General features: G+C 39.4%; 4 protein-coding genes and 1 pseudogene across 7 annotated transcripts in view; 1 reads left to right on the top strand and 4 right to left on the bottom strand.

Annotated features, from left to right (window-relative positions):
* Positions 1-7,090, bottom strand: part of LOC102095962 (cytochrome P450 2K1) — a 9,088-nt gene extending 1,998 nt beyond the window's left edge. The window contains exons 1-8 of the mRNA XM_005507400.2: positions 6,757-7,090; positions 5,271-5,433; positions 4,001-4,150; positions 3,550-3,710; positions 2,871-3,044; positions 2,041-2,182; positions 1,154-1,338; positions 818-959 (exon numbers count right to left, since the gene is read on the bottom strand). Coding sequence (XP_005507457.2) covers positions 818-959; positions 1,154-1,338; positions 2,041-2,182; positions 2,871-3,044; positions 3,550-3,710; positions 4,001-4,150; positions 5,271-5,433; positions 6,757-6,939 — 1,300 coding nt within the window. The 5' untranslated portion in view covers positions 6,940-7,090. The remainder of the gene's footprint in view (positions 1-817; positions 960-1,153; positions 1,339-2,040; positions 2,183-2,870; positions 3,045-3,549; positions 3,711-4,000; positions 4,151-5,270; positions 5,434-6,756) is intronic.
* A 1,363-nt stretch (positions 7,091-8,453) lies between these two features.
* On the bottom strand, positions 8,454-17,424 carry LOC102096140 (cytochrome P450 2K6). The gene is made up of 9 exons (XM_005507401.4): positions 17,047-17,424; positions 15,693-15,861; positions 13,559-13,708; positions 12,393-12,553; positions 11,549-11,722; positions 10,439-10,580; positions 10,083-10,267; positions 9,712-9,853; positions 8,454-9,289 (listed from the first exon to the last, which is right to left on the bottom strand). The coding sequence occupies exons 1-9, from the start codon at positions 17,230-17,232 to the stop codon at positions 9,102-9,104; spliced, it is 1,497 nt and encodes a 498-aa protein (XP_005507458.1). The 5' UTR covers positions 17,233-17,424; the 3' UTR covers positions 8,454-9,101.
* Positions 17,425-25,258: 7,834 nt separating this feature from the next.
* LOC135578966 (uncharacterized) lies at positions 25,259-27,371 on the top strand. 2 transcript variants are annotated; one of them, XM_065055675.1, is made up of 2 exons: positions 25,259-26,406; positions 27,243-27,371. In XM_065055675.1, exons 1-2 carry the CDS (start codon positions 25,259-25,261, stop codon positions 27,268-27,270), a joined length of 1,176 nt encoding a protein of 391 aa, XP_064911747.1. In that variant the 3' UTR covers positions 27,271-27,371. The 2 variants fall into 2 exon arrangements, with proteins under 2 accessions (XP_064911747.1, XP_064911745.1); XM_065055673.1 differs by lacking the exon at positions 27,243-27,371 and adding an exon at positions 26,868-27,003.
* Positions 27,372-28,871: 1,500 nt separating this feature from the next.
* On the bottom strand, positions 28,872-53,193 carry RHAG (Rh associated glycoprotein). Of its 3 annotated transcripts, XM_065055672.1 has the most exons (14): positions 53,018-53,193; positions 52,552-52,636; positions 51,153-51,231; positions 48,584-48,656; positions 44,013-44,216; positions 37,890-38,073; positions 36,779-36,929; positions 36,436-36,583; positions 35,526-35,692; positions 35,126-35,263; positions 34,174-34,295; positions 33,467-33,552; positions 32,776-32,849; positions 28,872-30,770 (listed from the first exon to the last, which is right to left on the bottom strand). In XM_065055672.1, exons 5-14 carry the CDS (start codon positions 44,140-44,142, stop codon positions 30,693-30,695), a joined length of 1,278 nt encoding a protein of 425 aa, XP_064911744.1. In that variant the 5' UTR covers positions 44,143-44,216; positions 48,584-48,656; positions 51,153-51,231; positions 52,552-52,636; positions 53,018-53,193; the 3' UTR covers positions 28,872-30,692. The 3 variants fall into 3 exon arrangements, with proteins under 3 accessions (XP_064911744.1, XP_064911743.1, XP_013224064.1); XM_065055671.1 differs by lacking the exons at positions 48,584-48,656; positions 51,153-51,231 and having other exon boundaries at positions 53,018-53,188; XM_013368610.3 differs by lacking the exons at positions 48,584-48,656; positions 51,153-51,231; positions 52,552-52,636 and having other exon boundaries at positions 53,018-53,188.
* A 1,901-nt stretch (positions 53,194-55,094) lies between these two features.
* LOC110362541 (cysteine-rich venom protein TEL1-like) lies at positions 55,095-65,782 on the bottom strand (annotated as a pseudogene).
* Between the last annotated feature and the right edge of the window lie 4,843 nt (positions 65,783-70,625).

Below are 70,625 nucleotides of genomic sequence, written 5' to 3'. Positions count from 1 at the left end.
GGTCTCTAAAACATGCAGAGTGCTGTGGATATGATAGACAAGTAAGATTATATGTAAGGAATAGGAACTTAATTGAGCAATGACAGAACCTGCAAAGCAGGAGGAATGCCAGAGAGGGACCAGTCATTATGGGCATAGGGATCTCCTGTGCATTGTCAAATGGTGCAAGTGTGTAAGCTTAGGTGAACATCATGCTCTGTGGAAACCTCAAGAGGCAACCCCTCTCTGTCCTTCGATTTTATACAGAATTCGGGTATTTATATAAGGCAACTCCCCTTTGTTGACATGCCATATGAAGTCTTGATCCCAGCCAACATTATTGGTGACTTTTTAAAAGGAATGTGCAAAAAGTAGACATGGCTCCTCAGGAAAGACACAGAAGCCACCTTTCCTTGTGAGTGCATTGTGAGTGGTCATAGACAATACAGCTGGGTACGGTAAGAGTCAAAGAAGCCCAGGCCATAGAGTGGTTGTGGACCACCCATTACAATGCAGAAATATGTTATTTAAACCATCATGGAATTTGCTAAAAACCTCCCTCATATTTAAGATGTCACTATGAATTCTGATTTATAATCATTGAATACTAACTGAGAAACTAATAATATCCAGAGGCTGGAGGAATTAGCAGAGATTTGTGAATACTCTCATCAGAGGGGTGTCCTGAGAAATCTGAGTGAAATCTGAGTTGTGAAGTGGCCCCAAGAAAATGTTGGGGGGAGGGGAGGCAGGCTTTGGTAACAAAAAACCACTGAAACAAGTAGTTCTTGTCTAAGATCTGTACTTGCAACAGCAGCAAAAGGAAAAGCAAAGGCACCTGCTGAAAAAGGCATGAAAGCATCTTTCTTCACAAATCTTCCCTTGGCGTCAAGGAAGTGCTCAGGATAGAACTTGTCTGGTTTCTCCCACTGTGATTTGTCTTGCAGGACAGAGGTCAGTAAGGGAATGACGTAGGTGCCCTGCAAAATGAGACCATGGGATTAATCCATAGACTTGTGGTGGCAGTAATGGCAATCAGACTCCAAGGTTGTCAGGCTGGAGAAAGATTATTCTGACTGTTGTTATGCATCTTCATTAGCGAGTTCATATTTATCACATTAACCAGGTCTGAGAAAGAAGAAATGCTAAAAGAAACAATCCCTAAGCATCTCACCTTGGGAATGAAATAGCCTCTGAGGGTGACATCTTCAGTAGTCTCATGAGGCAAATCCAATGGCAGGATATTAGCAAACCTCTGAATTTCATGGATGACAGCATCAGTATATGGCATCTGAGTTCGATGCTCGATCCGTGGGGCGTTTGACCCTATGACTTGCTCTATCTCTTCTTGGACCTTCCCTGGGGAAAAAATCAAGTATAAGGAAGAGTAAAGGATTCATTCGTCCCTTAGACATACTGTACTTTACTGGTCTAAAGTATAAATGACCTTGAGTGAAAACCAGAAATTCTCCCCCAATTTTTTTTCCTTTCGTTAATGATGGGAGGCAGACAGAACTACAGTGTTTGATTATTTCTTTACCAATAAGAAACCTAAAGACTTACATTTTTTTACTCTCGCTTCCATCCAAAGTTTCTTGTTCTGACCAAGAGGTGTCTCAAAAACTCCACTTGACTGCTAACAACCCTGTACCGTAAACTGGGACACAGATGATAAAGAACAATTCCCTGGATTTTCTCTGGCATTTAAAACCTCAGTAAAATCCATTTAACATTTGGACAGGCCTTTGGTTTATCAACAGCTTGTTTCTGAAGGAAACCCATTTTGTTGCCCAGCACAGGACAGCACTGTTCTTTTTAATTAATGAGATTTTACTGAGAAAAGGACTTGGCTCATACAACTCTGTTTATAATCTACTGGTAGCCTGACTAGTGTGTCCCTCACTGGGCCTGAACCACAGGGCAAAGTGGTACCTAGATAATAATTAGCTGGAAATCTGGGCTTTTTCTAACTTAGTGTATTAACAAATACATTGATACTCGACGTTCCCATTCAGTTCCTAATGCACTGAGTGTAGCAGCATCTATCATAAGACCACTTACTCTGAATTTCAGGGTACTTTAGCATCAGCAGAAAGCTCCAGTTTAGTGTGGTGGCAGTTGTCTCAACACCAGCAGTAAACAAGTTGCTCACCAAGTTTAGCAAGTTGCCATTATGGAAATACCCATTGGTAGTGGATTTCTCCTGAAAGAAGTTGTTGAGATGAAGGGATGAAAACTTCAGGCTTTCCATGTGAAAAATGTATTTTATGTGGCTAAATGTTTACTAAGAAATAAATCCTATATTTAAAAAAAAATGTGTGAAAGACAAAGAGCAGCTTTGGGCTTGTACCTGCTGAAGAACATTGACATAGGTCCTATGTTTTGCATGATCTCTGCCCTTACTGGGAACAACTGCAAAGGGAGATGGTTTCTCTATGAATACTGCAGCTCAGATATATCAGAGACACTAAATAAGGATTCTGTGAAAGCCCAGGTAGTGCTTTTGTTTTGTAATGCATTATGTTTTTGAAAGAGACAGAAGGACCTGGATAACAGAACAGATGAAAAGATGCAACCTCTGTAAATGTATTACTACAGTCTGGAGAAAAGCATGAATAAGGGTAAATATTTGCTGACCAAAAGGGGCTGGAGCTGCAACAGAGTAAATATAAGTTTAACTCTACTGGTTTGTTAGATGTGTTTTGTCACAGATAGATTCCCTGAAGAAACACAGCTATAATTACAAGAACAGAAAGGAAATAATAAATCATAGAAGTCCTGAGTTGGAAGGGACCCACAAGGATCATCAAGTCCAACTCCTGTCCCTGCATATGACAAAATGTCTTCATATAACCATAAAAATTCAAATAAAAGAGAAAATATTCAGTTACCTCCTGCTGTTTAACAAGGAAAGCATCAATAAGACTTCTTTGATCATTTTTATCCAGAGTTTTGAGATGTTCTACAAAAGTAACTTGTACATAAGCATGGAATTCCTCTTTGATTTGTAGAAGAGTCTTGTTAGCCCTGAGCAGAAATCCGAGGTATGGGAAGATGTTGTACATCTACAAGAGTGAAAGACATCAAGGAGAATTTGCCAGCCAGAGGTCTGAAAACACTGCAGAAGCAAATGAATAATACTGTGCCCATTTTGCAGATACAAAATCAAAGACTTAACGTTACTATTTTCTTCTTTAGAACATGAAAAAGTGACTGGATGAATTCAGGGTAGAAAATCCATCAAGGACCGCTGAGTACAAGGAAACCTCTCAGCCCCAAATTGCTGGAAGCAGAAACTAGGTAGAGCCTGATATTTTTTACTTCCAGATTTAGCACTCTTCAAACTCTAGCTTAACTATGTGGTTGAGAGATTGAAGATCTGATTGTTGGCTTCAGGATTCCCAGACGGCCTCTGAAGATTTGTTTTACCCAAGTAAGTGCTTGTAAACCTTTTACGTCTCAAAGACTCATATTTTTGTGTTCAATAGAAACAATTGACTACCAGTATTATAATACTATATGTTCCTATGGCATCCAGTGGAACAGCAGCATAAAAATGTTTATCATTACCGTAACCAAAGGTTTCCCAGCAAGCCTCATGCTTTCATTGGTCAAATGTAGAAGTCTCACGAATCTGGAGTCTTTGTAGTCAAAACGTTTTCCAAGTAATATTGACACAATTATGTTAGCAACTGCTGCATGAATTATTTTACTAGCATCAAAGGGCTTTCCTACACAATGAACAAAATAAAGAATTATATTGTGGCAACAAACTATGTAAACTTAATACTAATGATAGTTATTTATTTATTTTGTTATTATTCATTGCTGGTTTTGACTATTATCCACTGTTAGAACAACATGCCAAGACACAGAAATACTAGAGGAGCCAAATTCATCTAATTAGTGCAGTCTGAAGTACGATATTTCTTAAAAAGGTCTGAACTTGAGAAGGTTACTGGCAAGCCTCTGGGTACTTGAACAAAACCTTAGAGATCTGAAGAATAGATGATCTACTCACCTTCTTGTGACCCAATGTTGTCTACCAGATACCCATACTCCTCCACAATACGGTCCTCAATGGCCCTTTTTCCCATTCCAAAATCTCGTAGTGTTGTGAGAGTAAATCTGCGCATCACCTTCCAGTTTTCACCATGAGCGAAAATAATCCCTGACACAAAGAGAATATTTTCAGTTGGCTGAAGATTTTAAATAATAACTAATCTGTAGACAAATAATATAGGTATTTAGAAACAGTCACTTTTAAAACAAAGTAGATTACATCTAGCTGATGGAAAGAAAGATAACTTTCCCTGAAGTATTTTCAGGTTTCAATAATAGCTTTATTACACACACAAAAAAGGAAGATAAACTATTTAAGATACATTTCATCAAATCTTAAGAAGAATATGTATCTCTGAGAGACATTTGTCACTGAAAGAAAGGGGTCATTGGAATTTCAGTTTCAAACTGTTGGTCATGGCACTTTGGAAATGGAATTAAATTGAGATCTTAAGTCTGATGATTGCAGGAGAAACGTGGCTAGGTACAAATATATTTAAAATGTAGGTAGTGTCTTAAAACCTCCTTAACCAGTTTCTCACTGATATTGTTATAGCATGTAAAAAAATTACTTCAGTCATATTTTTTTCAAGAAAAAAAGGGAATAAAGAGAGTTTACATGCAGTAATGTGATCCAAGGATGCAGCTGCTAAAATGTTCACAGAATTATTCCTGAATTTGTCCACAGGTCTTTGGAGATGTAAACATGACACTCTTATGCAAACTCAGAATGAAATTTGGGTGTGAAATTGTCGTTTGGAAACCGAGTTCAGTATACTGTATTTCCTTTATTAAAATAAATTGTCGGTTCTTCAGGTGTTCCATTCTATTGTCGCATTCAGATTTTAAAAGCGGTATTCACAACTTGAAAGGAGAAGCAGTGCTATAGCACTTATTTCAGGAAAAGAAGGTTCTACAATAAGCTCAAAACAAGAGATACCATGAGACCTAGAAATGACTTCCCTGTCATGCGTGCCCCTGTTCTAGGTCCTGAAAACGTGACATTGTCCACTGTCTATTGCTGTTTTATTGTTAGAGTTATGGTTATTTTGTTGTCACTGTCAGTAGTTTCAAAATTGAATAAATACACTGAAGTCAGTGAAATTGCTCTCAATTTCCAATGTCTAGAATGGTCTCAGAGCCAAAGTGATGTGCCAGCGTCTGCTTCATCTGTAGGAAAAAACTTTTTGAATAAGTCAAGCCGATAAGGAAAAAGAAAACCAACTTACCATTTCCTCCAGTCAAATCTTGAAAGATTGGGATTTTAGGTCTCTCTGCAAAAGCATCTGCCTGGTTTACGAGAGCTTCCTTCACTGTTTCATACCCAGAAATCACTACTATTTTCTTCAGCCCCATCTGAACACTAAAGACTGGACCATATAATTTTGACAGCTGTCAGAAGAAGATAACAGTGATTTTCAACTTTTACAGCCTACAAAGAAATCCACCACCTTTTCAGTGTTGCTTATTTTCCTGTCCTGTCTCTAAGTTACTAAAATGTTAAATATTTCCCTAAGTGCAGAGAAAGATAATTGATTTAAATAATGTGAACATGATAGCTAGTGACTACATGGCACAGTCAGGAGTAGAGTCCCATTGTGCTAAACCAAGCAGAAGTGTTAACACCTGAAACCCCAAGTCAGTCAAGAATTGCACTGACAGATTTGTTTTCCCTCAAAAACCCCAGTAAATTCAATATTTGACTCCCATTTTCACAATGATCTCTGTTATTGTGATTCTTTTGTTATTGTATAAAAAGCCCAGTGTGTTTCTGGGCCACGTTCTGGCATTAGGTATATTCTCAGTTTTTACATATGACAACATTCACCATGAGTCTGTCTCAGGGACAATGTTTGGCCTAAGCTGGTATGTTTTTAGCTTGTACTGGAAGATTTATTTTCATATAATACAATGTTCCTGATTCTCCTGACAATATGCGGTGGGTTTTTTTTGCCTGCATTTATTTTCTAGTGTGTTTGCATAGAGAAATAGAAGGTAACTATTTAGCATCAATAATTTACCCCTTTTAAATAGTTTAACCCTTTAAAAATAACCGTCAAGGAAGACATATCTAATTTCAATGTCTAAGTAGAAAAACGTCTAAGAAAGGATCAGGTTCATAGAAATCTTCTGATTCTAAGATCAGGAAAGTCCTACAATAAGCTAGATAAAGAAAACACTAGGAAAAAAAATATTGCTTTGGTTTGCTTACACCTTTGCTGTATATTCTGGCAACTGTTGGCTCTGAATATAAAGAGTATATAGTTATTTTCAGATTTGGGGGAGGAAAGGAGGGAAGAGTATTGAGAAGGACTGTTAAATCAGTGAAGGCAGGAGTCTGCAGTAACAACCCCGACATGTCGATCAGTGGAAGCTGGAGGGAGTTATAACGTCTGTCAAAATCACTCCTTATTCAGTTAACTTTTTCACAAAATTACCATAAAAATAAGGTGAACACTTGTGATTAACCTGGGAGTTGTTTAAGGCTGAAACCCAGATGCATGAACTCGCAGTAAAGGGAGAAAATATTATAGTAACGAACAAATCTTGTTGCATTCAACTCTTTCTTCTCAAATAACAGTTTCTGACCCCTTGCTAAGGTTCATCTGTGCATATAACATGTTGGGTGTAATAGGACAAATTCTCTGTCAACTTGGACTATGGGGCTTGATGATGTTTTTAATTACAAGACCAATAAAAAAAGATAATGACTACCTGTAGGTAGGTCCTGTAGGGTCTCTTCAAATCAAACAAATGCAGACTTCCAATGATAGGTAATGCTCGTGGTCCTGGGGGAAAATTCTTTCTCCTGTGGTTATTCCAGAAATGTCCCATTTTCAAAATGGATAGAAAAGTCAAGATGAACACTAAACCAAAAGTGCAGCTACTCCAGTCCATCTCTTTTCAGCCAAGTATTTGCTACAGCAAAGAGAAATGTGGTCCCTGGATCTCTGTCTTCCTGCAAAAATTTCCCTTGGGAGGCACTTGTACTAGTCCATAATCTGCTCTCCCAATGAAGGGTATGTTTTTCTTGTGATTGGGGACTGTTTTTTTCTATTCCTCTGTGTTTGCTAATGAAACCTCATTAGAATACAGAGACAGGCAAATGTTTGCTAAACAAGTGTATGTTGGAGGGCGTACATTTCACTGTCCAAGAATGAAAGTCCAAGAACACAGGGAACCACAGTTCATCAACCTGCTGTTTGGTATAAAAGTCATAAATTCTGCATGCTCTTTGGGTTACTAATTAGTCACGTTTTTGTCATCAGTACAGGCACACAGCCTGTGTGAGAACTGAGAAATGAAATCAGAATGGTAATGCCCAACTAATTAATGTACAGGGATTTAATTTTTTCAAAGCACTTAAAGACTGGCATAACTTTGCTTCCATTGAATTAATTGGGAATTTCAAATCACAGAATCACAGAATGACTGAAGTTGGAAAGGATCTTTGGAGGTCATCTGATCCACCCCCCCACTGAAGCAGGGCCACCTAGGGCTGGTTGCCCAAGAGTATGTCCAGATGGCTTTTGAGTATCTCCAATGATGGAGACTCCACAACCTCCCTGGGCAACCTGTGCCAGTGCTTGGTCACTCTTACGGTATGAGTGTTTCCTGATGTTCAGAGAGAACCTCCTGTGTTTCAGTTTGTGCCCATGGTCTCTAGTCCTGTCACTGGATACTGCTGAAAACAGCCTGGCTCTTGGACAGGATGCCGGGCCAACTTTTCTAGACCGTGTTTTTACCAAGAAAGGTTGAACCAGGTGATCCTTGTGGTTCCTTCCAACCTGGTATTCTATGATTCTCTTTACCCTTCCTCCAGGTGTTTATTATGCATGCTGATAAGACTCCTGAGCCTTCTCTCCTCCAGGCTAAACAGGCCCAGGTTTCTCAGCCTTTCCTCATGTAAGAGATGCTACAGTCCCTTCAGCATCCTAGTGGCTCTTTACAGGACTCTCTCCAGTCTCCAGACTCTCTTCCACAGATTTTCAACCCACCTCACTGTCTGGTCATCCAGCCCATATGTCAACAGCTTGTCTATGAAGATCTTATGGCAGACAGTGTAAAAAGCCTTACTGAAGTCTAAGAAGACTTCTTGTGACTAAGAAGACTTGTTCTTGTGACTAAAAACCTGCAGCAGAGCTGTATGAGGAGGAAGCTGGAGAGGCCTAAGTAGTGCCACAGAAGGACTGGTTTGCTCCATTCTTACTGGGAGCATAATGTTGTTTTTTGTTTGTTCATTTGTTTGTTTGGGTTTTTGTTTGTTGTCGTTGTTGTGTGTTTTGTTTTTGTTTTGTGTGTTTTTGTTTGTTTGTTTGTTTTGTTTTGTTTTCAGGCAAGAGTGCATCCCCAGAAGCTATTTCAAGTGTGAAGGCAGATCTTTCCAGCTTTGAAGACAACATTGACAACAGTTTGATTTGAAATGAAGAGAAGTATTTTTTATTTTTCTATGTTTTTATCATTGTAATTAAAAGTACTTTTTTCTGTAGTGAACTAATTTATTTTCATTTCCATACAGCATATCACCACATGGCATCACCTGAGAACCCTCTGTGCATCTGTACTGCAGTTCTCCATCAGATGAACATTTTATGTAACTTTGTCTCAGGTTGAGCTGTTCCGTTGTATTTGTATGTGTGTGCATTCAGGGCACTGGTGCAGGGGTAAATTGTGCAATGGACCCTTTGGATGGGGCTGTGCTGGAGGTGTGGAAGGTCGAAGTCCTTGTGTATGTATGTGTGTAGGTCAGTGTATAACCCTTTGAGGTCTGGCCCAGAGACTGACACTGACCTCTTTCATTGAGGGGAATATGCAGAGGTGTAGGGAAGGCCTGAATTAAATGGATTTTGCTATCTCTCTCCTGGGATTCATCTTCACAGTGACCACCACCCTCCCTTTCAAAAAGTCACTGAAAGTCATGACTGCTACCTTCCATTATGATGGTGTGCTTGGATTAAAAATCCCTCACTGGATTCAGAAGTACCAACCTTCCCATGTGGGACTAGTTACAATGATATTTCATGTGGCTGTTTCAGGAAAAGCAGATGGCTAAGTAAAGCTTAGGAACGTGGCACTGCACAGACTTTGTGCGTCTTTGGGGGGACGGTAAGCCCAAAGGAGGGAGAGATGTCCAGGTCTGAGGTAGAAACTCCAGGGGGAGGGTGGAAGGTGAACCTCTGCAGGAGGCTGGTGAAGAAGAGGAAGAGCTCCATTTTGGCAAGAGTCTCTCCAGCACAGATCCTACGCCCTGGAATAAAATGCAAGATGGACCATAGAAGAGTCAGTAGGAACTGCTTCTAGAGCTGTTGTCAGGGCGTCTGAGCTCTTGTGGAGGGAGTTCAAAGATCAGACTCTTTGTTAAAGCTGGACCTATGCAATTAGTAGGTACAGGTGGAAGAAAGGAGGAGGGGGGGAGAGGAGGGGAGAGGAGGGGAGAGGAGGGGAGAGGAGGGAAGAGGAGGGGAGAGGAGGGGAGAGGAGGGGAGAGGAGGGGAGAGGAGGGGAGAGGAGGGGAGAGGAGGGGAGAGGAGGGGAGAGGAGGGGAGAGGAGGGGAGAGGAGGGGAGAGGAGGGGAGACCTCTGAGAACAGTGTAGGAGGCCACCTCCAATGGGAAGAGAATCTTAGATGTCCAGTTCACCTCAGAACGCTAAAACCAGAATGCAAAATACCTGCTGAAAAAGGCATGAAAGCATCTTTCTTTACAAACTTCCCCTCCGAGTTGAGGAAATGCTCAGGGTAGAAGATGTCTGGTTTCTCCCACTGTGATTTGTCTCGCAGAACAGAAGCCAGTAAGGGGATGATGTAGGTTCCCTGCAAGCCAAGGCAGAACTGTTACTGCACTGAGGGTGGAGTTGCTGTGACCATCATAGCAATGGTGAGTGTTGGAGCCCAAAAACTACACTTTAGGAAGAAAAGTCCTGCGAAAGTATCTATGAGAACCCTAGGGTGAGTGACCATTCTTGGATGCAAGCAAGACTTGAAAGGGGGATGTGTCAAACGGGGAACAGAGGGAAGGAAAGGAGTGAGGAAGGCATCTCACCTTGGGAATGAAATAGCCTTTGAGGGTGACATCTTCAGTAGTCTCATGAGGCAAGTTCAATGGCAAGATATTAGCAAACCTTTGAACTTCATGGACGACAGCATCTGTATATGGCATTTGAGATCGATGCTCGATTCGTGGTGGGTTTGATCCTATCACTTGCTCTATCTCTTCTTGGACTTTTTCTGTGAAAGGAATAGGGGTCATATATAGATAGATCACTCAAATGTCTCTTTCTTCTACCAGGAATATGGGGGTGTGAAGAATTCACTTTTTGTCCAGCCCTGTTCAGGGTGAAGTTACATTTGAGGTGACCTGATGAGAAGGAAGCTGCTGATTGCGTAGTTTCCACTTACTCTGAATTTCAGGATATTTCATCATGAGCAGAAGGCCCCAGCGCAGAGTGGTAGACGTGGTCTCCATACCAGCTGAAAACAGATTTCTCACAACTGCAGTTAAGTTTTCATTATGGAAATATCCATTGGCCTTTCCATCCTCCTGGATATATGAAACAATCATAATATCAGCTGATTAAAGATTCAATAAAGTACTTTTTCTTTGGAGAACAGGGGATAGCTTTCACATGCAGTCCTCAGGGAGGAGTTAAGTTTAAAGTATAAGAATGTTTTGAGGGGATGACTTGAGAAACCTGCACACTCAAGTCAACAAGGGTCTTCCCCTGGGTTATGTCAGTGACAGGAATGTTTTGGGAAAGAGCGAGCAGTCACTGGGGGCCACCCATGTGATGCAATCATTTGCTTCAGAGGTTTTCTGTCTGTGGGGTATGGAGGGTAAGGTTTGTTGGGAAGAAGAATAAATTTGCAGTCAGAGCTGGGTTTTGACATGAAGTCAAGAGGTACTGGACCATTATGTTGACTTCGACAGCCACTAGCATCAGAAAAGAACCTAGAAGTGTGGTTCATTTTCCCCTGTAATCCAACAGCCAACCCAGACTTTTGCTATAGCCGACTTGGGCTCAAATCTCATTACTTCATACCATGTAAAAGTGAGGGCTGGGTACAAACACTGCCACATTTTTACAAGAATTGTAAAACTAGATTTTTGTTGAAGTGGATAAATGAAATCTTGTGCTAGCTGGCAACTGAAACTGAGAAATACCTACCAGTGAGTCTTGGTTCCCTGGCTGTTTCTGCAAAGGGGAATGTGAGTTTAAAAGAGGGTCAGGAACACTGGGGTACAGAGAGGGATTTTAAACTACAGATAAAGACAGCTTCTCCTACTTTGCTTGCTGTTTAGTGTTTTGTGCTTTCCTGATAAATGAAGTGGGGAGACATAAAAGATGTGATCAATATATCTCCTAGCTGAAATGACTGCACAGGCTTTTAGCCTGACCATGGATTTTGGTATCACTTTTGCACATGTTATATCTCTTCTAAAGGACATTTGTTTATCAAGCCTTGAAAGGAAAGTGAGGAGATTTGAAGAAGCTGCTGGGATTCAATTACCTCTTGTTGTCTCACAAGGAAGGAGTCTATGAATGTCCTCTGGTCATTTCTGTCCAGGGTTTTGAGGCGTTCTATGAAAACAACCTCAATAAAATCTTTCATTTCTTTTGAGTTCTGAATAAAAATTTTGTGGTTCTTCAGGAGGAATCCAAGGACTGGGAATATGTTGTATATCTGCAAGATGCAGAGACGGCAAGGAAGAAAAAACAGTTGCTAAGTAGATGCACCACAGTTCAACAATGTGTATTAAGAAAAGCTTTTACAGAAGATGGTGTGTAGCCTTATGCTCATGATGCCAAATGTCGCTTTCTCCTTCTTCCCTGGCCGGCAGTGTGAAATTGTTAAAATGTGTTCCCCATGGTGTATTACTCACAGTAGTCAATAATGGTCTAGAAATCCCATATTTGTGCATATGTCCTTGACACAATTTCTTACCTCTCCACTTCTAGACAATTCATCCTTCCCTTTCCACACTGGTTGAAATGTGAGTCTCAAGTTTAAGAGACAGTTATGGACATTGCCACACTGTTTTTGACCTTATTGTTTATAACTGGAGGTGGGGAATAATGACCAACTTCTACTGCTAAGAGACACAATCGTTGTATCACAGAATCACAGAATTACATGTTGTTCAATTCTTCATCATGAAAGGAGGAACTGGCAGTTTACCAGGCTATGCTGCTCAGTTAAATCCATAAATAGCATCAGAGGTGCACCTTCTGCCATTTCAGGGTGCATTTATCATGAAGAGATTGATGTTTTGCAATGATTGGATTTGGAGAGGTATATCATTGTGTTGTGTAATCATGCTTTTACAGAGCAATATTCAAACCATATGAATTACCGAAACTGATGGAGATCCAAAAATCCTGATATTCTCATTTGTCAATGACAGGAGCCTTTTGAATGTGGGGTCTTTGTAGTCATATCGTTTCCCAAGCAGTATGGATACGATGACATTAGCAACAGCAGCATTCATCATCAGCGTCATCTCAAGGGGCTTCCCTAGGGTGGGAAAAGGAGGTGCAAACAACCAAGTCATTCTAATTAATTAAAAAAGCATACAGAAGCTTGGTGAAGTCTGTGACATGGTAGGCACAGAGCTGGCAGGAGGAAAGACTTCCCCATCTCAGGGTTAACATGTCCCATTTTGCCTGATTGTGAGTCTTTTGTGCTCCCTTCCATTTTCTTCGATATTATTGCATCCCTGGTTCTTTGTGGCCCTTCCCAAGGCTGCTTTGTTTGGGCATACATTATATTAAATATTTGCAATATAAGGGAAACTCTCAGCATTGCCACTTCCTCATTGGTGCCATCCTCAGTTGTCCCTCACCACTATTCTTTGAGAACTGGACTGTATCCCTTCAGGTCCTATAGGTACAATTTCCTAACTCAGTAGCGTTTGGTCACACAATCTTTCCTGCTGGGGTTCTCAGTCCTACAGCTTCTAAGTCCCTCTGGTACTTTGCAGCTTGACACATGTTCAAGGTGAGGACTTGACGCCTGAACTAGAATGATGATTTAGAAATCTGTTTTTAGCCCAAGTCTGCTTGGACAAAACAGCTGCATGCTGAAGTCCTGTTGTTGGTAATTGAGCCAAGTGAAATGTGTAACTGGGTGTTCTGTCTTCTACTGGAAGGACTTTCCCAGACATGTGACTTTAGGAATAATGAGTTTTTTAGTACAGGTATGTAAGTCCTTGCAATAGACTTCTGCCTCTAAATCAGCTAAAGCTGCTACACATGGAGAAACACATTACTCTTCTCAGAAGTACTCTTTCATGTCTGAGTCCATGTTTGACTTCAACTGCCTCAATGAATGTTTTTCATCTGCATGTCAGGCAATTGCCAGGAAGAGAGGCAGAGACAGAAAGCTCACATTAACTTCTTGAAGCATGGATGCTGGAGAAAGGTAGATCTCTGAAAGAGAGACTCTTCTTCCTTGACCCCTGGCATCTTTGTAGGAGGCTTGGGGAAAATCAGGGTGTTACAAAGGTAAAAATCCCCCCACCTTTTTGTGACTCAATTGCATCTGCCAGGCATCCACACTCTTCTACAACACGGTCCTCTATGGCCTTCTTGCCCATTCCAAAGTCTCGTAAGGTTGTAAGAGTAAATCTTCGCATGACCTTCCAATTTTCTCCATCAGAAAATACAACTCCTGAAACAAAAATTGAAAACACAGAAATAGAAATTTAGTAATGAGAGCAAAGATTCCTCATATACCCTGAATCCTAGTAAAGAAGGTGAGTGGTGGCAGGAAACCTCTCAAGCTCTCAAGGCTCGTTGTGTCCTCAGGTAGAATGAAATAAAGAAAGACATGTCAGCAGAAATCTCTGAGGGAAGCAGCCACCATTTTGAGTTCATGAGGTGTCTGATATGCCCTGAGACATGAGGGCTTTTGTTCATCCTCTGGGACATCAGCTGGGATGATGAAGGTGCTCGTTAACCTTAGATTGCCCTTAGGTGAGCTGCAACCTCACCCAAGAGTGTCTGTGTTCTTTCAGAGACTAAAGAGTAAATGAAACCTCAAATATGGTCATCTATTCTGAAAATTTCCCCACTTAGTGGTGGTAATACCACTCCCGTACACTCTAGAAAAGCTGCAGAGAATTCTCAGTGGAATCTTCAGAGAACTTTCTGTCAAGCTGGTGCTGCTCTTTAGTCTCCTTTCACCTATAATACTCTCTTATACTTGTTTGGAGTATTGTTCAAAAACCTGTCCCTAATGAAGAAAGAAAACATTTAAAGATAGGTTGGCATTTAACAACACCTTGGTTACTCAGAGCTGGTCACAAGATACAAATGTGATCAACCTAGCCTTCCTGTCTGAAGAAGACAATCTCTCATGTCCCTGCTTCCATGCATCCCGTCAATATGGGAATCAAAACATCACATTCAGGGTCTAACACCTGTGGAGGGTGAAATCTGCACCAGAAGAATCACAGAATGTTAGGGATTGGAAGGGATCTCGAAAGATCATCCAGTCCAATCCCCCTGCTGGAACAGGAACACCTAGATGAGGTTACACAAGAAGGCATCAAGGCAGGTTTTGAATGTCTCCAGAGTAGGAGACTCTACAACCCCTCTGGGCAGCCTGTTCCAGTGTCTGTCACCCTCACTGAAAATAAGTTTCTTCTCAAATTTAAGTGGAACCTCTTGTGTTCCAGCTTGAACCCATTACCCCTTGTCCTATCATTGGTTGTCACCGAGAAGAGCCTGGCTTCATCCTCGTGACACTCACCCGTTATATATTTGTAAACATTAATGAGGTCACCCCTCAATCTCCTCTTCTCCAAACTAAAGAGCCCCAGCTCCCTCAGCCTTTCCTCACACAGAAGATGCTCCACTCCCTTAGTCATCTTTGTTGCCCTGCATTGGACTCTCTCCAGCAGTTCCCTGTCCTTCTGGAACTGAAGGGACCCAGAACTGGACACAATATTCCAGGTGTAGTCTCACCAGGGCAGAGTAGAGGGGCAGGAGAACCTCTCTGACCTACTGAACACTCCGCTTCTAATACACCCCAGGATGCCATTGGCCTTTATGGCCACAAGGCACAGTGCTGGCTCATAGTCATGGTCTCAGAAAAAGAGAGAGCTCCTTCTGGAGAAGCGAGCTAAAGGCTTGGATTATTGTTTATTCTCTCTTAAAGAGAGATTTATTATCTCTTAAAGAGAGATTTATTCTCAAATATAAATTGAAGTGGGAAATTTAAAATAAACATTCATTAATATCAGTCGCACAAGGAGTATTTGGAGATAGTGCTGCTGATTTAATAGACACTTCCCCACCAGCTTTTATTGGGTTTATGCAAAAGGTTTTGGCAGCTGGTTGCCTACAGGGGTGACCTTTGTAAGAAGAGATCAGGAGATGCCCCAATGTCACCTTCTCAACATGTTACCTCTAAAGGAAGACTCTGTCGAGGATTCAGACCTCTAAATTATGTGTTTATGTGTAAATTAAGAGTATAATCTCTCCCTTTTCCACATGGATATCGCCATATATTGTTCAATTTCTCCCTCATTTCCATTGCCTCACAAGCTTAGCAAAACAAAGTGAGAGGTTCTACATCCTCCTGTCCATGGAGAAAGTCTCATTCTTCTTTGCAGAAGGCAAGAGTAGGGAGAACAGAACAGCACACTCACCTCTTCTTTTTCCTCCTCCTGTTATTTCAGAGATTGGTATTTCAGGTCTCCCTGCAAAAGCATCCGCCTGCTTCACCAGAGCTTCCTTCACTGTGTCATATCCTGATAGCACCACCACTTTCCTTGATCCCATCCAAATGCTGAAGACTGGACCATAAGTTTTGGATAACTAGCGAGATGAAAGGGATCATTAAAGGATGATATTTAGCAAGCTCAGAATACTTGTTTTTTTTTTAGCCAGTTTAATGTTCACTCTCCTGCATGGCACTGAATTTTCATTCACTGTCCAAAATGTGGTCTCTAATCCTCTGTTAGGTACTTGAGTACACAGATTTTAGAGAGGCTAAAGGAAAGGCTGAAGAGCAGACATCCTTGGCACTGTGTTCCTTTGAAGAGAAAAATGCCAAGTGAATTTCTCAGTGATTGTGGCAAAACCTGTTCAGTTTCTGCTATACGAATCTGGACAAGCAGCTGGCATAATGAGTAAACAACTCTTAAATACCTGGAGTTGCTGCCTTTAGGAGCAAGGTGCAAAAGCTGCAGCCACAACCAGGCAGCAATAGATGGCATGGCTCACACAGAAATTAAATCCAGGAAGTTAAGAATGTCTTCATTTTGAGTTATGAGATAACAGTGTCCACTACATGGACTCTGTATGTAACTTGATTGAGAAGCTAAGAACTCATAGAGAACATGTTAGTACCAAGGAGACCAGTTTCCAAGGTGGTAGTACCTTAGGACACATGAACTGTTTGAAACTCTTGGGCTTGCTGTTCATGGCTTTGAGGCATGGCACAGTGAGAGGACCCCAAATATCCTACACTATCTGATTGTCACATACCATCTTCCCTGGAGTTTACTGCCACTAGATATGAAAGAATAAGCAATGTGTGTTTGTTTCCTACTTTGATCTAGGAAATCAGAAAAGTTCCTCCTTTGTGCTGTGGATGAAAGGAGAGGATAAAGAAGCTGTTTTCTACCAGTTCCCTGATTGCTGAGTCCACCAGACAGCCTCCAGAATAGTCTGATCTCATCCCTAAATGTTCCAGAAACCCCTGGTGGAAGTTCTTGTAGGAACAAGGGATGCATGGTTCCTCTCTCCTGGTTACCCTTGTCTGGAGAGCCCCACCATTTCCTTTGCTCCACAGAAACAAGTCAGTTCTCTTGATGACGTGGCTGGAAATCAGTTCCTCTGCACTGACTCAAGACCATGCGATGGGAAGAGCAGTTACTGCAGAGAATTAATTCTGTTATGTTTGCATCTACCTGTCCAGATAAAAGTTTGCATCCTTTTTTAGGGGTCAGTGGCTGCCCTAAACAGACAGCTCTGAGAAAAAGAAACAACAGAAGTTACCTCTAGCATTGTCAGGTGAGGTCTCTTCAGATCCATGATGTGCAGATTTCCAATGATGGGTAAAGGCCTGGGTCCTGGGGGGAACTTTTCTTCCATGTGGCTCTTCCAGACATTTTGTCTTTTCAGAATCAACAGGAGAATGAGTATAAACAGTAACCCTACAGGAACAAGGCTGATCCAATTCATCGTTTTTGAGCAGAAGTTTAGCTGAGAAGATCAGAATTCAGGCAAAGTGTGCAATCTCCTGTTAGAAGTTGAGAGTTTCAAGTATTAATGGCACATCTACACATACAGAGATATAAGCTTCACCTCTAAGAAATGGTAGAAGTTCCCATCTGGGGTTTTATGCTAGGAGAGTCCCTACTGGACACTTTCATGGATGTGTGCACCCACTTTACTCAGTGCTGGTTACTGTTTAATGGGTAGTGTCTAAACTAGTCTTGTACTTTGGCAGAGATGTCTGTGGGCATAAGTCCAATATAGAAACAGCAAGACAAACACTTGCTTTGAACTGAGGTGGAAGCAGAAAGGAAGGATTGGTACTTAGGCTTTGCCTTCTCTCTTTATGGAAGGTGTTGGGGATACCAGGTCTTGACAAGAGAAGAAGCTTAGATGATTAGGGATATGGGACAGTTATGAAGGTTCCTCTCGAGTGACCTGAATGTGGATTTATGGCTTTGATGCATTGTGGGTCCTAGAGTAGCAAGCTGCATTGATCAGTAATGCCTGAGAGGAAGAGCTCAGTGTCAAAATCCTTTGAGCTAGCTGATTAATTTGTTGTGACATTGATCTAGCAGGAGTTCAAACAGTGAAATGTAGAATCAGACTGATCTGACCAAATGGTGAGGTCTTTGTTGATCTGATAGCTTCATTTTCCTTTAAAGTGATTAGATGACAAGTGACACATTCTCTTCCAAAACCAGAAGCTGGAACAGGTCAGATAATCCACACCTTACATGTTCCTGATTTTCACATAATGGTTGAGGTCACCTGGTCCAACCTGCCTGCTTGAGCAGGACAACCTAGAGCCAGTCGCACAATAGGGCCATATCTTCAGCTGTGGCACTTGCCTGTGACATCCGACTCAACAACAATTTCAGGAAGAGAGGTGGAGAGAAGAGCTTATGTGATTTTCTCTGAATGAGGAGCCCAACTGAGGGGAAACTTGAGAAAAGATGGCCTCTGGTGGTTCAGGAAAGAGGGCTGAAGTACAGACTGACTCATATGTCTTAAGGTCTAAAAGAGTGAGCAGCAGAGAAGGAGGTGTTAAAAGAAGAAATCATGGAGAAGAAGAAACCATCCAGGGTTTTCATTGAGACTGACCAGAGATGAGCTGCAGCCTCCAGAACGGTGTTTGGACGAGCCTTCTAGTAACGTTGTAGAGAACTAAATGGTACATGACTGTGAGACAGGAACATGAAGGCTGTGTGAGTTAAGATGCCCAGGCTGAGCCTCTTGTCCTTGACTCTTTAAATCATCAGGATCCCTGCAGAGATACAATCAAAGGCTCAGGAGAGGGTTTAGGCTCCCAGTGGATTGCGATGTGGAGATCTAGAGGAGAAGAACGCAGGCACCTGGCTAGTAGCCTGGAAGAGGACCTAGAGCTGTCCTACCCCAAGTCTGCTGCTGTCCCCCGTGTCTCTGGAGGAAAGACAAAGACAGTTTACCTACTTGAAAGGTGTCCTGGAAAAAGTCCAGGGCCTATGTCCAGGTGTGTGCTAGTTGGCTTATTTCTACTCCACCCCCAAAAAGGAGGTGAAAAGGTACTGAGAATGTCATTCTTTCCACATATGTCTGGGATTTAACTTAACAAAGACTCAGTCAGATACTGACCCTTGAGATCTGAAAGGAAGCAGCAGTTCTGAGTTCATTCCTTAAAGACGGGCCCAGGGTAAGGTCTGTGCAGAGCTTAAGAACAAACACAGCATTTATTTGTCTGTGTAAGACTCTCCAGGTTACTGGAAGGACACTGTGGGATCTAGGGACGTCTCTTGAAATACAGTGAGAGGAGGCAAACCCTCTCACCCTGTTGCCCTTGTTTGCTCAGTCCTGTTGATTTCCTCCAGCAGGTTCCTGCAATGCCAGCAAGCAGTGAGTGAGCTGAGCGGGATGAGGTTTCCACAAACATGAGCAACAGGCTGTGAGTGTGTCTTCCCTGCTTGGGAACATTTCCCCTTGGCCTAATTTTGAAGCACAAATTCAAGATCCTTCTTTGGACCAATATTTGTGGCTCCTCCAAGGTCTGACAGGTGGTGTCACTGGACACATATCTTGAACCAGATGAGTTGTTTCTAAAATGTTAAATTTATGATAGTCGAATACTTCGCTGCTCCATGGTGTTTTACATGATGAATGAGGAGAACTAGGTCAGGTTCTTCTAGGAACAGGAGAAAATTATTGTGGTGCTCAGTCATTTCAGTGAGCAAGACTTGGTAGAGCAAGAGTCATTCTTGTCACTGTCAATTCTCCTCACCTAACATGAACTCAAAAAAATATTCAAAACAGATGCAGACACAGGGTTCATTTGCCAAACTTGCTGGAAAATTGGGAGATCTGATCATATTGGCTATATCTCTCATAATAAAGTAAACGTCTTTGAAGACAACGTTTGTTACAGTTTGGTTCTAAAGTGGGGTTTTTTTTTACCCTTTTGTGTATGTGTGTGTATTTGTTTGTTTTTAAGACTTCAATGAATCTTATTAATATGCATACTATTCTGAAGTAGATTAGTTCTTAGTTCCAAATATAGGATTTCATCTGGTACTCTTCAATATGTTTGTGTGGTAGTTTGAACTGGGACATCTATAATTTCTTGCAGTAGGTTGCACTAGTATTTGTGTTCATCTCTCTGTGCGTCTGTATTTGGAGGAATGTGTGAAGAACCAAGTTCTGTCTTGGATCTCAAGGAAGTGAAAGTGTTGTTGTGTGGTTATGTGATCTGTGCAGTACCAGAGACTGAACCCTGCTTGTTTGCTTGATGAGAAGATGCATAGGTGGAGGTACACATAGTTGGCAGTGGATTGTTAATAAATTTGTACTGAATGTATGCATATTTTTTTTTTTTCTGAGTCAGAAATACATCTGAGAAAAGCTCTAGGAATCATGCAGACTTTATAGGGCTTTGGGTGAATGGAAAACCCAAGGGAGAGGAAGAGGTCCTGGTCTGAGATGGAAACTCCTAGGGGAGGGTCAAAAATGAACTTCTGCAGAAGTCTTGTGAAAAGGAAGAGGTCTCTTTTGGCAAAAGCCTCACCATACATAATTTGTTATCAGGTTGATTCCAATGGGAAAGAGGGAAGACTATATGTCCCTAACAGATAGCGAACAAATACAACTGATCATCTGATAATTTAATTCATGCTTTGATTACAAATGTTAGAATAAATTTTGTAGGCAAACATTCAGTAAATGCCTTTGAAATAAATTTGCCTTTCAGTAACGAAATACAAAGATATTGCTCTGAAAAATGTAATGCTAAACATCTGTAAGAGTCTTCAAAGTTCTGATCATCCACTGGTTTTTCAGAAGAGGGCAAAATGTTAATACACCTGAACTTTGGTTAGCTTAAATAAGAAATACTTGCTAATGAGAGGAAAACATAGTAAGCAAAAACATTTCTTTAAATCCAGCTCCTCTCTTTTCATTAAAATTTAATCAATCTACATTTAATCTCTTAAAAAAAATAAAATAAATACACTGCATTAGAAACATTGAATTTGAAATTTTCATTTAGAAAGCACCAATCCAGTAGCTTCTCTCAGTTTTACCTTTACAAAAAAGGGTTCTGTTTTCTGATTAGGAATGGGTACAGGAAATATCTTTTAATGGACAGCTGATCTAACCTCCAAAAAGCTCGTAATTTGAAAAATATGAACGGTCTCCTAAGGTTTCTTCCAAGAATGACAGAAGTTTAAGAAAGAACTTTCTGCATCCTGATGGTGGAATCTAATTTCAACTTGAAAGTTATCATTGTTTCCATTTAACTCACTTTTTTTTTGATATTTTTTGTGCACAGCTTAATAAGTGTTGATACTGAATGAGTTTTTATTCACTTAAAAAAATAAACTTTATTTAAGCTTTTTTATGTGAAAACAAGTCAAAATGAGAACAAAGAGTGTCCAGTGGTTATTGGAGAGGATAAATCATTGGCTATATTTTATGAGAAAGACAAGAAATGCAAGTCATCATGAACCTCGAATTTAGAGTAGTTGTACTTTAACTTTGGTTTAGCTTTCACTCCTATTCTTAAAGCTTATCCTCTGCCTTCTGTCTGATTAAACTCCTGGTTTTCCTTTCCTGCTGTGTATGACCCCCTCATTGATGGGCAAACTATTTTAAGCTTCCATAAGGCTGGACACTCTAGTGTCCAGTAGCATATTACACAGAAGTTATCACTATGTACACACTGTGTACAAAAGAAGATCTACCAACAAAAGGTATTCAAAGCTGTGGTTAATCTGGATATAACCAGCCAAATTAAAAATACCATAAGACAGAGAATAAAATGCTACTGACATCTGAAATGAGCTGTTAGGGTGAAGAATCTTAGGAGGAACAAACCACACACTTCAAAGGCACTGGTGTTGTAGGAAAATAGGAAATTAGGATTTTAGGCCTATATCAGTGTTATAAACTGTGCTGCTAAGGCTGAAAGTCTCAGCTTGTCCCCTGTATAGTCCTTACCCAGAACCACGAGCGTGGTTACCTTATGCTTGCTTTGTACCCTTAGTTAAGACATTGATAAATGCTATTCTTAGGGTTGCTGATTTCTATGCTAGACTGATGAACTATGGATAACAAATGAGACAGGTTAAACTTCAAAAGAAGCTAGCCCTGCGACCTGATGACCTGTCGTTCGGTACTTGCCAAGAAAGAAGAAGTGGAACCCGCAGACCACTGGAACGGAAGGAACCTGAGGATATCGACAGTGATAGATATCGACAGTGATAGACAGTGATAAATTTTGCTTAGTTGCATAATACCTGTTAGAACCCTATATAATGACTAGTTATACTGCTGTATGATTGTCACTCTCTGAGGAGGTGACCCAACGCTGCTGTTCCTGTGAATCTTCTACAACAAATACTGCTCAGAGTAACCCACAAGAGTTCGAGTCTCTATCCAGCGCCTACCTATGACCTTTTTTCAGTTGGCACCCCACAGATGGGACTCTGCAGCACAAACTGAAACAATGGGACCTGGCCAGGGACAGGTGAGTTCGAGTCTCTCCTGTTCTCCCGATTTGTTTCTTTTCTTTATATTTTTATTAGAGTTCAAGTCTCTAAATATATTTACAAGGATGGGGGCTGGACCCTCAGTTCCTAAAAATATGCCTTTGGCTGAAATGATTTCAAATTGGGGAAGATTGTCAGGAACCGCAGGGTTGCACATAAAAAGATTAATTACCCTCTGCCAAGATGATTGGCCTTTTATAAGCAGAGTGGCTGGGGCTTCCCTTGATGATCGGTGGCCGATTTATGGCTCATTTGAAGAAAGTAAATTGCAGTCTGTCCGTAAAATCCTGGAGGACTGCCAGCCCCAACAAATGGACTATTTGTATTTGTGGTTTGACTATGCTGATATACGAAAACGAAAGCAACTCCAGAAGAGCATGAATAAACACCAATTACTTGCTTATCTGGATGATGAAATAAGTGACAATTCTAAGCCCAAAACTGATTCACCTGCAGGTATTTTCCCTATGACTTTATCCTATGTAGCTAATCCTAGAGCTGGTCGTAGTAATGCTGGCAAGCAGCCACTGCTTCTCATGGTAACTACACATTACCCCTGGAAACCAGGTGATCTTTTACTCTGGCATGATAAAATGCCGCGACTCCATGATGACGCGGAGCGATGCTCTAAAATAATTTGAACTGTTGCCCGAGATTACTCACCCAGCTGGAATGATATGCAAACACTTTTGTCCGAATTATTTACACATGAGGAAAAACAAAAAATCCTGGCTAAAGATAAAGAATTGGCTGAACAGACACAGGGACATAATCCCTGGCCAGACCAAGATCCAAATTGGAATTTACATGAGGAGGACCAAAAAGCTACCTATTTAGTTGCAATTGATAATCTGATTGAAGCAATTCGAAAGTGTGATGTAAAAGTGACTAATTGGTCAAAAGTTACAGAGTGCCAACAGGCTCCTGATGAACACCCGGGAGACTTTTGGCACCGCTTAAGAAAAGCTTTAATACAGTATGGAGGAATGACCGAAGATAATTTTCAGGAACCATTGGCTATTAGCATTTTTGTCAATCAGTCAGCCCCTGATATTCGAAAACATTTTCAAAAACATATGCCTGGCTGGCAAGTAGAGAATTTACAAAAAGTTCTCTCTGTTGCTAATTTTGTGTATAACGGCCGTACAGAAGAGCAACAACGTAAGCTACAATTAGAAAGGGAGGCTGAGCGCCTTCGACAGGAGAAAGAACGTGAGGTCGAACGTAGACGGTATCGGAGAGAAAGACAGGAAGATATGAACTTACTAGCTGTAGCCATAGCTCAGGGGGTTTCCGCAACTCGGGGACGTGGGTATCCCCGAGAAGTCCGAGGGGTATTCCGAGCTCGCTTCCCTCGGGGCCGGGGACTCCTCGGCAGAGGAATAGGGATGGGAAGTTCCTTTCCACCCATGGGGGGTTCTTTCCCTGTTACAAACCCTGCTGTTACCAACCCTACGAATGACGCAATGCAATTAACCTGTTTTTGGTGTGGTAATTTAGGACACATGCAACGTGAATGCCCGTTGCGACCCCAATATCAACCAGGAGCTACTCTACCTGCACCTGCTGCCACTGCTGGTAGTCAACTTGGTGGTATTACTGATGCCCCTTCTGCTCCGCCGCCTCCATATCGTCGTAGCTAATCTCAGTAAGCATTGTATAATGACTTTAGAAATTTCCTCTACAGGTCATGTCTTAGCTGATGTGATTAATGGAAAATCAGTCTCTTTCTTAGTAGATACTGGGGCTACACTCTCGCTTCTCAACTTTGATGTGCCACAGACATCGCAGGAAATGATTGCTATCAAGGGTGTTACAGGCTCTGTGCTTAACCATGCTCTCTCTAAACCACTCCCTGTTACTTTAGGCGATAAAGTTACATGGGCTCGCTTTATTGTTGCACCGGGGGCACCGACTTCTTTGCTGGGACGAGATCTCTTACAAGAGTTTGGTACTCAATTGACCTATGGTAGAGGTAAAGCTAAATTGATTTTTATTGGAAGTGTTTTCACTCTAGATCATACTCCGAAGAAAGAAGTGGCCATTCCGTGGGAATTGCGGAATGTCCCTTCTGGACTTTGGAGTCGTACAACTAAAGATATTGGTCTTTTGAAGTCTGCGCTGCCGGTTGTTATTAAAACTAAAGGTGGTCCCCCTCCTGCTATTAAGCAATATCCAATACCAGCTGTTGCATTACCGAGTTTGTGAAAACAAATTCAAACCTTTCTCGATGAAGGGATTCTAAAACCTGTTATGAGTCCATTTAATACCCCAATTCTTCCAGTAAGTAAAAATCAACTAGATGAGGATGGAGATCCTGAGTACCGTTTTGTACAAGATTTACGGGCTATCAACGATTATGTCGAAGCTCCGCACCCAGTTGTACCAGATCCAAGTTTAATTTTAACCGAAATTCCATCTTGGGCACACTGGTACACTGTTTTAGATCTGACAGGAGCTTTCTTTAGCATACCTGTAGCAGAAGAAAGCCAAGCTTTGTTTGCCTTCACTTGGGAAGGTCGCCAATTGACTTGGACTCGGCTCCCTCAAGGCTTTACTGCTTCCCCTACCTTGTTTTCGCAAATTCTCAAATATGATCTCCAAGATATTGAATTGCCAAACAAATCTGCACTGATTCAATATGTTGATGATTTGCTTGTTGCTAGCCGAACTCGGGAGGCCTGTGCAATTGATACAGAGCACCTTTGCATTCGACTATATCATAAGGGTCATCGTGCCTCATTAGCTAAGTTACAATTCTGTGAACCAGAGGCTTTGTTTTAGCAGGAGGAGTTAGAAAGATTGATCCCGACAGAATCAACGCTATTCTTCAAATTACACCACCTGTTACTAAAAAACAAATGAGAGCTTTCCTTGGCTAAGCTGGGTTCTGTCGACCATGGATTTTAGGGTTTAGCGAACTAGCTAGACCACTTATTGAAACTACAAAGGACAAAGCTCCAGAGCCAATTGTCTGGATGCCAGAATTGTCCGATGCCTTTGCATCTTTGAAGCAAGCCTTAGTCACAGCCCCAGCTTTAGGCCTGCCAAATTACTCTAAACCTTTCACTTTGTATGCTACCGAGAAGGGTGGCATTGCAAAGGGGGTCCTAGTACAACCTCATGGACCCTATGAAAGACCTGTGGGTTATTATTCAGTTGCTCTTGACCCAGTTATCAAAGGGTCGCCACATTGCCTTAGATCAGTAGCAGCAGCTGTGGAATTAGTGGAAAAAGTTCGCCCAGTTGTTCTGGGTCACAAATTGATTGTTGCCGTGCCTCATGAAGTTGAACTTTTACTAACCCGATATGCTACCAAGTCTCTCTCACCGCAGCGCACACATCGATACGAAGCCATCCTGTTACTGACTGATAATATCTCTTTAAAACGGTCAAAACCCTTAAACCCATCTACCCTTCTACCTGAGGTGCACCTTTCCAATGACCCACACGACTGTGTGCAATTTGTCACCACTTATTCTAAAACCAGAGAAGATTTGCAAGATGTTCCTCTCGCCCACCCTGACCTTAACCTGTTCACAGACGGATCAAGTTACTATCTGCATGGTAAGCGTTTTACTGGTTTTGCTGTTGCCACTGAAAATCACGTACTTTTTGCTGAACCTCTCTCTCCAGCGCTTGGAGCACAAGCCGCAGAACTAATTGCCTTGACTCGTGCTGCAACTTTTGCTAAAGGTCTCCGAGTTAATATCTATACAGACTCTAAGTACGCTTTTGGCATTTGTCATTCTGTTGGCGCACTTTGGAAGGAACGCGTTTTTTTGACCTCCGCCGGTCGTACTATTGCTCATGGACAATTAATTCATGATTTGCTGCTCGCTATCCAGGAACCACGAGAAATTGCTGTTATTTACATTCCTGCTCATACTAAACGCCTTGATTCTTTCGCTCATGGCAACGCCTTGGCCGACTGCGCGGCGAGAGCGGCGGCAGTCCACGATGCATCTCCTGCTACGACTGTGGTTGCTACCCTTCTTCCTTTTCCCGTTGGTTCTGCTCTTTATGATGAACTGGATGAAGAAAAGCTCAACAAATGGAAACGCTGGGAAGCAACGCAACAGGACGGCATTTGGAAACTAGGTGATAAACCCTTATTGCCTATGAGGTATGTCCTTCCTCTAACTCACTGGATTCACGATCGTACTCATGGGGGGGCCTGAAGCTGTAGCTTCTAAAATCCAACAGTTGTGGGCAGCGCCTGGAGTTTACAGTGCTGCAAAACGCCTGACTGACTCTTGTACTCTTTGCAAGAAATATGGGGTCACAAAGGTCACAAAAGTCCCTGGCAAGCGGCCGCCTGCTTACTTTCCTTTCCAGAAACTGCAAATTGATTTCGCAGAACTCCCCCCTTCTATGGGATATAAGTATATTCTTGTTATTGTTGATCAACTTTCGCACTGGGTGGAAGCCTTTCCTACTCGCAAGAACGATTCGAAAATTGTGGTTAAGACCCTGCTTTGTGATATCATTCCGAGGTACGGTATCCCTGAAATTATTGATTCTGATAGGGGACCGCACTTTACTGCTGCTGTTCTAATGCAAGTTTATGTTGCTCTTGATATACAGGTTGCCTTTCACACGCCCTACCATCCACAATCTTCCGGACAGGTAGAGCGGATGAATCGCACTATTAAAGATCGTTTGGCAAAAGTCACTGCAGACACAGGTCTCAAATGGCCTGAAGCATTACCGCTTGTTTTATGGGATCTTCGTACAACTCCTCATGCTACTACTAAACTCAGCCCTGCTGAAGTTTTGTTCGGGTGAGTTTTGGCAGTTCCGTTTACCTTTATGTCTGCCAAAACTGCCCTCCTGGAAGGGGATGAGGCAGTAACGCAGTACTTGCTCTATCTGCAAAACAGTTTTACTCGGATCAGAAATTATATGCATTGGTATCAAGGAGTGACACCAGAAACTCAAAAATTGCGTAACCTATCTCAGATTGTTTTACAGAATCGAATGGCTTTAGACATCCTGTTAGCTTCACAAGGAGGTGTCTGTACCATGCTAAACTCCAGTTGCTGTATGTATATCGATCAGAGTAAGCAATTGATAACTGAAGTGGATAAAATCTGGAAAGTTAGTCATGTTATGCAGCAAATTCAACGAGATGACGCTAACTGGGGTGTCGCAGACCTGTGGCAATGGATGACTTCCTGGTTTCCTGATCTCAGAACGTTAGTGAAGAAGATTTTGATGATTGTCATTGTCATTGTAATTGTCTTTGTGATAATTTTTGTTTTGATTCATTGTATGTCAATGTTTTGTAATTGTTGCTGTAATCTCTTGAATCAACAGAAGCTTTATTATCATTATCAGTAAATTGGGAAATTTTAAAGAGAAAATGGGGGACTGTTGTAGGAAAATAGGAAATTAGGATTTTAGGCATATATCAGTGTTATAAGCTGTGCTGCTAAGGCTGAAAGTCTCAGCTTGTCCCCTGTATAGTCCTTACCCAGAACCATGAGCGTGGTTACCTTATGCTTGCTTTGTACCCTTAGTTAAGACATTGATAAATGCTGTTCTTAGGGTTGCTGATTTCCATGCTAGACTGATGAACTATGGATAACAAATGAGACAGGTTAAACTTCAAAAGAAGCTAGCCCTGCGACCTGATGACCTGTCGTTCGGTACTTGCCAAGAAAGAAGAAGTGGAACCCGCAGACCACTGGAACGGAAGGAACCTGAGGATATCGACAGTGATAGATATCGACAGTGATAGACAGTGATAAATTTTGCTTAGTTGCATAATACCTGTTAGAACCCTATATAATGACTAGTTATACTGCTGTATGATTGTCACTCTCTGAGGAGGTGACCCAACGCTGCTGTTCCTGTGAATCTTCTACAATAAATACTGCTCAGAGTAACCCACAAGAGTTCGAGTCTCTATCCAGCGCCTACCTACACATTTTTTTCAACTGGCCTTTTTCACATTGAAAATATAATAATGTTTAAACTCTGATTAAACAAAGGTTATCTAGGAAGCCAACAACTACTATATTTCATTTCTTGATGACACCATCATAGACATCTTTGTGTACTATCTGATGCATATTCGGGGTGAAGGGCAGTCTGAAACATGCTAGGAAAATTCTGTGCCCAATCTTTTCATATAACACAGTCAAACCATAATGTCTGGATTGATCTGTCTTGGGCTGAGGCACTTGTCTAAGGTTTCTGCCCAAAGGGAACGGTGTTTGGATTGTGCACGAGCAGCAGCCCTCCACCATAGCAGGATGGAGACCAGAGGAGGAAAGCAAACATGAATGGATGATCAAAAACATAGATCTAACTTATTGTCTTGCTCCAGGTTGCAGTGATCTGTCCCAGGACTGCTTGACAGATACCCCAGACAGCCCTCATTGCAGTTTTTTTTTCATGCCGCAATGTCTCTCTTCTTATTTCTTTGCCTTCCTCAACTTTGCCCCAGTGTCCTTCTTGAGCAGAGGTGTCAAACTCATTTTCACCGGATGCCACATCACCCTTGTGGTTGCTTTCAAAGGGCTGAATGTCGTTTTAGAACTGTATCAATGTAACTACTATGGAAGGATTTGAAGGAGAACAGGAGAACAAAACTGGATCATTTATTTTTCCCTCTTTTGTTTTAAAGTACTAAAGATAACTATTGAGGTCATCATTCTGAAAGATTTACTCATGGTGAGTTGTACTTTTTCACTCAGGTATTCCTTTGAGATCGACACTCATGATCAGTGAATTTACCTCAGAGCTGTAGGTGAACAAAAGACCCTCTGAATACCCAAGCAGGATTTTGAGTGGTGAGCTTCATGTATCAATGATAAGATTTTTACAGTCTGTCTACATATGGAATCTTTTTCAAGTACTTCAGTGCTTTGTGTTTGTAAATTATGTATAAAATACTGCTAAAATCTTTACATATGCAATATTTACATTGTTAAATGCCTTCTCAGTTTTTCAAAAAATGATTGTGTGACAACTTTGAAAGGATAAAATATGTCTTCTAGCCACAAAGGTAGAAAAGAGTCAGTTGTTGCACATCTACAAAAGAGCATATCTGAACTAAAGTATGTTACAACAGATGTATTTTCATTCATAGATATAAATCCAACATATATAGCAGTATAGAGCTCATATAACATATGGAACAGCCCTGCCCGGTATCTTTCTAAGTTTTTTCAAGGAAAAATACATCAGCAGAATGGAAGAGATCTGTGCTATTTTATACAAGCAGAGTTTTCCTCTTATATCTGATAAGTAAGACTTGAAATAAGATTCTAATATTAAAAAGTCTTGAAAATTCATCCACTGGAGTGTGTCCTTTTGAGACATCAGCGGTAGCCCAGAGGCATTGTAATCTTTCTGTTAGATTTTCATCTCCCATCCATTGCCTCTCAATGGATTATGTAGGTAGGCACCGATGTGTGACTCTGCTCCCACAGTTACTGTCATCTCACAGAATTCCTTCAGATACCTCATTTTTTTTGTATTAATTGAGAAGCCATTATAATCACTTCTCAGGGGGAGTTAATTTTTCCTAATTTAGTTTTCATTTTCTTCTTTCTGCTTTTTCTTGTTTCAGGAGGCAGTGACTTTAAATGTAGCAACTCACCACACTGAAGTTCTCCACTGTGTCTTCTGTAGGTTGAACAGAGGTGCTTTCTGACCAGTTCCTAACAAGTCATGCCTCTTCTTGAAGTTAATATTTAATTCAGTTTATATCTATTGACATTAACAATGCTAATATCCACTTATTGCTCTTGAACATAATAAGACTTATTATGTATTTACTTGTTTTTCATAGGTCCTACTCAATTCCCTTAGAATGTCCTTGAAACAATCTAAATAGATCTATGCCAATAATTAAATTTTCACCATTTTGCTTTCTTCTCCCTTTCAATAAATGTATTAACAAAGAATCTTTATACTCATATTGTCACTGAGTATACCTCATCAATCACTATATTCTGTAAGTTAATCTGGAATGCTCTGGTAAAAAGCTTGTTAGAATCCAAATTAAAAGAAATATCAATCTTTCTCTTCCCGATTATCCCTAAGCAGTTGAAGGATGTGACTCTAACTCAGAAATTTGAAAAGTTAAATATGATATCCTGTAATAGGCTTGAAACACAAAGGTTGATGAAAGGTAAAATACAGACAAGTTTGTAGAGCAGTTTGTGGTGGGTTTTTCTGATGCACAAATATATTGGAAGGATATAATTAATTGACCTGACCTTGGCATAATGACTATATATTAAAAAATCAAGCCTGTTTCATATTACAAAAAATATAGCTATATACAACCCCTTCTTGAAAGCCTAGTGTAGTTAGGGCAATACTCAGATGTCATTTTTTAGCATTACAAACTGAAAAGAGAATCATTAGGATGAATATTATAGATTAACTATTTTTCTACATAGTGGCTTCAAATCTGGTGTGCTCATCATGGTTGTTGGAGTGAATTTCATGTGTCTTCTCCTTTTCTGGAACCTGCCATGAAAATCAGAGAAGAGTTCAGTTGATAAGCTATAGAATTCTTTTTGCCAGAAAAGGAGACTTAAATGCACTGCAAATGTAATTCTATTTGTATATATTATGTGTCTATTTATTAACATTGACCTAACCTGACATGAACTACCAGTTCTGAATTCTGAGGGATGAATTCAGGGTTTTCTTAATAGAAGAATTCCTTAACACTAGTGTTAGCTACGAGGGTGCAAAATTAATACCTGGGATTTTTAAAGAGCTCTAAAGAAACAAGGTGATTATCTCTAATGAGTACAAATGGTGTTTTATTCCACATGTCAATGTCCCTTCCCATTACCTGACAAAGCTCACATAGAACAGAATATTTCTGAGCAGTTCTACTGATACTACATGGCAGTCAATTGAGCAGGATTTTATCATCACTGATCAACAGAGGCTGTGATTTCTTCAGCCACACTTTAAAATTTTCCTTTCCCTGATACTTTTTATCATTTACATATGACAGCCTATTTCAGGTCTTGCTGAAAAACAGTGTTTTGACCTTCCTGAGGTCAAAGAGTGAATGACTTGCAGAGCTGTCATTAAAAGTTGTTTTTTTTCTTCTGATTGACATTGCTACAGCTGATCTTTTGGCTCAAAACTTCCCCTTAGATTGCAAACTTTCTTGTACCAAAAGCCAAATTGTGTGGTTCATACTGGAGTTTAATCTGATAAAAACCTAATAAAATCTCCTTTTGAGTTCACAAATTTTATTTACAAGAAATGTGTATCATATATTTCTTCTTGTCTTGCCTTTTTGAATTTGTCCTGGCATAAATGTTAAAATTCACATTGTCTAAATTAAGAATCTGTCACCAGTCCCTAATGCAGGGAGGGGCAGAAAGCCTACAAACAGTACAGGGAGATTCTTAGGTCAGCCAAGAGTAAAGGTACGTCTGAGTTTCTGCTCTGCACTTAGAATCATAGAACCATTTTGGTTGGAAGAGACCCTTAGGATCATTGAGTCCAACCATAGACTAATACTGGCACTAAACCGTGTCCCTAATACCCTCATCTACGCATCTTTTAAACATCTCCAGGGTAGTGACTCTACCACTTCCCTGGGAAACCTGTTCCAATGCCTGATAACCCTTTCCATGAAGAATTTTTTCCTAATATCCGATCTGAACCTTCTCTGGTGCAACTTGAAGCCATTTCCTCTCATCATATCACTTGCTACTTTGTGTTGCAGGCATCCAACTCAGAGATGTATGTGGGACTCAGCTGATCAAATCTAGATCTCTACGGTATAGAGCTCCACATTTGAGGCAGGCAATGAAATGTCTTTCATAATCAGTGGGGAATACAGAGACTTTCAAGGTTTTAATGCATGTAACCTAACACAGATCTGGAAGGATTCAGATGAATGTCAGTATCTAGAGTAATTTCTTCATTGAGGTGAAAGGGAGTCTAGCAGGGCTATTTCAGATGTACTTGTTTCTCAGCCCTATTGTTTGTGCCTTCATGCATAAAACAATAGTGCCACGAGACCTGTCTTCTTCTGATAATCCCAGATCATTGAACCAGGTAGCAGAAGTGTTTCTGCTCAGCCTGAGGGAGACTCACCCTACAGATACTGAAGAAATTTCATTTAGTATGAAATTCTAGATGACACTAGAAAAACAGCACCATTTAGCCAAAACCACAAATATAACGTGTTTAAATTACAGGAAGGAAGAGGATGCCCAACACAGAGAGCACTGAAAAGAGAGATAAAGAGCTCCACTGAGGTCACAATTTGTTGTCTCCATTTCTGCTTTTTGTTCAAGGTTAGTCCAATGTATTATAAATGGCATGACTAGCTAGCAAGTCCAAAAAAGATCCTGAAGGTGCCCTTGATAAATTCATAGCCTGAGCAACATTTTTGGGAGCTGACTCTTGTGTGCAAACTACAAATCCCAGGAAAGCAGGACTGCAGTGTGCTGTGCATCTTCCAACATAATGAAAATCAAGGAAGGGTGTATCTTACCTCCCAATAAACAGAGTCATCAAAGCAATTCTGGTCAGATGCTTGTCCCAAGAAGGGCAACTTTAGAATACCACCTGCAAGAAAAACAGCATCAGAGGTTAAAAAATGGACAAAATACCCAAATAAATCTTCCTCAGGTATTCCCTGGGGAGTCATCTAAGTTTTCTGACTTGTTTCCTAGTTTGTCAAAATGCCCAACCATCTTGGGACATCAGACCACTCATAATGAGAGGTGATGCAGGTTTCTTCATGTGACATGAATAAAATCTTGTTTTTAATTGCTCAAACTTTTCCCAGATTTCAGACTGGAATTTTCTACTCCAGCTTGATTTTTTGTTTTGAAAGTATCCACAATCACATGGAACATGTGACACCTAAATGAATATGTCTCAGTCTCAAACTAGTTTCTCTTCAGAATCCAGAGAAGAATTCCATCCAGAACAACATCTTTCCATTTCTATATATACAACCCAGTATCTTTGAAACATGTATTCAGTAAGATATCTAGGCCTTCACTTGAAGAAAAAAATTATCAGAAAGCTGCTTTTCCATATTCAAGTTTCTGCCCATGTACCATCATGCGTTATTTCTATTTTTCTATTTTTGCATGGTACACATGAAGTTCTTGATACATTGAAGTTCTCCATGGATGAACCTCTAAATTCACATTTATTTCAGTTGCTGTACTGACCTGTCAATGCTCCACCTGCCAGTGCAATTCCAAGTGAACTGCCCAGGGCAGCAGCCTGCATTCCAGGAGTAAAGCTGTCATCTTGCCTAAAAACAGCAGAAAAACAAACCATTAACAATCAAAAAACTTTGAAAATGATAATTGGTCTTACAACACTATAGTTGGTGTCTGCTGGACAAGATGGCTCACAGGAAAATATCCTGGCATTGTTCTGTACAAGACAGAAATCATGTGGGATTGATTTTACTTTAGTTCTGTTTTAGACTACAGATGAAAACATGTTCTTTGAAAAGGTTATTAGTATCTTGTAAGCCTTTAGAAATTGCTCGCCTTTCTCAAAAAGACCACCATCGCATCTTCTTAGTCTTTTAAAATAGTGGAAATAGACCATTTTACTGACTTTCTTGGAAATCTTACAGTTACCAGCAGTATAACTGTAGAATCATAAAAATGATTCTTGTATGTTTGAATGTTTCTATATGTTGGTTTTTATGATGTTTTAAAATTTATTTATTTTTATTTGAGCTTTTAATTTGGAACAACCTTGGGATATGAACAGTGTGTTAAAGGCAGGACATCGAGAAAGGTCCCATTTAAACCAGAACATGGTGTCTGACATCAAATCAAAGATGCATTTTCTGAAAAAAAATCATAATTAGATCCAAAGAAGGTGGAAATTTCCTTTCTGTTTTCTCTCTATAACTCACCTAACTTCCTCTTTTATTGCAGCTACCACGATGCCAGTGATGCCTCCCAGTATTCCAGGTAAACCATGTAAATTGTGAACTCCACAAGTGTCATGAATGTTCAGTTTGGATGCCAACAAAGGCTGAAATGAGGGGAAATATGAAGTTTATAGTGAGTTATAGTCTTCCATTATCTATAGAATGACATGGAAAAGAAAGCAGTTCAGAAGTTCGAGAAACAATTTAACTCATTTGATGTACGAAAAGTTTAGCTATAAAACCTGCCCTTTCACTCTGAAATTCTGTATATGCAGAGAAAACCAAGTAAGTACATATAATGGTACAAATGTCCAAGCCTCCATCAGAAAAATAATGGTACAAAACACATGACACTCCACTGATATTCCTAATACATTCAGCCACTGCAGCAAAGGTTGAAAGGGGTGGCTAAGTAACATGTAAACACCTGTAATGAGACTAGTAGTCAGGTATTTTCTTCCAGAATGTTTCTCCATGAGGAAATGGCAGTTTAGACAGTTCTAGTCAGAATATTTTGTTTCTAAATTTTGCTCACGAAATGCTTCCATTTTATACTTCAAAAGTATTTTCAATTACAGATCTATTTGGCAATACTAAAAGACTGAAATTTAATTAATCTTATTTCACTGATCTGTAAGGCAATTCTTATGGTGGAGGTTGTTCATGAAATGTGGGCAGTTGCTTGAAGAGAAATCCCAACTTTGATGAATGCTACTATCTTCATGATCCTTCCTTGTTTTTAGCTAGATGATGGACTGAAATTAGCTCATAAGCATATATTTAAATCATACTGATTTCAAAGTAGCAGTTATCTAGAATTTATGCTCTATACTGTATCAGCCAGTAAACTCCCTGTCTAGCAAATGAAGGGAGCTCCAATAAAGGCAATAAAGCAATAAATCAATGAGAGCAGAGGCAGGTCCTCAATACTTGCAGTGAGGAAGTGGAACCCAAGGACAGAGATGATTCCAGCGATGCTCCCAATGCACATGGCAGCAAAAGGATGGATTGACAGGTCAGCACAGGTTCCAATTGCTACTCCTCCTGCCAGGGTGGCATTTTGAATGAGAATCTGTGAAGAGAGTACAGAGGTGGAGATGATATATGTGGAAGAGAGAACTATTTTAGAGCTGAAACCACATCACCTACCTAAAGCAGGGTGGTTTGCCTCAGGACCCAATCTGACATTTTTAATTTTAGGAGTGTAATAGCTTTAGTTTTGCCCACAGTGTGAGCAAAATCTCCAGAGAGCTCACAGACACTGGGAATTTGCTTGTGCATCCTTATTATGAAGTGATTAAGGTATTTAACAGAGGTTGTGATTTGATTCTTACTATGCTGAATTTGCCTCTTTGATCTAGCAGGCTGGAGAGGGCAAATGTTACGACAGTACATGCAGCCAAGGAATAGTAAGTGTTGACAACTGCTCGAATCCGGTCAGTTTGTTCAGGTACATTGGCAGAGTTAAAACTTGGCCAAAAAATCCAAAGGAACAGGGTACCTGGAAGAACAGAAGACAAAACGAAACAAAGACTGTTCAGTCAGAAGGGGTATTTCAATGTGAAAGATCCAACACAACAGAACCAGCTACAAGAAATGCAGAAGGTGATCAATAAGAAGCATGTGATACCCCAGATGTTGGAAAGCATAATATAATATGCAGAAGTTTTTGACACTGGCAGCTGTCATTTTGACGCATGGTATCTATAAAATCTTACTGGAAGATTTTAACACATTGTGACCCCTTGTCATGTCCCGTTCACCGCCAGAGCTCACCACTGCTGTGAAGACCATACCAAGATGAGATGCATTAGCAAGACAATTCACATACAAATAATTAAACATCTATTGATATAACTGATAGTTCTGGCTGGTAAACTGATCTACGAATATCTCTCTTGAACAGATATATGCATGGTTTCTAAAACATTCATTAGCACAACTAATTTTTCTTTATGGTCATTTTCTATAGAAATGCTGCTCATAACAGAATATTTAACAAAAAGGTAGTCACTACTAATGCACAATGAAAACACATCCTTAATTTAATCTTTCCTTTCTTTAATCAGGGAAAAACTTAAAAAAATATGTGTACTAAAAATATTGAGTATGCATCAGACAAATAAAAGAGTATGTCTCTAGGACTATACTTAAAAAAATAGATTCAGCATAATAATAAGCCACCATAAAAACATAGGGATAAAAAGGGATGAATTGATCAACACTCACTATTACTTCACTTACCAATCATGGCAAATATGTCTGAGTGATAGGTAGATTCTTCATTTTCATGTTTGTTTTTTAAACCAGGACGATACAAGACGAGGGTTACGGCCAAACCAAAATAAGCTCCAAAAACATGAATAGTCATTGAGGCTCCAACATCTGTTGCCTGTAATAGGGACCCAAAATAATGTCACAAATTTCATACAGCATAAAGATGAAGATTTGATGCAGGAGAAGTCTGGATGACTTTAATGGTTTATTTTCTATGGTAGAAACCAGAATTGAGAATATGTAAATTGGGACTATTACAAAGTGAAAGCATTTGTTAGAAACAAACAAACAAAATGCTAAATAGTTGTACCTGAAGTATTTCTGTGACTAGATGTTCATTGCATGCGAAGATGGTGATCTCCAGAATTGTCAAGATCAGCATCTGAACAGGACTTGTTTTCCCCAGGACTGCTCCAAATGAAATCAAAGCAGTTGCTGTACTGAAGTCTGCATTTATCATTCTGAAGTTAAGAAAACAAATGAAACCAAACAAAGCAAAACAAAAGCGCAGGAAAAAAGGAAATCAGTTTAAATGGACTTGAAATAAAGCTATGGTATAAAGCCTGTCATATCATTAAAATAATAGAGTTTTAACTTTTCAGATATAAAATCATCAATATCCTACGAAAATTAAATCGAACCTTTCAGGATGGGTTTTGTGGGGATTTTACCAGCTGCTGGGGAAAAAGTGTGGGAAGGTTACCTCCTGCTTATACCATGTATGTGCTTAGCTGGTTGAAATTATAGTGAAACATGAGATGTGCATTGCAGATGCTCAGGGATATTTCCAGCTCTTACTGTCCCTTGGACTCCAAAGAAGACAGGGAACTTTTAGCTTGGGTCAGATGATTTAGCTCATTTCAAAGGCCTTGAATGTCTTTCTGTCACTGTGTCATATTTGTACTAGCTGTCAGGAAGAACCAGTGTTAACAAGCTATGGCAAATGGCAAAGATAAATAAGAACAGAAAGTTATCAAAATTTCTACCACAGAGATCCACTAACTTATGGATACTTGTAAAACGTCTGTCTGTTAAGAAACAGAAACTATTAAGAAACTATTTATTTCTGCTTGCCCCTCAATGGTGTTTGGATGCTGTTTCTTTCAAAATTGTCTACTAATTGTCTCAGAAAACAGAGTTGCAGATGTGGACCTTGATAGAAGAAAAACAGTTGAATGGGAGAGGAAGTATTACTGGAGCACAAGTCTGATGAGAAGCGGTTGAGGGAACTGGGGCTGTTCAGCCTGGAGAAAAGGAGGCTGAGGGGAGATCTTATTGCTGTCTACAACTACTTGAAAGCAGGCTGTAGCATGGAGTGGGTTGATCTCTTCTCCCAAGCAACAAGTGATAGGACAAGAAGAAACAGTTTCTCCTGATATTGTAAGGGATAGAAATGTCAGTTTTGGTAAATTCACATGTACCTTCTGATATCAACACAAATTTTCCCTCTTTCCATGTGCCAAAATCCTTGCATCAGGGTTCCCCACTGGAGACCGAAGGCAGCAATGAGCATGTTGATACCAACACTGCTGAATCCATATTTCTTCAGGAAGGTCATCAGGAAACCAAATCCAATGAATATCATCACCTGGACATCCTGAAAGACTGAGGGGAAAACATTTCTGTGTCGTGACTATGAAGAATGACTATGAAGGGAGGAAAGGTGGGAACAAATGAGGATTTAATAGAAAAGGGTTCCAAACTCATGTCATTAGTGTGATCCATCCTTCACCACTTCATGACCAGTTTGCTAGCGGAAGATTGAGTGTTTGGAATATGCAAGAGTCACCTATTGATTTTATCCCTTTCTGTGTTGTTATGGAAAGAACACTAGATCTCTATACCAGAAAACTTGTCTGGAAATATTCTCTGGGTGTGAAGCTACCTGGAACATCACAGTTTCATGTTCTTAGAGAGAAGTTCTCTTCCCCTCAAATAAAGGCTGACACATCCAGCATGTTCTTGCTAACTCCAAAATTGTACATGGGGTTTGTTTTGTAGAGTGCTAGTTGGCCCAGCGCAAAGGTTCACTTGTGATCTCTATGAATTACTGTATAAGAGATTGATTTCTTTACCTGGGTAAAAGGAAAAGGCATTTAAAATAAGGTCTAAGCTAGTGAATTAATATTGCTAATCAGCATATACTTAGCCCTCCTTCAAATATACCTTCCTTTTTTTCCCAAATATGAATTTCGTTAAAATATTGCTATTTTTTTTAATTTCTTTTTTTAGGCTTTTAAAAACAAACTGAATTTATCAACATAAAATGAATATCTTATATTTTAAAATACTTTGTTACTCTGCAGTGTTTTGTATGTTTTACTGAACTCTATAACGAACAGGTTTGATTCCTGCATCTAAAGCTTTTTCTTTGATTTTATTAAGAACCTCAGTATAGACACACTATTTCTTTTCATTTCTATTTCATTGCCTCCTACATGCAAATGTGTGGGAAGAACTTGAGATATTGACCTGGTTAGTACAATATTTGGCTTAAAGTTACATTTCCTAAATACATAGTTTCAGCATTCCTATAGTTTTGACATATGCATTACCATGTTTAGCCACAAGAGGGTCCAAAAATCTAAGTTGTTACTGGAGGTTCCTAATAAACTCTGTTATATTTGCACTGTCATAACTCCAACCCTAAACTAGCACTGAAATACAAGCATGCATGTAGTAAGATCCTTTACACTGGGCTACACACCTCTGAAAATAGTGTGGAAATGCAGGTGGTTTGTAGAAATCCCCAGTCCTTTTGCTTCCTCTTTAGTCTGGACATTTTCACATTTACTCCCTTACTTCAGCAATGGGATTTTTTAGGCCACTGCAAGTGCTTTGGAAGCTTCCAATTTTCCTTTGTATTGCTCATTTCCCAGAACTACTAGCCAAAGTCTTATGCTGTGCTTTCCACTTATTTTAAAGACACGCAATTGGTTTAACTTTGTTTGAGCTTCTAATTTTGATATATTTACATATTTTATATTGCAATGCTGTGCGAAAATAACTGTCTCACTTAGAGATCAACATACCCTCTTGCCACAGATGACTTAGCAAGAGATGAAAAAGGTATGTCTGGGGAAAATATAAAAAAAAACACACTAATACAACCTTCCTGATCCTACCAGCAGCAAAATTTTTAGTGTCTTAGTGGATTCAGAACTCCAAATATTGCTTAATTTACCCATATTCCTCTGTCAGAGGCAGTCAGCTGGGACTGTTTAGGAAAAGGATTTAGCATGAAATCATTTGACAGGTACATCTGTTTGTCCATCCTCCCTCCTGTGTCATAGAAATGCAGAGTTGTGGCTTCATGCCTGACTTGGTTGTGGTGATGAACTGCACATCTAGAGCAACTCTCCTCTAAATGCCTTGGAAAATGGAGCAGTGGTTAGTGCTGGTGAGAGCAGATAGTCTTCCCAGCCTTCCTCGACCACCACCTGATGACCTTAGGTACAGATGATCACACACCTTTTTGTTTTTTAAGTAGGACAAAAATATGTTGGCAGGTCACATGAGGAATATCTCAAATAAGGGAAGAAGTAAGCTTGTATCTCCCCCCCTGCTTTTTGAGGATGAGTGCACACTGAATGTTTAACCAGCCTTTTCCCTCCCTTTTAAAAGTAATTTTCTATAATTAACCATTCACTGAGTAACCTGTGGGATCAGCATCTTCACATCTGAGAAGTGTCCCAGGTTATTTCTCTGACTTTTGTGAAACTACTTTATTAAAAGCTTGTTAATGTTTCCAATAAAATACAGAACTAAGGGGAAATCCATTAAAGCTGCACAGTAACATGTAAAAAAGTAACCTTTTTTTTTACTTTAGCAGAAGAAAGTGGAAATGTATTCAATAAACTCTTAGAACAGGAAATCAAAGTGATACATGACTTCAACAGTTTACATCAAACTTGAGTTTCATGCACAAAATGAGACGTATATTTGAAAATGAACCACTTCGGTTCTTTTTATTATTTAACCAGCCTATGCCATGGACTTTCTGATAAAGTTTTTGTTTTGCCCATTCAGAGTAGTCAGCTCCAGGTAAGAAAGTTTTCCCAGTCTTCTAGAGGAGCAGATGGTTTGTTAGCATTCAGTGTATTACTTGTTCTTGTTTGCAATCTCCTGGTTCAATCATTGCAGACAAAGCATATTAATTATTCTCATCAAAACAATCCCACTCGTGTAAAGCATCTCAGTAAATTGTGTCTAGATTAGTAAAAGGTGCTTTCCCACTGAAGTAACTTGACTCTACACTTGAGCAAAAGAACAGGTTTCAAAAGCACCTTGATGACTGAGGAGTTTAATTCTTAATGCCTATTAACAGGGCTTCTGCATGATCAGGTGTCTTTTGAAAGGTGTTTTTATTTATCAAAATCTTACCCCAGCCCTGAAGATCAGCAGCAATTCTGTTTGAAAGAAGCAGCTGGTTGACATGTAATCCTGAGTCCTGCTGAGGGTTAGCCAGGGTACAAAAATGTTTTAAAGCTGTTTGGACTTAGACAAAATACTTAAAGTCTTGGTTAAAATTGATTAATTCATGGATGTTGAGGACAAATTCACAAGCTGAGTGAAAACCCTCAACTAATCTATCCTATACATTGTGCTTTAACTACCTCTTATGTGTCTTTTTAAAGAATAGGTCTGGACAAAACAGTACAGTTTGTAATAAACTGTTTTGTTAACTAACCATGTTTAACAAAGCATGGTACCTCTATTCTGTGAGACAGGAAAGTAAAGATTGGGGAAAATGCTCCAACAGATCCTGGACAAAACCACTGCACAAGATTCTAAAGGATTGTCCAAGACCGACATACTAATGCCACTGCAAGGTCTCCAAATGTAGTCACTCTCAGTGTAAAGATGCTTCTGACATCTAGGTTTATATTAAAACTATGATTTTGTGCTGCCTAAAGGAGTAAACTGCAGAACCCTGAACAAGAGTGGCACATAAGTTTTCCTAAGCCATGAGTCAATAACAGGACAATGTCTACAGGGTACCAGCAGTAAAGAAATCTTCCAGGAATGCTTGCAAAACTACCATGCACCCTTGTCCTCCCATTCTACTGGCATGGCATACCTGAAGTTGTTCATCCAGTTTGCCATGCCTGTAATTGCATCCACCAGAAACAGATATATTGCAAAGTTGTGCTTAGGGAATAATCTCAGCTCAGGCCCCCTTACCTGAGTGCAAAACTATGGTGATTCTCAATCATTGTTTTCATCTTTCTTCAGCCCAAAAATACTCAAACAGCTTGGATTCATGCTGCTGAGGTATGTAAGGCATATAAAAGCAGGGCCTGCACGACAATTCTGAGAATATAAATTGATACCTGGATGAAACAACCCAATCTACGAGGTACAGATGCTTTAACATCCCTGGGGACAGCATGGGGAGCAGTTTGAACCCATCATTCAGGGGAAGTCCTGGCTCAGGATATGTACTAATACATCTATACAACCATGATATTAACTTTCTGCTGGGTCCTTGGGCAAAATGTGCTCTTGTATGCAATTTGTAGACAGGGAAGTTTGAGAGTAAGAGGGCCTAAAAGTGAAAACTCAGGTATTAGGAAATTCTGCTTTTTATTTCACTTGCTTTTCTCTGTTTTGTTGATGATATTTCTGCCCTCTCTCTGATGCCTTTTTAAAATTGAGATAGTAAATTTAAAAAAAAACGGGGCTCCACACAATAACTGGGAGAGGATTTTGTTAGGTGTGAGAGCAGCTTATCTCAGGAGCTGCCAAGGAAACACTGTACCTGTGGTGATGCGTGTGGCACAAGCAATCTCCATCCAGAAGACTCACAGTTTACAAAGAAATATGCTATGGTACTGTAAGGGCCACTGAAGATTATTAGATTACTGACATAAGCATGAGGATCCCATGTACCTCTCTTCACTTTCCTTGTTTAGGGAGACTCCAAGAAAATGCAGAGCCAGCAAGCATGATATTCAAACTGGAAAAGGTCATTTTCTCTGTTCTTGAGGTGCAAATAGACCTTAATCTAAGTCTGAAGGAGTCCTAGATAGCATCCCTCTGGTTTACCAAAGTATACGAAGATGCCCAAAACACAGTTGTTCTGTGGCTGTATTTGTTGTTGTCATGTTGGTTTGGGGTACACCCAGATAAGAGGTAGGTGGACAGGTGTTTTAGGCAAGAGCTATGTTAATAACAATGCCAGAGTAGAATTTTCTGTGCTGTCAAATTATTAGTGTGGTCTCTGGCATAGTTTTTGCTTGGGACAGCAATCACCCCCTGTATGATGGTGGACAAAAGGTCCTTTTCAATATATCCTCTAAATAAGGCCACGTAATTTAGAAGCTGGGATAGTTCAATATCATGGACATGGCCAAGCTGTGTCTCAGAGAATGGGTTTGGGCATAGCCTAAGTTCCTCTGTCTTTAGGATACTGCTGCATCTCAGTGGAGTTAATCTAAATGTGAGCAATTAGACCCTGATGTTCTTCAGCTGACTTGCATCTGGACCTGAATAATGTTGTGTATTCACTGTTCTCAAGTGGACAGTGGTCTGTGTGAGAATACACAACACAAGACTACTAGGGAGTGAAATCCCTAAGATCACATTCCTGTGTGACAGACACTGAAAGGCCAGTTGGAATGAGACAAAAAGAGGGATACATTCAAAATTGCATAAGTACTACACACAGGCAAGTGGTTCTGTACCATTACGATCATCATTAAGAGGATTGCACTCAGGGCTACAAATCATTAAGACATCAGAGCCAAGAAAATGAACAACAGACCTTCAACACTGCGATCAAGACACAGACTGCTCCTCTGCAGACTTATATTTCTGTTTATTTACAACAGTCTGATCACTGCATGAAGAGGAGGAGGGTGGGAGAAGTCAGCAGCTACTTCTCAGGCCAAAAACTTTCTCCCTGAACTTCATAAGGCATTTGCAGAAAAACAAATCAACAGAAACATTTGCAGGCTGAACCATTACTGTCTGCAACTAAGCCATGGCTTTGAAAGATAGGAGAGGGTTATCCACCTTGTGACAAAAACTGTTCCCCTTCGTGTAGTCCAGTTTCTGAAAACACATTTTGTAATGATGACATTTTTGTAGTGTAACGCTTTCTCATAAGACAACCTATTGAAACCTGGATCATAGTAACGAAATGTTCTGTTCATTTTCATTATTTGATACAGTAATCAGGATAGAAGGTCCAGCAAGAAGCATTTACCATCCATCTCTGGAAAACACTAGAATTCTTCAAGGCAATTAATATTTCTCCCAGTTTTAACCTTCTATGCAAACACTAGAACTATTTTCAGGACTCTTCTCTCCCCAAATAGTGAACTTCTCAGCAGTTAACAACTTTCAGAATCTTAGATGCTCAACTTGAATTTGCCTTTGAAGCCTTTGAGGCTGCTTTCATATCTCATAAAAAGTTTATTTGCCTCAAAGCATGCCTTCCTTTTCTAGCTATATCACTAAGTCTCATAAGTTATTCAGAAATCCTGCTTAGGATTCATTTAAAGAAATTCTAAATTCTATAAATCTTAGATGACACTTACATGGGTATAAAGTGGCAACGCTGTTCTTGTATTCCACGAATATCCCAAACAAAACAATGATGATCACTTCGAGAAGAAGAGCCAGAATCGAGAACTTGAACCTCATGTTGGTGTCAAGGGCTGAAGACATTGCAGGAGAATGGGCGGCTGTCAGAGCCTGATAAAAGACACTTGCTTTCAGTAGAGCTGTCTAACTCAGTGGATCTGGGTGATATAGAAAAAAAAAAGAGAGAGATTGGTGAACACACCGTCACACCCACTATGGGAGTGAAACAGTTTGGGTCAATATAACAATTTCTAGTTCCCAGGCTATTTCTGCGCATGAAATGCTGGTTTACATGTTTTTTTCAGTTTGTAATGCAAACCAGCTCATTTAGCTGTTTTTTAATGTGCTTCTCACTCTTATATGTATTTCATAAATGAAATAGTCTAAAGAAAATCTCACATAGACTGGTTTGCTGCACATAGTAAGGAACATAGTGACAGTCAGTTGTATTTCCTGTATCCAATTATTTATTCCAATTATAGCTTTTCTTTTAAAAGGTAAATAATTTTTCATCTTGAATGAAACATGAATAGTGTCTTGTCTGTTCATATAGGATAGGGTAGGGTAGGCAGAGAGAATCTCTTTCAGCAGGCTAAAGAGGTACTTGTTCTTACTTCACAGTGAATGAAGTACTTATAGCGAACAGGTTATCATTGTGAACTTATTTGTGAAATAATTATAGTTCTTCATAAGAAAAAAAATAATATTGTTAGTTTTTAGAAAATAAAACTCTAGATTATTAAAAATAATTTGAAAAGACCTTTTTCTTTAAAAAAAAAAATTATCACTTTTTGCATTTTCCTTAGCTCAGACAATGAAAATAAGGCAAAGACCTAACCTCTTGAGTGGCTTTAAACAGCTCAGTTTGTAAACATTCTAATTAATAAAGAAGCAAATTAAATTTTACTAAGATTACTGTTGGATGATCACTTGTTCTTAAGATTCACTTTGTTTGTCAAAATTTGTCTTGACTTTAAAAACTTTTGTGTATAAAATATTTTATTGACATGATACTGATTAACTTGGCCTCTGTTAATTCAGTATTCAGAGGATGGGCCAAAATTGTATTCTAGAAGCCTTGGTTTAATGAAAAATTCTATCTGTTAAAATAAAAAAGGGGACAATATTGCAGTAGAAAACAAATTGTTAACGAAGTGGTAGTGCTAAGATACAGTAATAAAATGCTATTTAAGTATTTGGGTATAAAAATCAGCATAATCTATGCATACTGGGAAGTGATGCTACATCATTGGGCTGCTGTCCTGGTGAGACTACTGTTGAAAAAGTGCTCACATGTTATTTAAAGAACTCTTTTTGCTCTGTGGCCTTTTCTCTTGTTCTGAGGCCAATTTAGGTATCTGGCAATCTTTAATTTGCCTAGCAGGATGGCTGACACCAGACACCTTTCAGGTTACCTGTTCATGGTAACTCCTGGGCTAAGCCTACTTGCCCCTGTTATTGTAACCTTAGGGAGGATAAAAGCCCTGGCACCGCCCAGTTCTTCTAGTATAAGAATAGAATTAAACCATTGACCAAACAAAGTTCAAAATTATCTCAGCTTTTTCTCCATGAAAAAAAGCTCTGTATATGTACAGGTGATTTACATGTGATTAAGGACTCTGAAGAAATTGTATTCCAATACTTATGTACTCTAAATCTGTTTTTATAAATAAAGGAAACACTTCTCACCATTAACGAGGCTTAATCTGTCAACATTCAACTTCAGCTGTTACTAACTTTAAGCAAAAAGGATTGGCAAGGAATTGACCCTTCCTTGCTGCCACAAGGAAGAAGATGCTTTATCCAGAGGGTGGAGCTGGGCTACTGCATTAGCAAAACCACCACCATCAGAGATAAAGAAGTCATTATCCTGTTCTGCTCAGTGGTTGTCAGGCCATACCCGGAATATTGTGTTCAGTTTTGGTCCCCACTATACAAAAAAGTGTGGACAGGCTGGAAAGGGGCTAGAGAAGGGCCACAAAGATAATCAAAGACTGGGAAGTCTATGTGAACTGGGCTTGTTCAGCCTTGAGAAGAAAAGGCCTGGAGGAGACCTCATCACCATGTTCCAGTGTTCAAAGGCTGGCTATGAAGAAGATGGAGCCTGTCTTTGTACAAGGAGTGACATGGAAAAAATGAGGGACAATGGGTTCAAATTACTCCTGGTAAGATTCTGATTGGACTCAAGAGGGAAATTTTTCACTATGAGAACAGTCAGCCCTCGGAAATAATCTCTCCAGGGAAGTGGTGGATTCCCCAACATTGGACATTTTTGTGATTCAGGCAGACATATGCTATACTTTTCTCTATCTAATCTAATAAGTAGTGCTTATCTTTTAAGTCAGGGTAGAGAAATAGAAACCCCCAAGAGCAATTGATTTAAAGGAAGATGACTAAAATGGACTAAATAGACCAAGTGAATGAATGCAAGGACTGGGTGCTCAATGACCTTTTGGTCATATTTGTTGGCTAGCCCAGACTCAAATCAGCTTCATGATGCTTCCTAGAAGAGAAATGATGTCTGCTGATGATGTTATTTAAAACTCTGAGTCCAGTTCATAGAAGTCTGAGCTATGAGTATCCCTCAGTGAATAATGTGGACCCGAAAGCATGCCAATCTAAGCTACTTCTTGGTGTATGCCGTTATTGTGGACATAGCTACAGGGACCAGAAAAGTAGGGTAAGGTGCAGCTTGCCTATGCACTGTGACAGAAATATTTCTTAGATCTCTTGAACTTTGACCTGAATCAGTGTCTTTTGAAAACATTGACATTTATCCTCTTTCTGTGGTGTCATGGTAGGAGAGTTTTTTCATTAAACATTAACTTTAATGCTTTGAGTCAGCAGACACCTACCCCACCTCAATTTGAAAACTTAACCGAGTAAATGCAGTTTGTCCATGCAGTCCTTAAATAGTCTCCTTCACCTTGAAGAGCAAGGTGACAGTAAGTGTGTTTTCTGACTCTTTGGTTAGCAACAATAAAATTGTCTTGACTGGATCCATATCAACCTCATGAGCCTCTTGCCTTATTTCTTACAAATGTGGCAAACATAAGGTCACTAATGCACCATTAAAAATTTATTACAGAGAACACTAAGATGTCCATCAGAACAGGGAGGGAACACAATGGAGAAATAGCAATTATACCTTAAAATACGTTAGTTTATTTTACCTTGTTATTACAGGGTGTTTTGCTGAAGAAACTGTTTTGCTTTTCCATTTGAAAGCACACAAACTTTCTTCTCTATGGGAGACCTTACTTGAATACTATACAATGATTTTCCTCTCTCCGGTACACTAGCAATTGATAGAGACTAAGGCTAGAAGGAATTACTCAGTCTTTTTGTTCTCCCCTGTAAATGAAATAGGTCAGAGAATTACATCCAGTTAAGCTGGGTTTGACCAAAGAGTACCTTGTTGAAGAGCAGCATGATGGGCTTAAAGACTTCATGGTTTCATGTTCTGCTTTTATTGCATGACTGTTGCAAAGAAGGAATAAAACACAGAAGCATAAACTTTTGGTTGAGGTGTATCCCACAGTTGCAGGAAAGCTGTTTACAAGAGATAACAGGGTTTGTTCTCCCTTACACAAGGGCCAATTCGTACTGCTCTTATGATAAAAAAGGGACTACCCCAGGGAAAATGGATGTTTTACACACACCTTGAAGTTCTACCTATTGTCCTGAGAAAGCAACAAGAAACAGTGTAAAGGAGATTAATGTTTCAAGTCTCCGATGCTTCTTGCAAAAGACTTTAATGGTAAATCATGTGTTTCTGTTGTCCTTTCTCATGTTTCTCTTGCTCCTCATCAGTCCTCTGTTCTTAATTGTGTCTGTGCACTTGAGATGGCTCTTACAGAGTTGCTGTTCCTGCCAGTGTGAAGTCCCTTTCTTATATCTTGCTCTAAAGGCAAGCAGGTTTCTGTAAAAGCACAAGGAGATGATTTCAGACAGGGCAATGTATCATCTCAGTTGTCCTTCCTTATTGAGCACTGCCTCTAGGTTTCAAAATCCAGTCCAGACCTGTGAATACACCTGTATTTGTGTTCACTTCTTTATATCTGTCCAGAAGAGCACTAGAAAAGGGCACTGATGAGGGAAACTGAGGGGAAGTCTTTTGTTCCTCATCGACCTTTTATGATACAACTCTCCTTACTGGTATCAGCAAATGCAAATGCTCATCAATCTGGACGATCTTCAAGTTTTCTTGCATTGCAGACATTCTACAACATCACTTGATTTATATTTGTTGCCTTAAATGCGTTCTTTTTATATTCATGTTCATAAATCCAAAAATATCCTAAAATGTATGACAAGATTCAAATGGAAATGGAAAGTTTTATTCTACCAAATCAAAGGCTTTGGTAGAAGATTGGTAGGAGGGATGCTGTTGAAAAAAAAAATTGTAATTTTTCAATGTTGCTTAAAGGGTTCCTTAGCTGTGCTAGCTACAGAGTTATTGCCAGCATGGATTTTTGAGGGTTGTTTTCCACTGGCAAGGAAGTTACATGTTTTTCTGAATTACCTTTCACCTGGAGATCACGTTTTGCAGAAAGTCTTCCAAACAGTTTCTAGCAACCCTTTCTATGTTCATCTGTCTGTTAAGATAAAATTTAAGTTGACTTTCAGCTTCATCATTGGTGAATCTGCACAGATTCTGTAACATACTGATTTCACTAATTTGTTTCACCCTTCTAGCAAGTAATGTGATTTTTCTCTACCAATTCTTTTCTCCCCTAATAGGTTTTTTTTTCTCCCTTGCTTCCCTTGCTATCAAATGCCACATTATGGAAAGTATTTTCTAGACATACAAGATATTTTTTATGGTCTTATACACAGATCACATATACCACTTTAATCATTTAAGTGATCAACTTAAGTGCCTCAGTTTGCACATCAGTGGGGTTCTGTTTCCTTTGAGAAAGGCAAAAAAACTGTGTTTTTGAGAAATAGTGACTTTAGAGCGCTATGACATTAGGTGATGTAACTGTAATGGGAAGTGTATTCATCTATTTGCCTTGTCTGTGACAAGTTACTTACAATCCCTGTCTTGTGGCTCAGCAACCTCTGTTGCTCATACTAAGTTTTTTACTGATATTTTTCAAGGTCAGGCTGGACAGGGCTCTGAGCAACCTGATCTGGGTGAAGATGTTTCTGCTCAATGCAGGGGGGGTGAACTAGATGACCTTTGAAGGTCCCTTCCAAACCAAACTATTCTATGTTTCTATGATTCTGTGGTTCTCTCTCCACTAAACCTTGCAGAGTACACAAATTGTACAGAAATCTTAACTGAGCTACATAATGCTAAGTTTGCCACAATAATTGCAATGCATGCATGAAGAGTCAAAGAGGGTGGTTAGGGAATATTCCTCAATGACAAGGTGTGTTGGCTTCACTTTTGTACAACAACCCATCTATTGCAGCCAGATCAGAGGGTGTCTGTAGACTGAGACTGTAGGAAACAGGCTCCAGGGAGCTGATCCCAGAAGACCTCCTGCTACATGTGGCACTTTTGTCATTTATATAAACATCACCCTCTCAGAGGCTGAGCTGTAATGTTCTCAGTGGCACAGCAGTAAGGTGCCGTTTAGTGGCAATGCATGAAGTGATTGGTCTGACCTACATGAAAACTTGTTAAGTCAGAGAGATAGTAAATATTTGATTTTGATGGCGCAATGAGCACTCTAAACTCTCAGACCACAAGTTAAAAACCAACATAAACTGTGCATTTTGTGCATGCTTTAAAAGTGATCCACAAGCTCTAATCATTATGACCTTGACAAAACTTACAAATGTAGGTAGAACAATCAGCACAAAGAAAAATTCCTACAAGAAATTCCCATATTTTTTATTTTTTATTTTTCCTATGTAAAACTGACACATCCTTCAATTGTCTGAATATTGGGCAAGTAGGGACTTCTTTGTAACTTGAATGCTGACCTAATGTAAGACATGATTTGTGACCTTCAGAATTAATTTACATTACTGTTTTCAAGTTACCAGGAAGTTGATATTAAATCACTGAATACCCAGAGGGAGTCCTGTGCTACTGAACTGACAGGATTTATTTATTATTTCCTTACAACGGGTCAAGCACAAATTCAAGGAGAAACAGCAACCCAACTTACTATCTAAAATGTAATATCCCTTCTGGAACAAGCCAACACTGCAGGCACTACAATGAATTGAGAGCAAATGAGTATGGTCATGTGAGGAAAAATAATTTCAGTGGAAAAGTTCAGTCTCTGAAGTGTTCATACCCACTTGTGAAAGATATAAGTTTTTACGCCATAGCTCATTAGATGCCACATTCTTAGACACTTTCCACATACATCTAAGACATGCTAACCAGCATTAAATAACTCATATAAGACTGGATAAAAATATTTCATACCAGTTTGTTCAGCTGATCTGTCTAGCTAAATCCGCCTGGCTCCATTCTCATGACACTCACCCTTTATATATTTATAAACATTAATGAGGTCAGCCCTCAGTCTCCTCTTGTCCAGCTCCAGAGCCCCAGCTCCCTCAGCCTTTCCTCACACGGGAGATGCTCCACTCCCTTCAGCATCTTGGTGGCTGCGCTGGACTCTCTCCAGCAGTTCCCTGTCCTGCTGGAACTGAGGGGCCACAACTGGACACAATATTCCAGGTGTGGTCTCCCCAGGGCAGAGTAGAGGGGCAGGAGAACCTCTCTGACCTACTGACCACACCCTTCTAGCCCACCCCAGGTACCATTGGCCTTCCTGGCCACAAGGGCCCAGTGCTGGCTCATGGTCATCCTGCTGTTTCCAGGACCCCCAGGTCCCTTTCCCCTACACTGCTCTCTAACAGGTTGCTCCCCAACTTATACTGGAACCTGGGTTTGTTCCTGCCCAGATTCAAGACTCTACACTTGCCCTTGTTATATTTCATTAAATTTCTCCCTGCCCAACTCTACAGCCTGTCCAGGTCTCTGGATGGCAGCACAGCTTTCTGGCGTGTCAGCCACTCCTCCCAGCTTGGTGTCATCAGCAAACTTGCGGATAGTACACTCTATTCCCTTGTCCAAGTCATTGATGAATATCTTGAATAATACTGGCCCCAGTACTGACCCTAGAGCCACTCCACTAGATACAGGCCTCCAACTAGATGGCCTCATTGACCACTCCACTGGGCAGTCTGTTCCAGTGCCTGACAAATGCAAAACAGATAGAGAAAAACAGAAAAAAAAAAGTGTCATTTGATTTGAAATGATTATGTTATTCAATTTGAAATGATAATTTCTGTTCCTGTGGAAAAATCCCAAAAATATTATTATAAGCATTTTAAAGAGCCATTTTTGTTTGCATGTGTTGAGAAGTGAGTTGCCCATCAGTAAGAGAATGGCAAGTTAACAAGTTCTGTGTCAATCTGTTACTTTGATTTTTCCTAAAAATTGTCTTTCTTCAAGACTTGTTATTAACGCAAGTGTCAGGACATCTTTGTTAGTCCTAGGAACCAGCCCCATGGCCCCATTGCATAGACCCGTGACCAAATGACTGGGCCCAGTGACCAGCCCATGAATGTTCAGACATTGTTGGTGGGTTGGCGTGGGTAGGAGTGTCATTTCCTCACTTGTATCTCCTAGTGCCCCATGTTCCTTTGACCTGTGGTTAAACTGAGATATTATTATACTGGAGGTGTGGCTACTAAATGTGATATTATAATTAACAGGTCTTAGTGCTTCATAGGCCCCTTCTCAGCATTCACCAATTAATCTTCCTTGCCCGACTACGTCAGTTTATCTCTGTGATGCAGTTGGTGAGACTGAAGCACAGAGGCTAAGTGTCTTCTTTGCAGCCTGGAGTGGAGACAGTAGCTGTCAAGTACCTTCTGTTTTTCACAGTTTAACTGTGGCCCTTACACTTACAGGAGCCCCATTTTTGGCAGCTTGGCCAAGAAGAGGCGGGAGCAGCCCAGGGGTGGAGAACCCAGGGGTGGAGAACATCCTTGTCCTGTCCCTGCTCTGATGGCCATTTGCTGCTTCATGTTGCTTAAGCATCTTGCTATAGTTTTTTTCTTTTTTCTTGGGCATTAACTGGATATTCTGACAACACAAATTTCCAATGGCATGTCAAGGTTTCCAAACTTTGCTTTCCATTTAAGATAAAGTCTTAGCTTTAGCTGCATAATCTGCTGTTTTGTAGGTGTGATATGTTAAGGACATGAGTGAGGCAAGGTTTATTGAAGAATTGTTCTATCATACTGATAGATGGAGAAAAACAGGGAAGAGGCCCATGACTCTCAGCAAGACTTTGTAATACTGAAAGTGAAAATCATTCCATTTTGCTTAAGCTGGAGATTGATTTTCGGACAGCCAAATTAAATAATGTGACTACCACAGTTAGTGCATTATAAATATCAAAAATGTTCTTTCTTCACAAGCCATAAGACTGTTAGTGTTGGTCTGTAACATTTGTTCAAAACTCTGTCTAAAGTACTTGTCATGTAAGTTAACTGAAGAGCTCTTACATCATTCTCCAAAGATAAGACTTAGACTTGTACCGTAGTAGTTGCTCTTATCATTACTCAGCATATGTGCTTCTTGTGAGTATATCTGGAACCAGAACAGAAATGGTAAGAAATTCTCAGTGTTACTAGCTTCTTGCCTGAACTACACCGAAAAAGTAACACAATTCTGTAGATGTAACTCCAGCACATACCAAAAAGCACACACTCGTACCACAAAGGAAACATATCTCAGGGCATCAGTATAAAACACAAAGTTGTGAAAATACAGAGAATGGTGAAAAGTGTTATTTGACATGCTGTATTCCAGTGAATGTCATATTGCTTTTACCTCACCTGTATGTGGGAAACTCATATTCAGAAACATCTCAGCCTTTCCAGGGATATGAACGAGTAAGTGGAGTGAGCCAAGCTCTCCTTGAAATCTGTACTGAGGAAAATGGATCACTCAGGTAACACTTCATCTCACCTGCTATTTCTTCTCTTCCACATCAATAGGGAAGTAGAATATTTTGAAATTCCCTATGAAAGTAAGAAGGTTAATGCCTGGATACACTTCAGTAGCCCAGCAGGTTGTATGATGATCCAGGGTGGCACCTCATGATGCAGAAGATCTCTTCCAGCTTCTGTTGCTGCCACCCTCAAACAGCACAGCTGGCTCTTTGGGGAGGGAGGTCTCTCAGAAATATCTGATAATAAAATAAGCCCTCTCTAAATGTTCATTGGGCCAGCAAGAGAGGGAGGAAAAATAAAGTGTGTGTGTGGAAGTTTTAATCCCCAACTCCTTGTAAAATCAGAAATAAAATATTGGAAAATATCCCACAAAACACCTGTAAGAGAACTCTGGTTTTATAGAATAGTATTTTCTGAGGAAGACATAGATTTCTCAGGAAATTTTCACCCAACTTGTGTTTGAATTTCACTTTCCATGAATATTGCTGTGGTTGTAGGAATCTTACATAGTGGCATAGAGTCATGATACTGAAACTGAGTTACAAGTAGAAAATAAAGGTTATAGAAATTACCATTGTTATAACAGAATATGAACACAGAGTATGAAACAATGGAGGGAAAGAATCTGCTACTAAATTGTTTCTATATGTAATGATCATTTATTTATCCAGTATTAGCTAAGAAATTCTGCACAAGCAAGCATTAAAAACAGGTCAGGGCAGGTCCAGATCTTCAATTTCTAGTAAAAGATGCATCCCTTCATTCAGCTAGCAAAATGAAAAACGGTGCAGCTGAATGTCTGGATATAGTTCACCCTCTTGTGTTATAAACTAGAATTGCAGTCCTATGGAAAATGAATTTTTGCTGGTCTAAAATAGCAAAAGAAGGTGGTTAAGTGGGATTAGTCCTGCTCAGGGCTGGTATATGTGACTCAAAACCTATGGGAGACCAGAACCCATCTTGAGGAGCAGGTGGTGGTCTGGTAGGACACCCTAGTACATCCTTTACAGCACCAGGATGCGTCAATTGCTCTGCAGAGTTTTGGGACGAGTGTAATGAGGAACATCAGTGGGAAGGGGCTCCTCTGTGCAGCAAGAAGATGCTGTTAGATATGTCTCCGTGGTTTTCAACATCTCTCAAAGTTTATAAACTGTCAGCATAAAGAGTTTCTGTTTCCTTTGTATCCACCTTTTTATTAAAGTCAGAAATTTAAAGATAAAATAAAAGCTATAATATGTAACTAGTAAATCTGTAGGATAATTCTATAACATAGTTTTATCAATATAATAATATTGTCAGTCAGAGGAATGATTATGATAATGCCCCTCACTAAAGGAGTCAAAAAGTTTCTTCAAGTAACCAATACCACTGGCAGGTAACAGATGCAAGTCCTCAGTTCTGGCTCGATATAAATACACGGTTCTTTGAAATCATCCCTTGCATTGTAAAAGGCTTGGAAAGATATGAAATTAAAACCTTTACAGGTTTTTTAAAACCTTTACAGGAGCTGCCTGCAAATAGAGGTGGGAGAAGACACATCTAAGGCCTTCACCTGAACTTAATCCTCTTGGAGAGATCACAGAGGTGTACAGTGCTAGGAAGTGACACTGAAATGGTTCCTGGGAAGTTCTGGGGAAAATCAGATATTTTGAAGGGGATTTTTTGGGAATTTTTGGTAGCCATATTTTATTTTCTACATGCTACAATACTAGTCCCAGATGAGTGACAGACTTACTCATAGAGAAGATGGGAAGGGATATCTCCACCTCTTTCTTTTTAAGAATGTTTTTAAAAGGCTTCCTATTTCTTGACTGTTGGTGCCATATGAAAAAAAAAAAAACAAACATTTATCACTTGTATACACAGATGTATGAGAAACTTTGTGTTTAGGCCACAGGGCAAAATTTGGCAGATTCAGTGTTTACCTCCTTATTTTGCTGTACAAAAACATGTATCACTTTTTCCTTTGTCTTTCTTTTCCAGTCTCATCCCCACTCACATAGAGTATCAGAGAGTCTTGAAATATCCATAAGGAATTTTCCAAATGAAAAAAAAAGACATTATTAATAACTTCAATGAAAAGCTCTGTTTGTGGACTGGTGGTAAATCATGTATTTATTTAGCAGAAACGCATTCCATTTCTAATCAAAGAAAAGGTAACAGAAAAAAGTGGAATTTAACATATTTTGCAAAAAACCCTAAAGTGATATTAAAGTGTGTTTCCCATTACAAAGAAATGAATCAGTGGATGATCCACCGAAAGGAAAACCATGAAGTAAGACATTAGTAGCTTAAGCATGATTCCTACAAAGTCTATAAGAACATCAGAGGTTGTTTGAGCTACTAGACTTATTTAGGACTGAAAGAGTGGTGAGATGTCAGCAAAAATGTTACCTATAGGTCAGACTGAGCTGATGCACTGAAAGTGAATACACTTCACAGTGAGTTCTACTCTTTCCTAGTAAGTCAGTGTCACGGCAGCTGTAATGACATCTGCCAGGACATTATATGATTTGAGTGGTGCATCTGCAGGTGGCAGGACACTTCTCTCTCACCAGTGGATGGCTACAGCTAAACAACATTTTCAGATTTCTGCAGTTTCCAAAGAAATCTTGATGCTTGCAAGGATTGGCTGAAATACAAGAGAGAGAAACAAAACCATGAAATTTTAGTTGAAAAACAAGTCCTGGTCTGAATACATCTCTATTTTCCAAAAATTTCATATTTCAGGTCTATATAGTCTTGGTACGATTGCTCTGCTGTAAAAAAATGCTTGAATATTACAGAAAAGGGAATGCAGGCAGAAAGGCAGTATCCTACTCGCCCCATCTACTCCTACACTTTTACTCGCTCCACATAGAAGTCTGCAGAACCCAGGGGCCTGTGCACATCTTCACACACATACAGATGTATGAACCCTCACAGTCTTTTCCTGCCCTTAGATGTAGATGTACATTAAGACATTTTATTTTGAGCTTTCCAGAAGAGGGCAGCAGAAGATTGACGGTGTGATAATGCACCTATTGCTCAGGAGCAACATAATTTACCCATTACCACAGGATGGTTGTAGTTGGAAGGGACGTCTGGAGGACATCTAGTCCAATCCCCTCAATCAAGATTGTGCCTGTTCTAGTGGGATTTTTAACCATTGTTATTTCTGGGGAGATTGGAAATGGGCAGTTTCAGGATCTTTCCTCCAGATTAGCAAGAAGTAGCTCTAAAAAAGTAAAATGCTACAAAGGAACCACATTACTATCTGAGGTAGCGTGATGTTTGCTGTAAGGATGACAATACATTCACTTACTGCAAAGCCCTCTGTCACAGTGGCCAGGACAGTCTGCACATTTTGGTCCATTTCTGTAAGGTGTAGCTATTTGCATTGCATTATTTCCTCTGAAATTCGAAAGAAATACAACACAAAACAAGATCAAAGTGCAGCTCTGAGCCATCGACAGAAATTTATGCTACTTATCGCACTGAGAGGAATTCAGAAGTTTTTGGATAAAATTATTTTCGTAGGAAGTTGTATTTTAGTTTCAGATATTTTTAGAATATTAGACCTTTAATTATAAATAGGAGGGACAATAAGGCTTGGAGAAAGAAAATTAATCAGCTATTTACATTTATATACTATCATCAGTTTAAAAAAATCTTCTGTGCTTCCTAGTTCTGCTTTTTCAATGGCTTTCAAGTGATTGTGGCTTACAAGCACATAACCTCTGCAGCTGCCTTCTGACATGCAGCTGTTTCAGATGCACTCTTTGCCTCTGTGAATATTCATTTGCTGTTGGCTTACACTTTACATCTGACTTTCTTGTTTGTAGCCCAAATTGCAGGATGACTTGTGTGTGATGCCTGATTCTAACAGAGGTGGAACTTTCGTTGTTCATAGGCTAAAGTTTCTCTAATAATCTGTTTCAGTGTGAAACGTAATAAATTTTGCTATTTATCCTGGTGTTAAACCCACAATTCACATTGGTATTTTCAAAACTATAAATGGTTAAAATGAAACATAATAATTTTATCCTATGAATGGCAAATAGACTGTGGGAGCTTTTGAAAGCTTATCTAGAATCATTGCACCTTAAATGAGTGAAAAGGCAGTACGTACGGAGGACAGTATTGGCAAACATAAAAGTAGTTGAACTGGCTCTTAGGACAGTAGGCAACTGCACATCCAACCTGGTAGCTGCTGTACCATATTAGCTGTAGAAAAACAAACAAACAAACAAACAAACAAAACACATTATTTCAGAGTCATGTTTTATTGAATTCTCATTGAGCAGGTCAGAAAATTGCAGAAGCAGAATATAATATTTTGTTTCTTATTTTTTTTAAATCTATTTAGCTTTTAAGTTGTCAGTTAACTGAGAGAAAGAATAAATAGAAAAATGAGTTAACCATGTCCTCCAGTCTCCAAATGGTTTTGAACACAGTTTCTGGCAGGACAATGAAGTTTCAATTCAATTATTTTCATCATAGATATTTTGCTCTGACATTTCTTAATCAGGTATTCCAATCCCTATACAGAAAATGTTTATTTCTAAATTAAAGGTATTAAATAATTTTTTTTCCCTACAGAATAATATTTTTCTTCTGGACAGCTTTTCCAAAATACTGGTTCAATTGCCTCAAAATTAGATGAAAAACAATTAGAACTTATCATTCATCTCTGAATGACAGTGTGAATTATAGATAATGATTTCATGAGAGTGATAATTTTTTTTCTGATTATAAATATCTCTCAGCTCACTGAAGTGTACTCATGTAATTCCAGTGCATCATTGCAGTTTGTTTCAATTCTCCATACCTGAGTATAACTCGCAACATTGACATTTTTCGAGGTTGCTCCAAATCCATACTTGAAATTGGAGGACTGGCTGTACCAGACTCTAATTGCTTCAGCCCACGTTCTTGGATAAGATGAGAGTAATATATTCTCACCACAGGTGACACCTGAAGTAGAAGTAAGTGTATTGTGTTACTTAGGAGAGAAGTAAGATGTAGGGTGGGAGATATGACAGAGGTGTTGTAGCTACTCCCTAAGAAAAAGATCATAGAATCATAGAATAGAATCATAGAATAGTTTGGGACCTTCAAAGCTCATCCAGTGCCACCTCTTCCATGAGCAGGGACATCTTCACCCAGATCAGGTTGCTCAGAGCCCCGTCCAGCCTGGCCTGGGATGTCTCCAGGGATGGGGCATCCACCACCTCTCTGGCCAACCTGGGCCAGGGTTTCACCACCCTCAATGTAAAAAATTTCTTCCTCAGGTCTGGTCTGAATCTCCCCTCCTTTAGTTTAAAAACATCACCCCTTGTCCTATCCAAACAGACCCTTCTAAATAGTCTGTCCCCATCTTTCTTGTAGGCTGGTTTTGGTGAGATTATTTCAGTCACAGATACTTATTTGACTACAAAATGTTACACAAAAAAGTCTGTACAAAAATGTCATATCAACAGTCATCTATTGCACTGTATTGTCTCCCGCAGTAGCCAAAAGTGGGCACTTAGAGAGAGGTACAAAAATAGGGCAAGTACATAGCATCCCTCTCTCTCAAGTTCCAATAATTTGTCTTTCAGGGTATTTCTCTGGCAAAGATGGTGTTTCTGTGTTTAATAATCCTCAAAAGATATTTTACAATACATTAAAACTTATTTCTAGTTCACGTGCAGAGGGGTCATCTGCAATTTGCGTTAAGTTATCAGTTTAGGCTTGACATTTGTCACGTACCATTCATGACTCTCTGGTCTCTTGGACTGACTTTCATCTCACACTTATTTGCCCATTTCTGAGCATTCCTGGCAGTTTTCTCACTCCACACCTGAAAGACACAAAGGAAGAAGTATACAGGTCACAGGTAGGTTAGTGAACACCATGAAAGAGAAGAAAACAAATGGGGAGTGACTTGGATGTTGTGCACTGAATGCTCCTGTGGACCTCAACAGAAAGCAGAGGAGTTGTGCTGATTTACACTACTGGGGCATGTGCATCACATTTCTTTAGCACTGAAATGTTGCAGAGCAGGTTATTCTGCACAGTATCACACAGTCCTGATCTCCAGACAGTCCTTATTAATGAGACTTCTATAACTTACTGTTGCTTTCTTTTGCCTATGTGAATTAACTTTGAAGGCTGCAGTGTGCTGAATGATATAAAACTAATTTTAAGCCCAGGTGCAGCTGAGATGTAGTGATAGACAACAGCTGGACTTTGAGGATGTGGAATGTTTGCAAGACTTAACCATAAAGCACTGACCAACTCATCTGCCAATAGGATGGGGATAACAGAGAATATCAGGGGTGACAGGGATTGGGACAGTAATGGGCAAAGCAAGTTCATCTGAAGACAAATGGTTATGAAAATTTAGGTCTGTCTTTCCCCCCTGACAATGTGAAATTCAGAAACATATTGTTGCTGGTGCTCCTTCTCTTTGCTTTATCGACTGTTTCCTTCACCCAAGGAGTGTGTTTCTCTTCTTCTAAGGGAGATGCCCATCCCACAGACTGAAGAATCTTATCCATAATCTGAGAGCTAGCACTGCATTTTGTACCTTATTCCTGGTTTAAATGCTTTCCCTGGAACGATTTGCAGTTGCTGTCTATTGCAATGAGGAAACATAAGGCAAGAACTTGTGATTCACTGTATGGGTTATGTTAATGTAGGTTTGACAGCAATAAACAGATACAGTTGGGGCAAACCTGTGTTCATGATTCCTGCAGACAAACAACTCTAAGCATGGAACAGTTCCTGATTTTTTTTCAAGTGCAGAAACTAATACATATTGTTTAGGAGAAAGGTTTCAAATAGCACTTGTGGCCCATCCTGAGACCTTTGCAATGATTTTACAAGTGCTTGCAGCATCATGATGTGCCTGCAGAAACAAAGGGATAAAATTCTGATCTCTCCATTTCAGTCCCAGAGCATGTTTCCTCCCATCTCTGTTCACTGAGTGTGGGTTGTTTAGAATGGTAAAAATCTTCTGCTAGTGATGTGGAAAGCAGGCTAGTAGGAATGCATATCTTACCATCTTCAGCATGTTCCTGGCTGTGGGAAATACAGATCTCCGTATTTCATTGTGATGCTCAAGGATCTGTTTTTGGTTTTGATACTTAGAATAAGGAAAGGAGGAGGACATGTCCATTTGTTTATACTGAAAACCCTGGAAAACAACAACAATGAAGGTTCCAGTTAACCAAAGTTTAATAAGCAAGATAAAACATGAGTTTCTTGTCAAAGTAAAACTTCCTTCCTTCCTTCCTTCCTTCCTTCCTTGATTTAAATGGTAGTTTTGGCCTTACATGAAATTTATAGCTAGAAATTCTTCCTTCAGATGTCTCCACATCAAACACAGAGAATGCTTAGCTGTGGAACCAAATTTCAAGACTGACTTTGACCTCTTGTGTGCATTAAGAAAGTCCTTAGCTCTTACCACTTGTAAGCTTTGGAAGTATGTGAATCTGGATCAGAACTTAGGAATGTTTGCACACCATGTTCTGAAACACCTAAGGTCAAGAAAGCAATTAATGGCTTAGATTGTCTCTTACATAGTGATGTCAGATTACGAATCCCTGCAGAGAAAGAGAGTTGTGATGCTTATCTTGGAGTTTTCAGACTAAAATATCTCTCAGGAAAGGATTCTTCCCACTTAGTGTCTGAGGATGAGACATCTCAATCTAAGCTAGAGACCTTCACATTCTTCATCATTACTGGGCAACTTAGGGCATAGTTTTCCCAAGATTTGTTGAAGAAATAGATGATCAACATCTCTCAAATACTATTTTTTTTTCATTCATTATTAAGCAGATATTGATAAATCACTCACATTCAAATATCTCTATAGTAGATATCTACATATACAAGATTAATCTTTTATAAAGAGAGCTGAAGACTAAATTTCTAATACTTAGCCAAACTATTTTAGAATAGCATCAGTTCATATTTTTTAGGGAAACATACTTTAAAAATAATTCTTTGAAGACAATAGTATTTTGATAGGTGGAAGAAATATTTTAATACAAAAATCTGAGAAAACAAAGAGTTCGTTTTCATTGTGGAAAGAATGTGTTAACTATAATTTCAAGCCTTAATTGTAAAGCTCTAGAGATCACTAAATCACATTATGCCACCTCAGATATCTATAAAATGTGCTCAGATATGGCTCTTTGAATAGGTGAATGCTCCTACCTGTCCATCAATTTGGTGTAGCAAAGCAGCCAGGAAAATGATTGCAGTTAGTAGATCCATTTCTACAAAGGAAAAACAAACAAGAAAATCCATTAATCTCTGTTGCATAAAGTTTGTTGTGTAATGTGGCGTGTGAGTAAGATACAAAATTGTTGCAAAGTCAAGCCTGTCACACAGAAGATTATATTAATTGCTACCTAGTACAGCTGGATGTACTGAAACTGTGCAAATGAGTGTATGATCATATATGACGACCACTATCTAGTACAGAGAGAAGACTCCATCTTGCATTGAAGAACGGATCATTAAGTAACATAAAAATTTGTGTATTTTGTAACAGAAGGATCAACCCCCTCTTGACTTGTTTATTCAACATATCTTGAATTTGCAGCATTTCCTTAATCTTTGCCTCCTCCTTGTATAAAAATAAAATAAAATAAAATAAAGGTCATTAATGTGTTTAGTAGGGTCACATCAGTGTCCTGCTCAATCAAGCATCATCTGTATTGGGAATTGGTATTGTGGGTGGAACAATGGGCACATCAATAATTGTCTCCATCTCTTTCTTGCTCCCTCTTTCCTCATTAAATCAGCATCATATTGGCTCAAGCAAATGGTGGTGATCATCCTCATGTTATATCTGACACCTAACAAACAAAGCCTTCAGGAAACAATTTTGCCTGTTGCCCTCTGGTCGCTAAGATACCTTAGAGAAGCAAATACCACAGTATATACACAGATAGTCTGAAACCTACTCATACTCATGTCATAATTTTCTGTACACACCAGAAGCAGCAAAGCTTATATATCTTTGTATTTTTTAAGACATATAGGAAATAATGACTTTTTGGTAGGTAAGAGTAAAGGTGTGGCAAAATCCTGAGGAAGAGTAACTTTGATCTCAAATGGTTACCTTAAGACAGACTGAAGCAACCGAGGAAAATTGATGTAATAAAAACTGTCAAACACAATGAACCTTACAGCTGGTCCTTCAGAAAAATCTTCAACATGGGCAATACAGGTCAGTGGTAGAGATCTAGGAACCCTGCTTGACAGGGAAACTATTGTGATAACACCTGTTAAAACCATAAATATACAATGAAAATAAAAGCAATCCACCATCTCTGCTAAATGATTAAATTAACATGTTGATGTTAAATGAGTAGAATGAGTTGAGAAAGTCTACAGAGAACTTTTCCTTCTGGCAGGAACTGAAGGAGGGATTCACATCTCTAAGAATTAACAGCAAGTTACCAGGATCCTGGAAAAGCATTTTATTCTTCTTTCACTAAGTAGAATGAATATTTCTTGTTCCTGGAATGACGACTTGGAAGACAAGGCACTCATAGCATTATTTATATTCTGTTCTTTGTTTAACACCTGAAATTGTATGTAAATTTTTGATCTGATCTCCCTTTTATTTATGTTGGGTTTATGTTACTGAAGTCAGTGGATTTACTCACTATCTAGTTCTACCTGAGTGAATCAGCCTCCGTCTGTAGTGTCAGAAATTGCTGCTTATTATAAGGAAAATAAGTATAATAACAAAAAGAATAATGAAGGAGGTCCAGAAAGAGTGTTAGTTTTCTTTTCAGAAGCTTTGGTGTAACTCTTTCACCTACAAATAGTGCAGCAGCTCCTACACTCACTGAGGAGCAAGTTCTATATAATGGGATCTCTCACTGGGTACAAGAAGGTCCACATATAACCCTTGTTTGGAGCTAAATTTCCAACTTAAATTCAACCCTGGACAGAGGGCGTGGGGAAGTCCTGCCTGAACACTGGAAAACACAAAGTTTTTCAAAAATCTTTGTTTGTAAGACCCCTTTTATGTTCACAATTTATGAGTATTCCGTACCAGTCTGTGGTAGGAGTATTCCAACATATATGTCAGAGGGTGTAACTTCGTGGTAAAGGACTCGATGTAACTATGCTCTTGCCAATATTTAGCTTTGAAGTTGAGAGTGACTTTCTTTGAATTTAGATGCTAATAACTGCAGGCATAGCTAGAAATATTCAACATTTTTACAACACAGGATAGATTTTCCACTAGGACTGGAGGACAATCAATCAGAGAACATAAATGTACAATGTGACTTTTACATACAGCCAAAAGATCTTAGGGCTAATAGTCACAGCAAAGTGTTCATGAGCAAATGTAAGACATGAGTCCATATATCAGAAGAAGGTAATCAAGCCACTGTTGGAACAAGGTAAGTTCTTTATTTTTTTTAGATGCCATCTCTGCAGAGTTTCAACCTACCTCTAAGGAAATTAAAACAAAGAAGAAAAATGAAAACACTTGCATGGTAGCGATGCAAGACTAAGTTATTCTATGCAATGTGTTGTATTGTTTCAGGAGCTCACAAAATAATGGGCTTGGTGTATCCATTACCAAACTGATACTAACAAAAATGGCAGAACAACACTGCCATGTAGAGATGTGAGTTTGAATCCAATGGGACTCATAGTTACATTATGGTAGCATTGTGCCTGGGCTAAGAAATCTTATTTCTTAGGAAGTCTATTCAACCAATGAAAACACCAAGAGAATGTGATCTGTTGACTATAATGTTCCTGGTACTAGACAGGAGGCAGCTAAATTCATCATTTGCTTCAGTACTGTATTCTGTTGTGTGATATTAATCATCAAGACATTCTATCACACTGAAGACTACATGTCACTCAGATATTCAGTCTTAAGCTTGTTTTCCCATGACTGCATAAGAAAATCACTTGCATGAGGTAGAGGCAGGGATCTCCCTGATATTAATGAAGAATAAATTCTTGAATTGAAGGACTAGCTTTGGCCACTGATGACTTGTCCTTACATGCAGAAACAAGATCTTTCTGGGACTCCCCTGTTAAGTGCTGCAGCTGGAAACATATAACATTCTTAGCTCCAGGATCAAACCCAATTAAAATACTACTGCACATCTTCATTTGTTAGATTGTACCATCAAATCTGTCCCTTGGAGTAAATGTATTTGGCTTTACTTTGAAAGTAAAAAGATACAGTCCTCAGATCCTTCCCTGTCAATAGTATTCAATCCTCAAAATTGCTTCTATGCTTCTAAAGAAACAAATGCTAGCAATACACTTTTAGGTAGCTCTGCTTTAAAACTGGACCTTTCATGCAAATTTGATCAAATGTAAAAAAATAAATCTCTGTCTAAAAAGCTAGAAAAAAAGTTCAATTTGAAAAATATAGTCCAGACTTTTTGTGTTTAGTGCTGGTGCTTCACTCCTCAGCAAAGCCTTTTTTCCTGCCACCTGGTAAAGCTTTCAGGTAATAGCTGGTTTAAAAGTTTGTAAAAGTGGGAATATTTGTCTTTTCAGTTTCTTTGATAAGTTCTACCTTCTCTAAGTTATTTTCTTTAACTTTCATTTTGTAAAGAAATTTTCACTCAGCATTAAGAAAATACAATCAGTGTACTGCATGCTATGAGATTGAATAGACATTTTAATAGCTTTTATACCTGAAAGCCTGGACAGATAGTTAACATTTCTAGAGGGTAAAATTATGAGTTCAGCTGTATTAGTATATGCCAATACCCAAGTGAAAAAAATTCAACATGAAACTAATGAAAATGACATCAGAAAACATTTCCCATGATTGACCACCCTCTACAAAGTGGTCAAATGTATGTTCACATTTGAAGAATGAAGCGAGTCAGTGTTACGTTTTGATGCAAATAAATATGGGAATTAGACTTCACTGTAGCCCTTTCACACCAATACAGGTGGAAAGTGTGCTTTCTAAGCAAAATTTATTATTAATTTTTAATTTTTTCCTCTGGGATTATTATAAGCAGACATTTTCTCTTAATTATCACACTTCATACAACTTAGACATTAACTACGTTAGCCTTTGTAGCACAGTGCCCAACCAATACTGATCAAGTGACCCTGTGGATAAAAGCTCTAATACTGAAATTAAATTCTGCATACATTACCTTTGTCCAGCCAGAATCCTTCTGTATCTTAAGAAAAGTGGTAGGAGTGAGAGGCTTTCCTCACTCTAGGCTTGCATATATATGTGTGTTCCCCTCTATATCTTTGTCAATATTTATTGCTCATAAATGACATCAGCTTTGGGGCTGCACATTTTAGAAGAAAGGACTTTTCTTAAGAAACAGGTGACTGGAAATGAACCAATCCAACTACATTGTTCTGGCATTTTTTGCTTATCTCCAGGGCCAGGAGAGACGCTAAAAGGCCTGTCCTTTAGCAGCACTTTGACTTTGCCAAAATACTTGTAGTCTAATCAGCACACTGAGGTGCTGATGTTGTGTTAACAAAAGGAAAGATCAGGTTTAGGGATGGTTGCTTTGCTACTGTCTTCTTTGGCTCTGGTAAAAGAGTGAAATAAATCAATATAAGTCAACAACTCACTTCATAGCCACGCGTGATGGGCAGCACAGCAGTGTCTCCTTCCAAGTGGTTCCTGAACTTGCATTTGCTACATAAAATTTATGTTGCATTAACTCACTGAGGCCAAGAGGCTATCTCATTAGGCGCTATTATACACACGACTCACCCCCTGCGTCGCTGAAGAGTAACCTGCTTGCAGAATGGTTACATGCATGTACATCTTCGCCTCTCAGTCTGAAGGAATCTGTGGCATGTTTGCATTTTCACTCTGGTGCAGCATCATTCTGCTCACCTTCCCTTTTTTCAGAATTTATTTATACGGTAATATGATTTATAAGGTAATATTGCAAAGTCAGTTTCGACAGGTCCTCAGTGCTCAGCTGCTCTACTTAAATACAATCTGTCTTCTTCCTTCCGTGCTGCCTGTTGTCTTTCAAAAGTCATAAAATATCTGCACATCTCCTCATTCTTTTCTTGCAGTTCCCTTCCTCACTGCTACCTTTGTTGTGATGATTTCACACTGAGCACCATTTTCATTATGCTGAGTTGAAGTTGCTGTCCATACAACAACTCAAAGTTGTTTCATTTTTTCCCCATTTTCTGCTGTATTTCTGCAGCTATAAGCTGTTGTTAGCATTTTAATATTGTATTATAACTCCTTTCTAACACAGCTGCTTTTTTTTCGTTGTTTGTATAGCGGGCAGCATTACGGGAAGTCGCGTGTGATAAGGTCTCCCACATCCTTCCATGTTCTGAGATAAGGGTAAGAATGCTTTTTTTTTTTTTAATCTGAAGTGCTTGTGACAACTTTGATGAGACCAGGGTTATCACCATCAGAAAACCTAGCAAACTGTCTACCATAGTTATTAGGACTGCACTTCTCTTAACTATGAAGGGAGACAGTCTAGCACCTCCAGATACTCAATATCCTGGGAGACAGTTTCATTATTTTACCCAATCCACTGTACTCAGTAATTTTTGTTAATTTGCTACAGTCACCTGAGCTTTATTTGTACTGTTAAAATGAAATAAAGCTACTGCAAGCATTTATTTAAAGCGTGCCACACCTGTTTAAACAGTGAAATTCATTTGTTCTATAAAGAATGTCTGTCAGATATGCTACAATTCATGGACTATGGGTAAAATAATTGGGAAGAAAACAAAGATTAATAAAACTGACGTCCGGAACCCTGGTACAAGAGCAATTTAGTATATCAATTCCCTTTTCCTCATGTGGATTCCCTGAAGGGGTGGAGTAATTTAAATTAAAAAGAAAAAGTCCCATGGACTTCTGCAAATGCATGTATTTCTTTAAAGATAAATCTATGGAAAGTTCTTAAAAAATAAATCTTATTGAGATTTGACTGTGGAAGTTCTTCTTCCAACCCTTAAGTATACCTGAACTACAAAATCTGATTTGCGGTCAAGCAATGAAGGCAAAATTGCAGTTTCTTCAATTCTTCAGTTACACTGTAGTTAATGACAACTTAGCTAGTGACTTTAATTAAAATCCATGCTGATCTGTGTGCTTCAGGCTTTTCATAGGTCATTTTCTTAACTGTACAAAACACCTTGCAGATCTCATCCTTTTAGCTAACTTTGTTTTGCAAAAAAGAGCATTATTAATTTCTACCACACAACTCACCTTCCACTCCAGATGTTGGTTAAAATTATCATGAGGGAGATAACCAACAGGGTAATAATTTGAATAGCTACTGTCAGATGGGAATAAATGACATACAAAAAAGAAAAAGCTAGCCCAGGCAAAGGCAAGGCACACAAACGCACAAGCTATGAGTGTCTTTGAAGGCTGTTGGATTACCAAGGGTTTGAGATGCTGGGCATAAGTGACTTGCAAATTATAAATTTTGTATACAGCACCATGATAATACTGCAGCATTCTTTTTGAACTTATGCTTATAAATATCTCAAGGGCAGGTTTCAAGAGGATGGGACTAGACTATTTTCAGTGGTGCCCAATGACAAGATGAGGGGCAACGGGCACAGACTGAGGCACAGGAGGTTCCATCTGTATATGAAGAGAAACTTCCTTACTCTGGGGGTGCCAGAGCTCTGGATCAGGCTGCCCAGAGAGGCTGTGGAGTCTCCTTCTCTGGAGACATTTAAACCCACCTGGACACATTCCTGTGTGATCTGCCCTGGTGAACCTGCTTTAGCAGGTGGGTTGGACAAGATGATCTTCAGAGGTCCCTTCCAACCCTAACCATGCTGTGATTCTGTGATTCTGTGAACTGGAGGAGGGATGTGTTGAGCCAGCAGGGACAGCAGATAGAGTGAATCCAAACTCCTCAGAGAAACACAATATCTGTCCTCAGTCTTTGGAGAGCAAAGCTCCTCATCATGGCTTTTCTCCACAGTCTTTCAGTCCAAGCAGATGTACCGATTGGATTGCTGCCCACTGTGGCACAGCTGTAGTCTTCAAGGGTTGAAATTTGCTTTCACTTTACAAAGGTGACATTTCAGGCACTATTGCCTACAGGTGTTTTTTCAGGTCCGCTGTTGGACGCAGATCTGCAGGTTCGCAATGAAGCTACTCCTCGTTCACTGGGCTGCATTGACTTGTCTGGTTGAGGTTAAGCCTCTGATGAACAAGGCTTAATCAGATCTGCAGTGCTGAGGGATGAGTAGCAGCTGGGAAAGACACAAACCATCGCCTGTGAGCTAGATTTGGAAAGGGACTTCTTCTTAATCCTGAGATTATTTTGGTCCTGTCCTAGTGGCTGCTACTGAGCTTTGTGTTAGGTTGGTGCAAAAATAATCACGGTTTTTGTGTTGTTGAAATTTGCCATTTGATATTGGAATAAATTCTTAAAGAAATGTGGTTGTGTTATACATTATTTTAATGTGTTTTTCTCACTTTATATCTTTTTTTGTTTTGTTTTGTTTTTTGATTTTTTTTTACTGACTTATTACTTGCTGTTTATTTTATATTTATGTAAATGATGTTAAATAAAAAACAAAGTCAAGTGATTTTCTTTTTCGATTTCAAAATGGGTTGTAAAGCAGTGAAGACAACTTGAAACCTTAACGACTCATTTGACCCAGGAACTGCTAATGAATGTACAGTGCAGTGGTGGTTCAAGAAGTTTCACAAAAGAGACGAGAGCCTTGAAGATGAGGAGCATAGTGATCGGCCATCGGGAGTTGACAACAACCGAGAGCAGACATATAGTGTGAATTTTGGGGTTGTCCCATGAAGGGACAAGAGTTGGACTTAATGATCCTTGTGGATCCCTTCCAACTCAGGACAATCTATGAACTACTCATTTCTGCCACAGACAAATCCTCTCATAAACAGATTTAATAGGTAAATATGTTTGTATATAGCCTACAAAATAGGAAGAAGTTTCCTGATCTCTTGTTTTGAAGTGAAAAGAGAGATTTTTAACTTATTGGGACTTGTAAACAGGAGTTCATTACTCTTACATTCTTCCGTAGAGAGATCGGCACCCTAGAAACAGAGCACAAGAGAGGGATCATAAAAAGCAGTGGTGGTCTTTTTGGTTTTGGTTTGGTTTTGTGGTTTCTTTTTCTTCCCCCAAGAATAGAGGCCATCTTAGAAATCAATAAAATAAGAGATAAAATTGTCAGTATAATCATCTTAGTTGCTCCCACTACCCTCAAGGACTAGCCAGGTTAAACCTTTAATTTCCCATACAATTTGATTTATTTTTCTAAAGTACTAGTCTGGTCCTTAGTTATAAATAATATTTTTTTAAAAGAATTATGGCTTCACAAGTGAATTCAGAAACTTATAATAAACCCAGAATAATGTTACTTAAAAAAATTTTAATAAATACCATTTATTTTTTTAAAATGGACAAATACTATTCTACTTTATTTGGCTAACCTATCACTTCTTATAATCACCACATTAAGAAATCCCACTGAGCATGTGTTAGTTTGCTAGTTTTATTGAATAAACACTTGGCCACCAGATTTGAAGTGAGATTGTTTTCCCTTAGCTTGGCTGACAAGAAGTGAAGCATCTACTCGAGCCCCATTGCCCAGACTCTCAGCTGTTAGCGGACAAGGCAGATGTAACCAGAAGGTGATTCCTCCCATTGGAAGTCAAGGATCTCAGACAAATGGGCTGAATTAAGAACATCTGAAGCAGGAGCTAAGCACATTAAGAAGTGTGGTATAATAGAATAATTTAAGAAATTATCAACTATCCCTCCTTTCTGCCCCCAGAACAGAGTCTGTTATAGGCTGGGATTGACACAAGCTTTCTATGTGATTCTTAGAAGTTTTCAGCAAGGAGAATTCATGGTTTCCTTTGGTAATAAACTTCTTTCTTTTCTAGTCTTACCATTCAAAACTGTGTGAAATTGGCTAAAGAAAGTTTTTTGAGGAAGTCATTTGCATGAAGTCTAAAATGGATTAGAAAATTATTTAATTACTAAAATAATGCACTTTTCATATCCAAGCTCAATATATGCATGTATTCATTGTCTTTTCAGTCTTTTCCATTGAAATGTGGCAAAATTGAGCAATGTAAAAATGTAGCCGTGCTCATTTTTAACTGTATACAGATTGGCACTTCAGCTACAGTTTAGATCTAGTAATTAATTAGAAACACTTTCCAAATCTATACTACAGGATATCAAGGTTCTGCCTTCAGATAAGAAATCTGGGGTAAAACTAATTCCAGCTCCTTGGACAACTCAATCATGAAAGCACTTGCATTTGAGCTAGACTTTTTCTTGTAGATAGCTTGAATACTGCTTTTCAAGTCACCTTTAGGAAACAATATCTTTAATGTATTTAAAATGTTAGATTAGGATTAGAGAAACTATCAGATACAGGTCAATGAGACAGATAAGCTACATCCCTTCAATCATATATCTTCCATAAAACAGATAAACTAATGTCTGTTTTAAGTGAATATTAACAGCAATATGGAAGGATACAAAGAAAGTGAACAGAGAAGACTTCTGCATGGAAGCCTCATGTGGAACAAGACTTTTTTTTCAGATATATCTTCCTTTGTGAGAATTTTGTCTAACCGAACAAAACATAGCTATGCCCAGTTGATGTTT

The sequence above is a fragment of the Columba livia genome, chromosome 3, assembly GCF_036013475.1.
Source record: "Columba livia isolate bColLiv1 breed racing homer chromosome 3, bColLiv1.pat.W.v2, whole genome shotgun sequence".
Taxonomy (NCBI): domain Eukaryota; kingdom Metazoa; phylum Chordata; class Aves; order Columbiformes; family Columbidae; genus Columba; species Columba livia.
This window is presented reverse-complemented; position numbering and strand designations above follow the sequence as displayed.

What these genes read in the sequence shown, in the direction of transcription:
- RHAG (XM_065055672.1), bottom strand. Translation starts at nt 44,142, where the DNA reads ATGTCTTCAGCCCTTGACACCAACATGAGGTTCAAGTTCTCGATTCTG. An exon ending in AAAGAGGCAAATTCAGCATA is followed by an intron (nt 35,264 to 35,525) that starts GTAAGAATCAAA and finishes CTCTCTTCACAG; the next exon opens with ATTCTCATTCAAAATGCCAC. An exon ending in TTGGGTTCCACTTCCTCACT is followed by an intron (nt 34,296 to 35,125) that starts GCAAGTATTGAG and finishes CCCTCATTTCAG; the next exon opens with CCTTTGTTGGCATCCAAACT.
- LOC102096140 (XM_005507401.4), bottom strand. Translation starts at nt 17,232, where the DNA reads ATGAATTGGATCAGCCTTGTTCCTGTAGGGTTACTGTTTATACTCATT. An exon ending in CTCACCTGACAATGCTAGAG is followed by an intron (nt 15,862 to 17,046) that starts GTAACTTCTGTT and finishes TCATCTCGCTAG; the next exon opens with TTATCCAAAACTTATGGTCC. An exon ending in TTGGATCTCCATCAGTTTCG is followed by an intron (nt 11,723 to 12,392) that starts GTAATTCATATG and finishes TGCATCTTGCAG; the next exon opens with ATATACAACATATTCCCAGT.
- LOC135578966 (XM_065055673.1), top strand. Translation starts at nt 25,259, where the DNA reads ATGCCAGAATTGTCCGATGCCTTTGCATCTTTGAAGCAAGCCTTAGTC. An exon ending in AAACCCTTATTGCCTATGAG is followed by an intron (nt 26,407 to 26,867) that starts GTATGTCCTTCC and finishes CTTGATATACAG; the next exon opens with GTTGCCTTTCACACGCCCTA.